The sequence below is a fragment of the Sinohyriopsis cumingii genome, chromosome 2, assembly GCF_028554795.1.
Source record: "Sinohyriopsis cumingii isolate HCF-2022 chromosome 2, ASM2855479v2, whole genome shotgun sequence".
Classification (NCBI taxonomy): domain Eukaryota; kingdom Metazoa; phylum Mollusca; class Bivalvia; order Unionida; family Unionidae; genus Sinohyriopsis; species Sinohyriopsis cumingii.
The window spans coordinates 116,225,704-116,297,792 of NC_142962.1; the positions used below are offsets into that span (position 1 = coordinate 116,225,704).

Below are 72,089 nucleotides of genomic sequence, written 5' to 3' on the forward strand. Positions count from 1 at the left end.
TATTGGGGGTGGGTACATTTTAAAAATAATAATGATTTACACATTCTATGAGTTTTAAATATAATAAGTTTTTAGTTCTTATGGCCTCAGGCCATATGCGAACATACCACGATCCTATGTCCGTGGTCCGTTGTGTGTACATCGACATTTGCTATTTTGCATTGTCTGCAGCATGTGATGGTGCAGTCAGGACTGATGTCTTGTGTTTTTTTTATATTCTTGTGTCCTTATGCATTGCAATTTGAAAAGGTTTAAAACTACATAAGGAAAGATCGAATTTGATAGGGAAGTAATAAACATGAAACAAAAACGTACAATCAAAAGTGCAAACTAGCGTGAAGCCAGTCCGAGAGTACAAAGTTATAAAAGAAAATCAGATATTTACATAGACGATACAATTAATAATAAATAAAATGAGCAAGGTTGAATGAGGCTGAACATGTCTAGTGTTTAAGATAAATCCTGGTACAGTGATCGTAAGATGAAAATGGCTTGGACAAAGGACGTTAATTTATTGTGATGCATGATTGATGTAATTCGGGTTATGGTGTATACAGTTTGATATTACTTGAGATGCACACCTGTCAACAAACTTCTAGATGCGCCATTTTCACTTCCAGGACTTCAAAGATAAATTGTACAAACTAGTTGACAAGTTTTCACATTTTCATATATTTTTTAATTCATTCATGGCAGATACGGATAGGCCCGGATTATCCATAGGGCAAAGCGGGCAAAGTGCCCAGGGCCCCTGAGGCTCAAGGGGCCCCTTATATTATTGTCTGATTTTACATGCAGTGTTGTTAATAGTACTGTAACCATATCTATGGACACGGCAGGTTAGCTATGGGTCACTATGCTGGCTGTGCCCAGGGCCCCCAAAGGCCTCAATCCGGCCTCGCATACGGAAGCTGGTATTGCATAGTCTGCAAAATGCGTTTTCCCCACTTTAACACCTGATAAAGTAAGTGTACTTTGGACTAGTACAGGTTATTTTTCCGAGGACAAGGTGAAAGAAATTTTTGGGTTTATTAGGTCTTTAAGTTTGTTCTTGCAGTCGAAATAAGTGATTTTTAAGAGCACTCTTGAATGGGTTCACTGTGTCTTTGTGTCTAAGTTCAGTGGACAATTCAATCCACGTTGCTGGGCCCTGGTATGCAAAAGAACGTTGTCCATATAACTTCGTTTTCATAGTGGGAATATAAGATTGTCAGAAGAGGAGCGTAAGTATCTTGCCGGTATATACACAAGGGTGAGGTCGGATAGGTATGTTTAACTGGAGTCCGTCAGTGAAATGTGGCACAGAGAACAAATTTTGTGTTTGATTCCGGATCGAATGGATAGTCAGTGTAGGGTACAGAACAGCGGGGAGGTATGCTCTGATCGTGGTACTGTATGATCCGATCAGCTGTGTTTTGAACTTTTTGAAGTTTCTGGAGTAGATATTGAGATGAACCAGACAGAACTGAGCTACAATAGTCCAGTCTTGAAAGTACTAATGAACACACAAGTGTTTTAGTGGCGTCATCTGACCTTTCCGTCGCATGCTGGCAAAGAATCTCAGATACGAATAAAGGCCATTTTAAACTGCTCTCAAACCGATTGTTCTCATTATGTCATACCAACGTCATTGATGTCACAGTGATTAAAAGGCATGCAACGTGAACAATCATTTCAAACTGAATTATCACTTAATTTGTTTTAGTTCAAAGTTGCAGGAATAAATTTAATTATTAGGAGCTAATGAACTTATTGTTGAAGAGTCGTAAAGTGTCATTTTCAACACCTACCATTTTATAACAATATGTTCCTTGCACACATAGACAGATATTTGTTTTTAACAAAAAATACCGATTTTGGAAAGTATCGCTACTATTCTATCCGAGTCTCTTTCAGAGACTTGGAGTTATTTGAGTCACATCGGAAAGAGACGAGAGTGTTCGAATGACTGGGTTTTGTGTAACTTCAACTACACCGAATAAGTGCTCGAGAACACCAAGTAAGTGCTGAATTTACTGGATTAATTTAAAACCATTTATTTAAACAGAAAGTCACGAGCTGGGTAGATAATACTAAATTTGGACAAATAGTGGTAAATTATTGCTATCTATTTAGGTTACATTAAAATAGTTTTTGATGATAGAAAAACAATTCAGAATTCAATAATATCGTTTTAGGAGAGTGTCCAATATTCGTTGGGGAAGGGGCGTTTATTTTATTCTTAGGGTTGCTGCGTTTACGGACTAAAATATAAAGAGAATATTACTTATGCAAAACTAAGTCTCTTGAAATGTTATAATAATCTTATAACTGCATTGGGGAAGGAGTATAATTTTAAAATAATATGATTTACAACAGTATAGCTCCGTGACTGTTCCCCAGCGAAAATCCCTATTCTGCGGGTGGGTGAGTTTGAAGTGTCATTTGATGTAAAAATTAAAATTTGTATATGCCATGTCAACTTACTGTACAAACTACATTTGATGGAAATCGGACACGAGGAATATTTATAAAAAGTCTATACCTGTAAACTAGTTTCGATACATTAGATGCTTGTATTGGTACTCATGCTTTAGTGGAGTTTCCAGCTTAACTATGCTCTAAAATTAGACCTTGTATTGTTCAATAGGTTTGTTGTCGGTGGGATTTTTTTATCATTTTATCTTGAACTTCGTCTAGGTAAGTCGCACAAACATTAATATAAACATGAAATTTCTTTCAAATTAACCACACATTTATATTTTAATGCTATATAAGAACTTCTGTTAAGTTGTTCGCATTTTCAATGACTGGCGGGGAAGGGGGTGGGGGGCGAATAATGTTGTATATTTTGATAGATATATAACCTGGAAGACATTGCTTGTTATTAAAGACTTTTCATGAATTTGTTACTTGCGGCCGTCATGGCGAACTTTTTTGGATGCTATAGGTTCTGATGTAACATGTTATTAAAGAGAGTACCCTTTACGCTTGCATTATTTAACATGTTTCAGTTAAACATAGGCGGCCAGTGGCACTAGCTCGTTCACTGAAATAGCAAACGGTACATTCACAGGCCATTTTAAAACTTTCATTGACGCATTGTACTAGCTGTATACGCTGTACCTCTGCATGAGGAAAAAAAGTAAGGCTATATTTACACACTTCAGCGCTGATAAAAGCCATTAATGTATTGAAAATCTGACCTCGTCGACAGTAAGCATAAAACGGAGTTAAAACAGATCAATAAATAACTTGCATGTCTTATAACAGCAATGTATTTCACCAGTATTGTAAAAAAAAAAAAAACTTTAAAAAAAAGTTTACATAAAGTGTTGGAATATGGTCTCTTAGTATATGCTTAATCTAAACAAAGCTAAATAACACTTCTAAAGCAATCCTCTTTGTAACAAAACCTTTGATTTTAATTCCCATTTTATAAAATAAATACTCATGTATCTTGAACATTTGGATCTCTGCTTTACTTGTGTTTGCTGAATCAAAGATATTTAGGTGCCGTGTGTGGAGTACCAAGAGTAGTGAATAGGGATACCCTACGGACAATGGGAATTAGCATTACAGAACCCCTTGGGACAATCTACGGACAATGGAAATTTAACATGGCGAAAAATCGTGGGACAATCTACGGACAAGGGGAATTTAACATGGGAATAAATCGTGGGACAATCTACGGACAAGGGGAATTTAACATGGGATTTTTTTTTTAAAAATTTTTAAAAAAAGGGGTAGGCAATTCAAAGACTATCTCTTTTCGAGAAATATGGCTGGCCCTGAAAAGGGCCTTTGGGTTTTCTTCTTCTAATTTCTTCTTTTTCTCCACCAAGTTCTTATTTTATCTCCTACACTCTTCTTCCCTTTCTTTTTTTCTTCTCCTCCTCTTCTTTCTTCCTCTTCTCATTTTCTTCTTCTTTTTCAATTTTTTCGTTCCATTTTGTGACGATCGTCGATAAATACCTATGTATCTATAATCAGCTGAAATTCCTATGAAATCCCACTATCTATTTATAGCTCCAACTTGTGGGTTTTTCCTTTGGAAAATCCCACTATCTTTTTATAGCCTCAGCTTGAGTGACGTTCCTGTTTATGAATTCTAGTATATATGTATAGCTACAAAATGTGGAAATCCCCAAGTCGATATTTATAGTCTCGAAATTTCCAGCGTCAGTGACGTCACTGTACTGAACACTAGGGATAAATATCAACAGTGTTGCAAGTGGCTGACCTGAATGCACGCTACTGCAGGTAGGTAGGTAGAGTGTATCTGATAGGGATAAAGTGAGTTTTATACGGACAAACAGAGACCAATACACACACCCACACAACGTACGCGCGCAGACACACACACACACACACACACAAACACACACACAAACACACACACACACACACACAACGTACGCGCGCCGACATACTCACACACACACATACTCTCTCACACACACACACACACACACAGAAACACACAACGTACGCGCGCAGACATACTCACACACACACATAAACACACACACTATAAAATAGATAAAATTAGTAACTACTTACAATATCAACTTCTGTGACGATCGTCGATAAATACCTATGTATCTATAATCAGCTGAAATTCCTATGAAATCCCACTATCTATTTATTGCTCCAACTTGTGGGTTTTTTCCTTTGGAAAATCCCACTATCTTTTTATAGCCTCAGCTTGAGTGACGTTCCTGTTTATGAATTCTAGTATATATGTATAGCTACAAAATGTGGAAATCCCCAAGTCGATATTTATAGTCTCGAAATTTCCAGCGTCAGTGACGTCACTGTACTGAACACTAGGGATAAAATATCAACAGTGTTGCAAGTGGCTGACCTGAATACGCGCTACTGTAGGTAAGTAGGTAGAGTGTATCTGATAGGGATAAAGTGAGTTTCATACGGACAAACAGAGACCAATAGACACACACAACGTACGCGCGCAGACACACACACACACACACACAAACACACACACAAACACACACACACACACACACAACGTACGCGCGCCGACATACTCACACACACACATACTCTCTCACACACACACACACACACACACACAGAAACACACAACGTACGCGCGCAGACATACTCACACACACACACACACAGAAACACACACACTATTAAATAGATAAAATTAGTAACTACTTACAATATCAACTTCTGTGACGATCGTCGATAAATACCTATGTATCTATAATCAGCTGAAATTCCTATGAAATCCCACTATCTATTTATAGCTCCAACTTGTGGGTTTTTCCTTTGGAAAATCCCACTATCTTTTTATAGCCTCAGCTTGAGTGACGTTCCTGTTTATGAATTCTAGTATATATGTATAGCTACAAAATGTGGAAATCCCCAAGTCGATATTTATAGTCTCGAAATTTCCAGCGTCAGTGACGTCACTGTACTGAACACTAGGGATAAAATATCAACAGTGTTGCAAGTGGCTGACCTGAATACGCGCTACTGCAGGTAGGTAGGTAGAGTATATCTGATAGGGATAAAGTGAGTTTTATACGGACAAACAGAGACCAATAGACACACACAACGTACACACACACACACACACACACAAACACACACACACACACAACGTACGCGCGCCGACATACTCACACACACACACATACTCTCACACACACACACACACAGAAACACACAACGTACGCGCGCAGACATACTCACACACACACATAAACACACACACTATAAAATAGATAAAATTAGTAACTACTTACAATATCAACTTCTGTGACGATCGTCGATAAATACCTATGTATCTATAATCAGCTGAAATTCCTATGAAATCCCACTATCTATTTATAGCTCCAACTTGTGGGTTTTTCCTTTGGAAAATCCCACTATCTTTTTATAGCCTCAGCTTGAGTGACGTTCCTGTTTATGAATTCTAGTATATATGTATAGCTACAAAATGTGGAAATCCCCAAGTCGATATTTATAGTCTCGAAATTTCCAGCGTCAGTGACGTCACTGTACTGAACACTAGGGATAAATATCAACAGTGTTGCAAGTGGCTGACCTGAATGCACGCTACTGCAGGTAGGTAGGTAGAGTGTATCTGATAGGGATAAAGTGAGTTTTATACGGACAAACAGAGACCAATACACACACCCACACAACGTACGCGCGCAGACACACACACACACACACACACAAACACACACACAAACACACACACACACACACACAACGTACGCGCGCCGACATACTCACACACACACATACTCTCTCACACACACACACACACACACACAGAAACACACAACGTACGCGCGCAGACATACTCACACACACACACACACAGAAACACACACACTATTAAATAGATAAAATTAGTAACTACTTACAATATCAACTTCTGTGACGATCGTCGATAAATACCTATGTATCTATAATCAGCTGAAATTCCTATGAAATCCCACTATCTATTTATAGCTCCAACTTGTGGGTTTTTCCTGTGGAAAATCCCACTATCTTTTTATAGCCTCAGCTTGAGTGACGTTCCTGTTTATGAATTCTAGTATATATGTATAGCTACAAAATGTGGAAATCCCCAAGTCGATATTTATAGTCTCGAAATTTCCAGCGTCAGTGACGTCACTGTACTGAACACTAGGGATAAAATATCAACAGTGTTGCAAGTGGCTGACCTGAATACGCGCTACTGCAGGTAGGTAGGTAGAGTATATCTGATAGGGATAAAGTGAGTTTTATACGGACAAACAGAGACCAATAGACACACACAACGTACACACACACACACACACACACACACACAAACACACACACACACACACACAACGTACGCGCGCCGACATACTCACACACACACACATACTCTCACACACACACACACACAGAAACACACAACGTACGCGCGCAGACATACTCACACACACACATAAACACACACACTATAAAATAGATAAAATTAGTAACTACTTACAATATCAACTTCTGTGACGATCGTCGATAAATACCTATGTATCTATAATCAGCTGAAATTCCTATGAAATCCCACTATCTATTTATTGCTCCAACTTGTGGGTTTTTTCCTTTGGAAAATCCCACTATCTTTTTATAGCCTCAGCTTGAGTGACGTTCCTGTTTATGAATTCTAGTATATATGTATAGCTACAAAATGTGGAAATCCCCAAGTCGATATTTATAGTCTCGAAATTTCCAGCGTCAGTGACGTCACTGTACTGAACACTAGGGATAAATATCAACAGTGTTGCAAGTGGCTGACCTGAATGCACGCTACTGCAGGTAGGTAGGTAGAGTGTATCTGATAGGGATAAAGTGAGTTTTATACGGACAAACAGAGACCAATACACACACCCACACAACGTACGCGCGCAGACACACACACACACGCACACACATACACACATACACACACATACAGAGGGAAGAGGAAAAAACAAACCCCAAATATACTATCAACACAGAAGGGAGATGATACAAACCCCAAATAAACTATCCACACAAACGTACGCGAACGCATACAAACCCCAAATATACTATCAACACAGAAGGGAGATGATACAAACCCCAAATAAACTATCCACACAAACGTACGCGAACGCATACAAACCCCAAATATACTATCAACACAGAAGGGAGATGATACAAACCCCAAATAAACTATCCACACAAACGTACGCGAACGCATACAAACCCCAAATATACTATCAACACAGAGTGAAGAAGTAAAAGTTTTTTGAAAGCACCTAAGCCCTCACCTGCAATGACCAACTCTGCCAAACACCTACACCCCACCCCACCCCACCCCCCACTCCCAACACTACAAAACCCATTTAACCCGTTATTTTATGGCATCAGTGTGTGATTTAGGAAACATCAAGACACAAAATAATGGAGGAATAGACTGACTATTGTTTACCGACTTGCATGCCTAAAGAGCGTGCGTGAAGGAAAACATCCTTCCATTTCAATTCTAACTAAAACATGATCCAGAGGGATAGAGATAGGTGAAAGGGCACAATTTCATAAAGTGTGAGTAGAAAACAAAACACGCCATCCTTATTATACAATGTCAAGACCAAGAGACACGTACGTGTTCTTTCTGGTCTATTCTCTTTTAGAAGGTAGTATGAAATTTCACATCAGGGCCAACGCATCGGCTCACATTGTCAATTTTTCCATTTCCATGTCTTTACTGGCACAAGTTCTTCATCATCTTCAATTTCTTCTTCTTCTGAATCCCTCTTCTCTGTTTCGTCTTGTTTTTGTTTCTTCTCTTTTCTCGTAGGGCACTCTGAATTCCAGTGTCCTTTCTCCTGACAACGATATTAGGTATCTTGACTTTTGTCTCTCTTTCTTAGACGAAGCAGGTATTCTGGAGACAAATACCCATTTACCTTTGCAGACATAGCAAACTTCATTAGCACTTACACACTTTCGTATGACTCTCATGAAATCAACGATCAAAAGAGTAAGTTTTGTTGCCACTTTCGCATGTGAATTATGCTTTCGTATGACTTTTAGCAAATATTTGACCAGCAGGTCGATCTGTGCTGACTCTTCCATCTTCTTGATCGTTTGAGAGCGGAATGAATACTCTGACGCTAAGACACTCTCCTTATATACAGGGACCTGCTGCGTATGAAACCTAGTCAAATGTAATTTTGCAATAAGATGAAACGATTTCATTGAGGAAGTAAAAAGCAATGATGTACCGTATCGCCTCACACAAAACCTAAAGTGTTAGTTCAAATCCGTGTCAGCGATTTCGAAGACGACATAACTGAGCTTTAATCAATGCTCTCCAATTATGCCACAAAACCACGAGTCCTGATTCACGCCAAAAGAAATTTCGTTCGGTCCATAAGAAATAGTATCATATCTGAGAAACGCAAAAAGGAACTTCCAGAAAACTGAGAAAGACGGCTTACACCTACAACGTAAATGTATGAGTTCAAGTAGTGCGTAAAACTTAGTCAAATTAAATTTTTATAGTCAAGACGAAACGATCTCTTTTCGAACAAGAAAGCAGACACCAAGCGACAATGGCAATCCGTGTCACACAACACTTTTCAAAATGTATATTATCAGAGGTTTGTTCTAGCGATCTGCACGGTTAAATTAAATGTTGATGTATTTTGCAATAAGACGGACACAATTTCCATGGGATCGCCCATGGTACGAATGTTCGTGCATTAGTTTAATTTTTAAAAATATTTTTTTTTATATAAATCGCCTATAGGATAGACCCAGTAAAGCATGGCCATTCTCGTCACTGTCTGAATAGCTACTCAAGTCAATTCGAAGCGAACGCGGTAAGAAAATAAGTATAGCCAATGAAATGGCTTACAACGGGTGATGCATTGTTTTGTTCTAGGACTGTGTGGCATAATAATCCCTATGTTCTTGCGTTGTTACCATTACAGTGCAGACAGACTGAAATGTGAACTTACAAGCCCTCTTTGTGTGTGTTGTACCATTTCCTCTTACCACATCAAAATACTGAGCGTCACAGTATTGGTTCGCGTTTTCAAACTGACCATTTTTTTTATATCTCACTTAAACATTTCGACATAAACACTCACACTCACATCGGTAGAGTCAGAACAGACGTGTTACAGTATTGAGGGGAATGTTATCTTTTCGTTTTCAAACTAATAAATTTGGGGCTTGTATGAAGTAAAGAACCGAAAGTACAGTGAAACTCAAGGATGATGACCCAATCTGTCTGTCTATTGATGCGTGTATTTACTTAAGAAGAAATATGACCTCTAAAACACAAAGAGATACGGCAAGCATGATTAGATCAAACACAACGATGTTTTCCTTCACGCCCGTGTAATTTAGAGTTTCAATCGTCTTTGAAGACAAACTTGGTCTCCTTTTGTAGGGCTTGAAATAATAAAAGAAACTGAAAAATCTTAAGCACTTTGCTATAGATAATTTCATCAACAGACTAAACAACATAAATACCGTTACAACAATAGAAAGCCTTAAATCTTCTATCAAAAAGAAATGCATGAAAAAAATTAAAGATTAACGATAACTAACCAATGAAACCGAATTTAACAAAGGCAATGACATGTGAAGAAATGCCTCTCACTTTGGAAAGGTAGGCGAATGTACTCTGTCATGCACCATCAACTTGAAAAAAATTATAAACAGAGAGAAACCTGAATTCAAAATTCAGTTGTTTCTTTTTCTTCAAAATTGTTTCGTTTCTTTTTTCTTTTTTTTGGAACAAATCTAAGCACTAATATAGAGTGGAAAAGGGAAAATGCACATACAAGCTTTGATATTTCTGAAAAAATGAGGGGATATTCCTAACGTTCATAACCACCTATATATGCTTGGACTTGTCTGTGACTTATCCACAAAACAAGATGTACATATTTCTGGTCAAGCTGCAAGTGTGTGCGTGCTTTTGAAAATGGTAAAAATGGGATATACAATTTTCTCGTGACACTTATAAAGTGAAGAGTCTGTGCAAGTGTCAAAAGCCAAAGTCATATAAGTTTTGTATTTTGTACGGCTTGTAAAGATTTCCACTTTAGAAAATGTGAAGTATCACAAGTTATTATCACAAACAGAAGTGGAACATAGGGGCTTGCAAGAAAGAAAATAACCCAGACAGTTGGTGTCATCAAGAGTGCTAGAGACGGTACCCGAACTTGCTTGCTTGCTTACTTGAATTAAAGTGATTTTCGCTCTAATGGAGCATGTATCACTGGTTTAATAACGCACCGCGTGATTTTTAATTACTCCTGGGGAAGGAAAGAGAGCCTCATCCCCCCAGGCTTTTATGTACTCACAGACTACTTTTAAATTTAGCCAATCAGGTGTAGGACTAACTAGTCCTTAACAACCTGACTGAAAGGCTTTAAACATGAGTGGGAATTGTCTCACCACACACTCATTTTTCTGTCCGAGCGTGGTAAAGGAGGAAAAAGGTGCTCAGCAAGACAGCCATGGATGTTAAGTACTCACCAAAACGCTAGCCCGTACTTATTTCAAATCAAGTCGTGTCACCAAAAAAGACGACGTGTACGACATCAAAGGCATTGTCAAACGCAGAATACCTCAGTGCTAACTGGCTAGGTCTGCATTTCTTGCTCCCGCTGCTGTTGCGTATATTTCTTCCCTCCACACCGAGTTCTGGGCCTAATTCTTTAAATTTCGTTGTACCCGAACTTACATTATCCATATTATCACCAACAAAAAAAAAACAAAAAAAAAAAAAACGCACAGACCTAAAAGAAACACTCACTCACTTTTTACAGAACATTACTATTTTTTTGGGGAACTTGAAGCGATCGCCATAGCCATAGCTTCAAGTTCCCCAAAAAATTTTTAGGGCTACCCCATACTCTCGAAAAGAAATAACATTCCATTGCCTATGATATGTTAGTCAGTTAGAAGAAAAAATACAGAAGTGAGTCTATCAGCACATGATTTCTTTATCTTGATTAGAAAGTGTGACTCTAAGTTGTTCGTTTCCGTCGCTTATCAAAATTTTAAAAATAGTAATGTTCTGTAAAAAGTGAGTGAGTGTTTCTTTTAGGTCTGTGCGTTTTTTTTTTTTTGTTTTTTTTTTGTTGGTGATAATATGGATAATGTAAGTTCGGGTACAACGAAATTTAAAGAATTAGGCCCAGAACTCGGTGTGGAGGGAAGAAATATACGCAACAGCAGCGGGAGCAAGAAATGCAGACCTAGCCAGTTAGCACTGAGGTATTCTGCGTTTGACAATGCCTTTGATGTCGTACACGTCGTCTTTTTTGGTGACACGACTTGATTTGAAATAAGTACGGGCTAGCGTTTTGGTGAGTACTTAACATCCATGGCTGTCTTGCTGAGCACCTTTTTCCTCCTTTACCACGCTCGGACAGAAAAATGAGTGTGTGGTGAGACAATTCCCACTCATGTTTAAAGCCTTTCAGTCAGGTTGTTAAGGACTAGTTAGTCCTACACCTGATTGGCTAAATTTAAAAGTAGTCTGTGAGTACATAAAAGCCTGGGGGGATGAGGCTCTCTTTCCTTCCCCAGGAGTAATTAAAAATCACGCGGTGCGTTATTAAACCAGTGATACATGCTCCATTAGAGCGAAAATCACTTTAATTCAAGTAAGCAAGCAAGCAAGTTCGGGTACCGTCTCTAGCACTCTTGATGACACCAACTGTCTGGGTTATTTTCTTTCTTGCAAGCCCCTATGTTCCACTTCTGTTTGTGATAATAACTTGTGATACTTCACATTTTCTAAAGTGGAAATCTTTACAAGCCGTACAAAATACAAAACTTATATGACTTTGGCTTTTGACACTTGCACAGACTCTTCACTTTATAAGTGTCACGAGAAAATTGTATATCCCATTTTTACCATTTTCAAAAGCACGCACACACTTGCAGCTTGACCAGAAATATGTACATCTTGTTTTGTGGATAAGTCACAGACAAGTCCAAGCATATATAGGTGGTTATGAACGTTAGGAATATCCCCTCATTTTTTCAGAAATATCAAAGCTTGTATGTGCATTTTCCCTTTTCCACTCTATATTAGTGCTTAGATTTGTTCCAAAAAAAAGAAAAAAGAAACGAAACAATTTTGAAGAAAAAGAAACAACTGAATTTTGAATTCAGGTTTCTCTCTGTTTATAATTTTTTTCAAGTTGATGGTGCATGACAGAGTACATTCGCCTACCTTTCCAAAGTGAGAGGCATTTCTTCACATGTCATTGCCTTTGTTAAATTCGGTTTCATTGGTTAGTTATCGTTAATCTTTAATTTTTTTCATGCATTTCTTTTTGATAGAAGATTTAAGGCTTTCTATTGTTGTAACGGTATTTATGTTGTTTAGTCTGTTGATGAAATTATCTATAGCAAAGTGCTTAAGATTTTTCAGTTTCTTTTATTATTTCAAGCCCTACAAAAGGAGACCAAGTTTGTCTTCAAAGACGATTGAAACTCTAAATTACACGGGCGTGAAGGAAAACATCGTTGTGTTTGATCTAATCATGCTTGCCGTATCTCTTTGTGTTTTAGAGGTCATATTTCTTCTTAAGTAAATACACGCATCAATAGACAGACAGATTGGGTCATCATCCTTGAGTTTCACTGTACTTTCGGTTCTTTACTTCATACAAGCCCCAAATTTATTAGTTTGAAAACGAAAAGATAACATTCCCCTCAATACTGTAACACGTCTGTTCTGACTCTACCGATGTGAGTGTGAGTGTTTATGTCGAAATGTTTAAGTGAGATATAAAAAAAATGGTCAGTTTGAAAACGCGAACCAATACTGTGACGCTCAGTATTTTGATGTGGTAAGAGGAAATGGTACAACACACACAAAGAGGGCTTGTAAGTTCACATTTCAGTCTGTCTGCACTGTAATGGTAACAACGCAAGAACATAGGGATTATTATGCCACACAGTCCTAGAACAAAACAATGCATCACCCGTTGTAAGCCATTTCATTGGCTATACTTATTTTCTTACCGCGTTCGCTTCGAATTGACTTGAGTAGCTATTCAGACAGTGACGAGAATGGCCATGCTTTACTGGGTCTATCCTATAGGCGATTTATATAAAAAAAAATATTTTTAAAAATTAAACTAATGCACGAACATTCGTACCATGGGCGATCCCATGGAAATTGTGTCCGTCTTATTGCAAAATACATCAACATTTAATTTAACCGTGCAGATCGCTAGAACAAACCTCTGATAATATACATTTTGAAAAGTGTTGTGTGACACGGATTGCCATTGTCGCTTGGTGTCTGCTTTCTTGTTCGAAAAGAGATCGTTTCGTCTTGACTATAAAAATTTAATTTGACTAAGTTTTACGCACTACTTGAACTCATACATTTACGTTGTAGGTGTAAGCCGTCTTTCTCAGTTTTCTGGAAGTTCCTTTTTGCGTTTCTCAGATATGATACTATTTCTTATGGACCGAACGAAATTTCTTTTGGCGTGAATCAGGACTCGTGGTTTTGTGGCATAATTGGAGAGCATTGATTAAAGCTCAGTTATGTCGTCTTCGAAATCGCTGACACGGATTTGAACTAACACTTTAGGTTTTGTGTGAGGCGATACGGTACATCATTGCTTTTTACTTCCTCAATGAAATCGTTTCATCTTATTGCAAAATTACATTTGACTAGGTTTCATACGCAGCAGGTCCCTGTATATAAGGAGAGTGTCTTAGCGTCAGAGTATTCATTCCGCTCTCAAACGATCAAGAAGATGGAAGAGTCAGCACAGATCGACCTGCTGGTCAAATATTTGCTAAAAGTCATACGAAAGCATAATTCACATGCGAAAGTGGCAACAAAACTTACTCTTTTGATCGTTGATTTCATGAGAGTCATACGAAAGTGTGTAAGTGCTAATGAAGTTTGCTATGTCTGCAAAGGTAAATGGGTATTTGTCTCCAGAATACCTGCTTCGTCTAAGAAAGAGAGACAAAAGTCAAGATACCTAATATCGTTGTCAGGAGAAAGGACACTGGAATTCAGAGTGCCCTACGAGAAAAGAGAAGAAACAAAAACAAGACGAAACAGAGAAGAGGGATTCAGAAGAAGAAGAAATTGAAGATGATGAAGAACTTGTGCCAGTAAAGACATGGAAATGGAAAAATTGACAATGTGAGCCGATGCGTTGGCCCTGATGTGAAATTTCATACTACCTTCTAAAAGAGAATAGACCAGAAAGAACACGTACGTGTCTCTTGGTCTTGACATTGTATAATAAGGATGGCGTGTTTTGTTTTCTACTCACACTTTATGAAATTGTGCCCTTTCACCTATCTCTATCCCTCTGGATCATGTTTTAGTTAGAATTGAAATGGAAGGATGTTTTCCTTCACGCACGCTCTTTAGGCATGCAAGTCGGTAAACAATAGTCAGTCTATTCCTCCATTATTTTGTGTCTTGATGTTTCCTAAATCACACACTGATGCCATAAAATAACGGGTTAAATGGGTTTTGTAGTGTTGGGAGTGGGGGGTGGGGTGGGGTGGGGTGTAGGTGTTTGGCAGAGTTGGTCATTGCAGGTGAGGGCTTAGGTGCTTTCAAAAAACTTTTACTTCTTCACTCTGTGTTGATAGTATATTTGGGGTTTGTATGCGTTCGCGTACGTTTGTGTGGATAGTTTATTTGGGGTTTGTATCATCTCCCTTCTGTGTTGATAGTATATTTGGGGTTTGTATGCGTTCGCGTACGTTTGTGTGGATAGTTTATTTGGGGTTTGTATCATCTCCCTTCTGTGTTGATAGTATATTTGGGGTTTGTATGCGTTCGCGTACGTTTGTGTGGATAGTTTATTTGGGGTTTGTATCATCTCCCTTCTGTGTTGATAGTATATTTGGGGTTTGTTTTTTCCTCTTCCCTCTGTATGTGTGTGTATGTGTGTATGTGTGTGCGTGTGTGTGTGTGTCTGCGCGCGTACGTTGTGTGGGTGTGTGTATTGGTCTCTGTTTGTCCGTATAAAACTCACTTTATCCCTATCAGATACACTCTACCTACCTACCTGCAGTAGCGTGCATTCAGGTCAGCCACTTGCAACACTGTTGATATTTATCCCTAGTGTTCAGTACAGTGACGTCACTGACGCTGGAAATTTCGAGACTATAAATATCGACTTGGGGATTTCCACATTTTGTAGCTATACATATATACTAGAATTCATAAACAGGAACGTCACTCAAGCTGAGGCTATAAAAAGATAGTGGGATTTTCCAAAGGAAAAAACCCACAAGTTGGAGCAATAAATAGATAGTGGGATTTCATAGGAATTTCAGCTGATTATAGATACATAGGTATTTATCCACGATCGTCACAGAAGTTGATATTGTAAGTAGTTACTAATTTTATCTATTTTATAGTGTGTGTGTTTATGTGTGTGTGTGAGTATGTCTGCGCGCGTACGTTGTGTGTTTCTGTGTGTGTGTGTGTGAGAGAGTATGTGTGTGTGTGTGAGTATGTCGGCGCGCGTACGTTGTGTGTGTGTGTGTGTGTGTTTGTGTGTGTGTGTGTGTGTGTGTGTGTGTGTACGTTGTGTGTGTCTATTGGTCTCTGTTTGTCCGTATAAAACTCACTTTATCCCTATCAGATATACTCTACCTACCTACCTGCAGTAGCGCGTATTCAGGTCAGCCACTTGCAACACTGTTGATATTTTATCCCTAGTGTTCAGTACAGTGACGTCACTGACGCTGGAAATTTCGAGACTATAAATATCGACTTGGGGATTTCCACATTTTGTAGCTATACATATATACTAGAATTCATAAACAGGAACGTCACTCAAGCTGAGGCTATAAAAAGATAGTGGGATTTTCCACAGGAAAAACCCACAAGTTGGAGCTATAAATAGATAGTGGGATTTCATAGGAATTTCAGCTGATTATAGATACATAGGTATTTATCGACGATCGTCACAAAATGGAACGAAAAAATTGAAAAAGAAGAAGAAAATGAGAAGAGGAAGAAAGAAGAGGAGGAGAAGAAAAAAAGAAAGGGAAGAAGAGTGTAGGAGATAAAATAAGAACTTGGTGGAGAAAAAGAAGAAATTAGAAGAAGAAAACCCAAAGGCCCTTTTCAGGGCCAGCCATATTTCTCGAAAAGAGATAGTCTTTGAATTGCCTACCCCTTTTTTTAAAAATTTTTAAAAAAAAAATCCCATGTTAAATTCCCCTTGTCCGTAGATTGTCCCACGATTTATTCCCATGTTAAATTCCCCTTGTCCGTAGATTGTCCCACGATTTTTCGCCATGTTAAATTTCCATTGTCCGTAGATTGTCCCAAGGGGTTCTGTAATGCTAATTCCCATTGTCCGTAGGGTATCCCTATTCACTACTACCAAGACCAAACATTTTGATACTATGGGTGGTCTCGTATGACAGGTTTCATTTAAATTACTGCAAGAGGTTGTCTTTCTTGATAATTAAGGTTCCATGCAAATAAAATCAGGACATACATACGTGCGTGGGTGCGTGCGTGCCTGCGTGGGTGAGTGCATGGGTTAGTGCGTGGGTGTGTGCGTGCGTGGGTGGGTGCATGCATGCATACATGCATGCATACATACATACATACATACTGTTACGTCGCCCTCTTAATAGGAGGTATGGTTAATTGGATTTGGCTTTAGTTATCTGGGGGATGACCTCCCTCGATTTTATAGCCCGGTGGGAGTGGACAGATAGAATATCAACAGAGAACTCAGCACGACTATTGGGAAGAAATAATGCAATACGATCCCCCTTAAACAAGAAAGATAACAAACTTTAATCAATGACAGTTAATAGCCCCGACTCCAATTCACCCTAAGTTATGTCAACGTAATTTAATAGCAGTGTCTAATTTGTTTTTATTTCATCATAATACCGAGTGGTGAAAAGAGCACAGAGTCCACGACTGATTGCATCACCTTCCTTTCTTAGCATATCTTCATATTCCATCTAGTCTTTCTATTCTGAACGCTTCAACTCTTCTGGACTTCCTAGTCTTTTATTCTAAACACGTCATATCTTTCGGACTTGCGTCTTCGGACTGTCCCGTCTCCCCTAGAAAGATGTTTCCTTAATGATGTTCTCTTTCAGAAATTGTGCGGCCTAGGAATAAAACCCGTCTTTTATTACAAGACAGACAACTGGTCCCCTTTTTTTTGTTTAACGAGGAAAGCACTATTTGTGTTAGGCTTCCTCGAACCCAAACGTTTCCTCTTTCTCAGGAATTTTCGAACTATAAAATTTCGACCATGGTCGTCACTTTAAATGCACATTACTTCCAAAGTGTACGCCTTAATTTACTCTGAGCAATCGTAAGTAGCGGTTCCTACATTTTTCCCAAGAGAGTCATTTCTTTTGTCAGATTTTGGAGAGCCTAGAATCTCTGAACTACGTTGCATATCAACGTCCCTTTGAAAATGACTATTGGACATGGGTTACTATCAAGCGGTTATGGTTGGTAGCTCAAATGTTTACTTTATCAGGACAGCGTTGCGATGTTCCGGTCAAATCTCGATGAGTATTATATGCTGGCCTTTCAAGTTTAATGTGATGTGATGTGATTTTTATTTTTAACGTAGCTTTGACAATTTTTCAGTCATATCGCTACGATATCTGCATTGTGGCAGTTTATATTGATGTCTAGCACTGGGGTATCATGCCGCAGACATGTAGCATGATGTCCCACCCAGTCACATTATCCTGGTCTCAAGTTTAATACTGGCATGTGTGTGGGGGGTGGGGGTTGAAGAAGAAAGGTCCAAGTGACCCTTTAGAAAGACTTTTCTGGCTTAAATATAATGAAATTTTAATGTTCAATTCATTCAGTTTTAAGGTTCAATACGAATCGAAATTCGACACTTTCCACATACATAGCTACATACATACACGCGCGCACAAACTCACATACATACATACATACATACATACATACATTGTTGTTGTTGTTGTTGTAGGGTTTAACGCCATTTTTCAGCACACGATATGCTATACATAGCGGCCAGTATTGATGGTGGAGGAAGAAACTGGAAACCCCCGGAAAGAACCACCGACCCTCGAGAAGCAACTGGCAAGCTTTCTCACATACCCACATTAGCCGAATCCGAGACTCGAACCCACGCAGACAGAGGTGAGATGGCAGTGATCCGTAACGGTAAGCACTTTAGACCACTCGGCCACTCGGGGCCCCCATACATACATACATACATACATAATAGTGTATTCAACAGCAGCAGGAAGAAAATGTCATTAATTGCGTAGATTTGTGTAGTTCTAGGCTGATTATGAGTCTATGGGTCATAATGAGGAAAACCAAGTATCCTTTTACTGTACACGTTTTTCATCTTGTCATTGACAAACTAATATTCGTCTATTTACATCATGTGTTACTAATGACCAAATCTAACCGTGTGGAGGTAACCTGTAAATGTGCATTTTCATTTTCGTTTCTATCCTTCAAGTGCAGTCTTATTGATCACTTGTGGCATAGTTCATAATGACTGTGCTGTTCTGCAGTGTGATAACGCCCCTTTCGTCTGTCAGCGCCTGCTTGCAAGTTAAAAAAATGCAAAGATATATTTTACACAAACTCGAGCGATTCCTTCAATATTTATGTGAGGTACAGAGGATCTAGTGTACAAATAGTTAATCCAAAACGATTAGAAATACGGAGAATCTCGCATGGAACAATTCCTCCAACACTGTTAGAGATACGGAGAATCTCGCATGGAAACGTATGGAACAATACCTCCAACACTGTTACAGATACGGAGAATCTCGTATGGAACAGTTTCTCCAATATCATTATTGATACAGAGGATTTCGTATGGAAGCTCGCTTTAAATGACATGAATATAGCTAATTCAGTTGTTATACCTTTTCGAATCCTTTTTCGAACAAATAAATAATATGATTCAGCTTGATTCACAATCTGTTTATTATACGAACAAGAGTAACAATTTTAGAAACGACAAAATCGTGTAGTGATCTGGCTTTGCAGTACATTCGGACCCATTTGATTTTATATATTTGTATCTGACTTTGTAGATACCAGGTCTAAATCGGCCAATATGACTCATTAGTCAGGGAAGATGTTTAAGAACGTATTAATTCCAGTTATTAGGGGGAAATTTTCTTTGCCATGTAATTGTCTATAGGCGGTCACTTCATACTGATCTGAATTTGCTTGCACCTCAGTCGATTCTGGGTCCTACTTTCAGTTCCAAATCGATTTCTTGTTCTTTTGTGTCGAGCTTTGCATTAGGAACATCCTTACAACACCACTAATACAACACCACACACGCGCATTGTGACTTCCAACTAAATAAGACAACGGCAGAAAAACAGGTACCGCTGTTGCCGAGCAAAGTATAAGACAGGCTTCAATACTAAAAAAGTGAATATCTAAATGAACAAAATGCAGTGTGAATGACAATCATACATGTTATGCAATGCAATTATGGGCTCAGACATGGGTCATTAAATAAGTACATATTCTCTTTGACACATATTCAATATGTGAGCTATATTATCAAATGATAATCATTACAAAGCGATGTCAATAAATATTTTTAGAAAGAAACATAATCCTGGATTTTCTATTGATCAAATCATCCAAAAAAGACAAATGAGTGTTTGTAGACAAGAGAAAGAAAATCAAGCAAATTATGTTTCTAAGAAATAATTACCTCATCACACTAAAGTTAATGCTACATTTCAAATCAAGCACTATTAAAAAGACATAAAATTAGTCTTTTTCTTTTCATATAGACAACGGGCAATAAACGTAGCTCATTACCTATCCATGCCTACTCCAGCTGTGACTACATTTTAAGCAATATACCAAAGAAGAAACTGCCATGGTGGGGTGTTCGTAGTGATCAGGTAAGTACTGTTGAAGAAGCATAATTTACTTAAAATTTACTCTCTCATAGTAAGAAGATTATTATGGACACTCTTCTGACCGTCAAAATGCTCTGGCGAATACAGCAAAGCAAGAGGCTGTATCGGTTCAATTGGGCCTGGTACTCGCTTGGGTAGCACAAAACGGGACCCACTAGATTCAGGTTTTGTATCTGCGAATCTAAATCTCTGCGAGGAAAATGTTCGAGAAGACTGACTGTGCATGCAGGCGAACAGCTTATAACGCGAGTTTCACATAGATGTGTGTGTGATTTAGTTCACATAGATGTGTGTGTGATTTAGATTTTTAACGTATCTTTAGCAATTTGTCAGTCACATCGCTACGATGTCTGCAGTGTGGCAGTTTATAGTGATGTCTAGCACTGGGTCATCATGCCGCTGACATGTAGCACGATGTCCCGCCCAGTCACATTATCCTGACATCAGGCCGACCAGTCCTAACACTAACCACCTAATGCTGAGCGCCAAGCGAGGCAGCTGTTAGTACCATTTTGGTAAGTCTATGGCAGGACTCGGACGGGGATCGAACCCACGACCTCCCGCATCTGAGGCGGACGTTCTAACCACTAGGCTACCGGAGCGTTGCTGGTTCACATAGATCGCTCTAATATCATGCTGTCCTATCCTCAGGATACGACTTTGCTCGTATGACACGTCAGAGAACCCGGGCATATAACAAACTTCAGCCAACGAAGACAGGGCTTGGAGGTGATATCCTGCTTTTTGTTTGGCCTTCAAGGGAAGAAAGAATAATTATAGCGGTTGCCACAACTCGTCTCCGTGCGCTTCAAGTAGTGCTTAAGGGATGTTGCATGTACTCTGCTCTCGACTTGTATATAGACGTGAGGGAGCGTATGACGACTCTCTGACTGTTCACTGATGGTGAGTTGTTCTTGGCATGTAAATAGTTCACTCTGCATGCCTAAGCTAAAGCTAGTGGAAAACAGGTTTCTATGATACCAGCTTCAGCGAGACTTGACTAATGGCTCGAAATTATTTGAATTGAGCCATTTTAAAATCCGGGACAGATTTCAGTTTAAAAATAGTGCGAGGGATTTTGGTATATTCAAATGAAAATTGGCTAGTAGGTCTGATGGGTCGTTTTCATGACCGATATCTCTTCTGCCACGATGCTAAAATGTGTTGGACATCATGGAGCGGTAGCCTTTGATGGCCCTCTTTTTCTCACTGTAGAGCGTGGAATAGAATGTCGGCTAGTTGAGTGATCGATGCACTCCAAGGGACAATGCTATTTACTCGACACTAGTCCCTGAAATTACCCTCCATTTTCCCTTATAAGCCTTAAGAATGGGGACGCATTCTTTGTCTCAGGATTCTCTCCGCAATCGAATGCATAAATTCATCTCTTGTGAAGCTATCCTCTTGTTTCTTACCTCTCCTGCACGGGTGCCACCTAGGGTGGTTCGGTTTTCGTCTGGTGGCACAAAGTTGAGATCTGAACTGCACATTGGAAGTACAAGATCCCTTTTCTTGACAAGCCTATTGTCTCTCCGTTGATGTGGGTGGGGTGGGGTGGGGCTGGTTTCTAAACGAGGATACAGGTTGAGTGGCAAGTTGGAGGGTTATGCGTGATGTGGCAGTGGGGTGACAAATGTACATAGAGGAGACGAATATCATCGATGAAATATAATTTATTCCATTATTTTGTTAACCACACAATTTGCAAAATGAAGATGGTTTCAATAGAAACTTTTTGATACAATACTTTCTTCAAACAATTACATAACAAAAACTGGAATTACAAATGATTGCACATTGTGCTGGAATCAAACAGGAATGCTGACTCGACCAGTGGAAATGACAACCAGAAAGTCGGTAATTACCCTGAAATATAACGTCTGTAAACACAGGGGAAGTGGTGGGGGGACGGCTGGTGGATCTCATACACATAGTGATATCCATTGATCTACAACACTGGCTTGACTGAAGACGGATGTCGATGATATTAAATATCGACAACTGTCTGTCTTAGTAATTGCTTTGGAGATCCAATATGCTTTTGTAGTTTGATAATAATGTGTACTAATGGTTTTAACTGAATATTTCTTTTGCCTCCATGCAGTAGGACATTATTAGTATTATTTTCATGTTTTTACTCTGCTGAAAATAATTTTGATAGGATAACTTTTATACTGTTTTGTATTATGATCCAATTACTGATGTGCAATACAAATCCTCTATTACGATACTGTTGAGCAAGGACAGTTTCTACGTAGGATACCAAGTCAAACGTTGATTTCCATTTTTAAAAGTTTATTCTACATGGACATGATGATATTTTTTGCTAGATTATTTTTTTAACAGTTTTAACATCATTAGAAACAAATTATATCAGCGTTATTTCAGCCCTGAACTTTGCGTTATCGATTAATGATTCGACTGGATTACCATGCGTACTTTGGAGTAACCTGATCGTGATCGGGACAGGTCTTAAGTTTTTCACATAAATACCACACGGGAACATCATTGCTTGTTGTTAAATGAATAATCAAAATACAGAACAGGTAGTTAGTTGCATCCATTCCCATCATAACGAAGAACTGGCCAAAATGAAAGAAAAAAAATATTGTGATCATGTCAACTTCCCGACAATATTTGAAACTTTTCATTCCTTTCAAAAATAAAAAATCTTTGATTTTGGTTGTATTGTATATCATACGTTTATGTTGTAAATCAATGGGGATAATAATAAGAACATATGTGCTGTTGTTTTGCATGTGTTTGAATACATGCTGTATGTTTGTTTTAATGTTCTCCTGTTTATTTAATGCATTAATTTAGCCATATGAATTTCTTTCTGTTTTGAGGTTTCATCTTTGTTATTTGTCGAGCAATACTATGAGTGGTTGTTAAATATTCTGTAAAATATCGTATGATGATTAAATGCTGAAGAAGTGTAATTTTGTGTGTTTCTGTAGAACGTTGTCATATATTATTTTAGCCGACTTAAAATAGAATTTACTTTACTTGACGTTAAAATATGAACTTACTTGATTAATTTGCAATACTCCACACATCCTAATTGCAGCTAACCATACAGTCAGTTCATCTAAAATTCTGATCAACGTCAGCTTTTGCACACCCGATTTTCCTTATATCTATTCGTATATGTTGTATCCTCATCTGTTTTTCAAAATTATCAAATATGGCTATGTTTTGCGTTTTGTCAAAATTACATTCAGACATGAAAAATGCATTGGATTGGGATGCATAAATTCCTTTTTCTATGAGCTTTCTTTGCCATTGTCAGGGCAACTGAATGATATTCGTACGTTTTGATTTATTATAGCAATCCAAAAATCGGAACCGTTTCCACTTCACTGGTATATTCTATTTATTTTTTTAATGTGATTTTTTATATTTAGCGGCAGGATAATTCAACACCAGATTTGTGCATACAAAGTATCCCTTGTACCCAATGGTTCCAAAAAGTAACAACCGATGAATGTGACTCGCTTCTCATGTGCCATTCTTAAAATTGGTTAGCCAGTACGGAAGGCCTATAACTAGTAAATATGTGTCTTCCGTTTAGCTGGACGCGTACCAGAATGCATGACAGGGATTATACGAAACACGGAGCCAGACTAATGGTCGCGACGCATCATGAGGAAAAAGTACAGAGATTATCGCTTTCATTGAGATGCCGGACGCTTAGTTCTCTACGGCCTCAGCTACCGCATTACCGTATGTCTCGTACAGAAACTATTATATGTGACAGCCCGAAATAGTATCTAACAGAAGGATACTTTGGATGTCGGATGAGTGCGATCATAAGTCGGAGAGAGACGATTGAGCTACAATAGACCTCTACCGATAGCCCAAGTGCATCCCTATACTAGGTATTTGGGTGTAATGCACACTTTGAGCTCGTCATTCATTAAATTATCTGGCTGAAAAAATGTCAAAAGTAGAAGACTTGTAGGACAATGTAAATTGATCTCGAGTCAAATACAGTTCAACATTGAATTGGATAGAGTCGTACGTATCGATTTTGAGTAACCAATACTAAGAAAACGTAACTCTTTCACATAAGTAAACACACTTTTCAGATCACATGTTAAAGTCGTAAAGTGTATTATACATTAAACACACTAGAGTACTCTTAATGAGTGTTATTTACTTTCGAACGTTATAGAAATGCAATCCATTGACTTAGTCTCGAGTGACACAGTTTATTATTCAACGAATTTCATTCTTATATCCACCAGTTTCATAATTTGCTTATGACATAATTGCTAGATGTGCGTGTTGCTGGGACCTTGTTGGTGTTGTTGCTAAGTGTTGTGTCCCAGAGAAAGATACGATTCATTTAACTTGACATTATTATGCAAAAGGATGTGAATGCATAGATATGTTTGATTTAAACGAATAAATAGCAGATATGTTTCATCAATTGGGTGAAAATACTTGAGGACATTTTATTTTTATATATTGGCTAGCAGTATGTACATCAGCTATGTAGTTGACTTCTTACTGGATCAAGCATCAAGCTGTTACCTTTTACCGTTTATGCTATAATGTGCTTGATTCCAGCAGAAAATATTAGTTGTAAGATAATTCTCCTTTTTAATTCAGGGTAAAAATATCACATAAAAATGACAACAAAAACAATAATGCATACACATTTAAGGATTTTAACTTGATTCGTCTGCATAAAAATCTGCTATACTTACCACTAGACTGTGCGGGCAAATAAAATAGTATCAAATTTCTTGGTCATAATGTTATAAATGTCTATTTACGGGCAGTGGAAAAATACGTATCGTAATTCACGGCCTGGCATAAAAATAAATTAGATTACCGTACAAAATAATATTGATAGGAAAACGCCACGTGTATGAAATCTATTTTAAAATGACCTACCACTGGAGTAGTTTCATTTTAGCATATTCTTGTATTGGTATTGACGGTATATTAAAACTTACCGATGCACTAAAAATAAACTTACATATTGATCATCATATGACACAAACTTTCATTTGATCAGGGACTTGACGCAGGTAAGTATGAGATATAATGGTAGATGAATGTATTGTTATAATGGTACAAGAAATGTCTTGTTTGTCGTAATTAATCACATGCGCTAATTCATTAGTGTTTGTAAGTTTATTTTAAATTTAAAAAAATATATAATGATTTACACATTATATGCATTTTAAATACAGCAAGTTTTGTTGAGCTCGCCTGGGATTGGGCCATATGAGAATATGCTACGATCCTCCATCCGTCGTCCGTTGTGTGTCCATCACTTTAAGCCATTTTGGACTTCTGAAACAACATTATCGTATCGCCTTCTTGTGGACTCTATGTATAATAGGGCGATGCGCCTTACTGCATGCCGTAAGAAGGTACAAATGGAGGTTGGATCGGCGGTGGCTCATTTGTTAGCGTGCTCTTCTCGCGGGTTCGAATACTACAGTTTGATATGACTGTATTAGCTTTCATGGGCAAGGCACTTTACTCCACTTGTCTTGCAACTAAACTTCCTAATTGTCTTGACGTACCAAAAAACGCCAGATCAAACCTTCTATCAATGCCTTTCAGTTGTGTACAAATGATGCCAGCCTGCAATTAAATATGGCTTCCATTATTGAAAATACATTAACCTTTAAGATGAAGTTCAGTGTATTTACCATCTATATGATTGTGAACTCCTTGGACAGTAAATATTTTACTTTTTCATGAAAACGTTTTGATCGAATTATAGAGTATATAGAATTTATTTTTGTTGCATAGACCTGTTGTTGCTATAACAAATGTCAACATGGCCCAGTGTGTTAATAACAAGTAAGAGACTGGTACGAAGATGTACTAAGTTGACGACAAAAGGATATGTTTAATCTGCAACTTTCTAATCAAAATGATAATTGAAACATAACCTAGCATGATGTGTATTCAGGTCATTAGGTCGCTGTAACTTGTAAAATTTTTGTACAAATGAACTCGGCAGGTTGGATTATGTTTCAGCTGAAATACCTTAAACTATCAACTAAATAGTTTACCACAAATGTAAATTACTTACTTGCAGAAGAAGGGAAACGGTGCGAATAGAACCTAGTATCAGGTGAATTTAGGTCATTTGGTCGCTGTAACTTATCTAAGTTCTGTACAGTTGAACTGGACTGTTTTGATTATGGTCAGCTGAAATATCTTGAACTGTCAACTAAATACTTTACCAAAACTGTATACCACTTTCTTAATAATTAATAAAAAATGAATATTAACTTTGCCAAAAGTCAATCACCTTGCATTGTTAAATATAAAAGGTAAATATACTAAATGATGCTTAAAATATTTTATCAAGAAATTGAATTAATCTATCTATTAAATTCCAAGTATTCTCTTCTAGATCAAGTCATCGTCAACTGAATATTCCTCCTTAAACGATTTGTGTGGTCCTCTCAGCCTTTCAGAATAAAGTATACCCTATTAGGCAGCTATACAGAGTGCAGCAATGCCTCGGAATTTGCTAAAAATACTTTTAAATGTTTTTGTCATACAATTTCAACATTCATACTGAAACATACAGGTGCCGTTTTTTTACGATATATGTATGTGAGAGAAGGTACTTGACGTAAATGAACGTATTCAAGTAACACCTTGCATTGCATTCAAATTCGTGAATTTTTTGTTGTAATTGTTCATCCATTAATGTCTTTTGTCGATTAGTGTTATGATATTGAAATAAAAAACAAAACAAAAACTAAAATAAAACAAAACATAACAAAGGTTATCTCTGATTTCGTGAACCATATGAAGAAATTTACATTACCTTTAGAGGTCCCGAGTGGCCGAGTGGTTTAAAGGGCTCACCGTTACGGATCATTGCCATCTCACCTCTGTCTGCGTGAGTTCGAGTCTCAGGTGTGGGTATGTGAGAAATCTTGCCAGTAGCTTCTCATGGGTCGGTGGTTCTTTCCGGGGTTTTCAACAACACCAATACCTTTACCACTGATATTCTTCTCATATAAGATGTTTAACTATTCCTGGGTCATAACTTTAGCCTTCTGGAGCTTGTTCCCTTTCCCCATTGCTTTAATGGGTGTCCTGTTTTGCCTCTCACACCCTTCGTGAATGGCTGAGTATAGAATCTTACTGTGCTTTAATTTCATATTCTTAATGTGTCTGTCAGAGCTCGACATATGTCATTTTAACAGGTTCATACTCTAAACCATCCCATTGCCGCATCTAAGCAAAATGATTATAGTAAAAGGTTCTGGAATGTTAACTTAAAATTGCAACGATGTACATGCATTCTCAAACATTAATGCGCTTGTGAATTATGATAAAAATATCAAATTTAGATAAATCTTGATTAAAAATAATCCAACATGCATTATCAGATATGTCTCCCTTTCAGAGAGCTGAATCGAACTGTTTCACCTGTAGAAGTTTGTCATTTTTACTGATATTATTGTATTTTAAAAGCGGAGATTTATACAGATGTTATTTAATTTTATAAATTTGGGAGTGGTTGAATTAATTTTTTTTCTTCTTTACTTAGAAGTTTCTTGGTGAATGTATGTATCGATGTACGCTTATTTTCACGCAGTATCATAAACTCAGTTCTCGAGATAACGTGGTATAACGTGGTTTTCATTGACGTCACAAAGATAATATTTGTTTAAACTGATCAACATCGAGTCACGCAGACTGAAACAATCTTTTAATAACCCTATTATTATCATTTGTAAAAATAAACAAAGACACATGCCATTAAATAAATTGCATTTCACTAATTCTTTTTTTCCCCCAATTAGTAAGTCCACATAAAAATCCGTATCAGCTATTCTGACGGTGCAAATCATCTTCCCGCCACAATATGGATCCAGTCTGCTACTTAACATGTGTTAACCACGTTTCATGCGGGTGATAACCGCATGAATAACACTGTTTAGAAATGTGTACTTATGATATGATATTTTATATGGATCTGTCATAAGTAATATTCTGAGGCACGTGTTTTGTTATTATAATTTGTGGAAATTTACATGAAACATAATTTTTTGATATATTTCATAACTAAATCAGCATCCTGTATATTATTTCCTGTTTATAAAAAAATTGAAGCAGGACTGTTTTATCTAATAAATTAGAAATTTTTACTTGAATAGTAAATTTTTAATCAGCCTTTTATAGAATCTCGAGATTTAACTTATTTTAATCAATTCATTATTTATAAATTGGTTTAATAGAGGTAAAAATTACACTAAATGAAAATAAAACCATCTCTTATAACATTATACCTTCTATCTCTGATTATTTTAACTTTAAGAGACATACGTTTTGAAGGATGCACACCCGTTTTGAAGTTTTAAAAATACAAAAAAAACAGTACATTTACAGACTGAGGTTTTGTACATTAACATTGCCAATTAAGTACTGGAAAACAACCATACACTAAATTTCATTTTCTTTAAATCATAACTAAACATTATTATCATAATACAAACATGATTTTCACAAGTCAGATATGCCGCCCCCCCCCCCCACCTCCGTTTTCGTACTTATGGACGATATATGGATATGATGTCATCTGTTTATTAAAATGTGCAACTCTGCTGCATGCAGATCTTTCCGAAACACATCTCAGTACAGTTTAAACAATCAACGGTGTTTGATAACAGACATATTTAGCGCGAAATTCAAAATAGCCACATGACAGAGGGTTGTATTATTCCACGTGGATTTGCAAGTCGCCAAACCATAGATTTGATCCGGAAATAGTATGTACATAAAACCAATATAACCCTTCAGCTGGCGGTAACTCAACAGACGTGAGAAATGTCAGTAAGTGTATAAAATTTTCACCGATGTGTGCAGACAAAAGTGGCAAAGATTTTTGCGGGTTTTCATCAATAGGCGATATCAGGCCCAAAACCGCCAATTAATATTAATATAGGTGTGGGGCTGATTTATCTGCCTAGAATTTTCCAATTTAATAATTTTAGTTTATTTAACAAAAGTCTGTTCCAAAATGAAGATTATGATAAATATAAGAAAACCGTTAGCAAGGCTAAATTATTTTAGATGTAATTTTTCATAATAAATTTCGTGTTTTATGTTGAAGCAGCTTTGCAATGTATTTATTTAATACATTATAAGCAGAAGACCTCTTTTGTCGGAAAGTTTGTGTATTACGTAATGCATTTTGACGCACGTCTCAGCAGTATAGCAGTATATATTACTTACTCCTGTGCCACCATCTTACATACGCTCCGGTAATATATATATATATATATATATATATATATATATATATATATATATATATATATATATATATATATGTAAGTTTAAGTAACTAGACCCGGTAGTAAGCAGCTATCATATTGCTAATTCCAACTATTCTGTAGATAATAGGCTCTGGGCCTATAACATAACATTAATGTCAGAATATGGGGCAAGAAGGATCAGAAGATATTCGGACTAACAAACAGAGTTGGCTCACAGTTATGTGGAAAGTAAAATATTGAAGAAAATTGAATCTTATAGTCACTTTCAGGGCGCCAACTATATCTTCATTTAACATAACTGATTATACTCATTGGAAATACAATTTGTTCGTATACACGGGGTGCGCTGGTATTGAATACTGAGGAATACTAGGGATAACTTAGAAAAGTAAGGGAATGATGCAGCTTTAGTGTATGCTTCAAGTCATTGTTGTGTCATAGAAGTTTTAATCTTCACTAATATATTTCTTTCAGCCAAATACGTGCAGAACGAGCTCAACATTTTAAAAATCAGCCAGGTGGTGGTTTGAAAACGTTTGTGACTGTAAAGGATACTCCTTCACCATCTTGAAAAGTCTGATCTCCCTCCCACTCAGTGATGTATCAGAATAGAGGTACAGGCGGGAGAGGTATGCATACTCTATATAATGTCTCATTTTATGCATCATCAGATGGTATAACACGTGTATCTTTTCCGGCGATTACTATAGCAGAAAAATTGTTGTTGTCATAGATGTTAAAAATTTATATTGATGTTGTCTGAAAGTTATGTTCAGTAAATTACCATATAGTTTGCATGTCAGACATTTTGTTTTTCAAAACCCAAGTTCTTTTTTTTTTTAGAGAGAGAGAGAGAGAGAGAGAGAGAGTTATTAACAGGCTAAAGGACGAGAAAAATAAATAAATAAAAGAAATTAGCGATAGTCCACAAGACCGAGTCTAGTAGATTTCCTGACGGACTAGTAACTTTCATAATGTTAATAGTCCAATGGGCTAGTAAGTTTCGGTTATCAATAGTCGGCGTTTGTTTACGCAATTCCCTAATAAAGACTTGACTTAGTAGATTATCTGTAGAATCAAAGCAGTGGCCGTTGTAAACACAGTCATAAAATATTAACATGAGAAGATGAAGTCAAATTCTGCCTCGGAATGGGTGTGTTTCTATAACAAAAAGCCATCTGATTTTGTGCATTTTGCTTAACAACTCCAATTATGGTCCCGTTATTAACAACGGAAGTTTGGTAATTGATCCTAATTAAACTGATAACGAATTAAATGAAAAAATGAAATAAATGAAAAAATGAATTAAATGAAAAAGATGACGCGGTATCACACTTTATTCACTCGACCATAGTAACAAACTAGAAAAGATGACGCGGTATCACACTTTTTTCACTCGACCACAGTAACAAACTAGAAAGATGTATACCACACAAAAGAACACGGCAAAACCTATTCAAAGAAATAGGTTTTGCATGTTTGTTTGTTTAATGTTTTTTCTTTTCTCTTCGCTGGCCAAACGCTCCAACAGTCACAAACGAGAAACTGCATATTTTACATTTGTATCGAAATAATTATAAGAATTAGATCAATTTATTATGATTACGTTATTGACACATCCTTTCCATACAGCTACTTTTTCCATGATGATATGAATAGTTTTAATATTGTTTCCTTTACAAGAATGAACAAATAATTAGCAGCAGAGAGGGTGAACAGACCACTTGCTTAAAGGTCCATGTATGAAAAATAAAACTTCATTTCGAAAAAATGTAAAAATATAAACGTAATAACACAAAACCGAAGCCTCTTACCCAAACCGAGAGTTTCTCTAATTGGATTATTTATTTTTTTTTGTTACTTCATTTTCGTCGTTCGTGTTTTTCTAAATTTTAATACGTGTTTTTCTTTAGCCGTAGGACACTCATTTGTGGTCGTACCCTTTCTGCTGCTGAGTGGGTGTGTGAGTAATTAAATCATTTTTATATCAATAATGGAATATCGCACGCCTAGATTAGCTCGAGAGAGATTAGAGGCAATTAATAAATATATTTCAGTCCGTGAATCTGTCAAACAAAATTTACAAGCGCGTCAGGTGTCTCAGGTGGAATTCGCAGAAGGTGCATAACAATTATTTAAGCCGGTTACGAAGGCTACCGAAGGAGGTACAGAGGCTACCCAAAGGTCTTCTTCCCACGTTAGAGCAAACCACTGAAGCAACTGTACAAATAGTGGAAAGAACTAAAACAGCAAAAAAGATTCTACGAGAACTTCCAGGTGAAATAGCTGTTTTTCAACCACAGTTACAAGAAGAAATACAACAAGTAATTGAGAACATTGACAAAGTCCATGAGGGGGGTCGGTGATGTAAAGGATCTTGTTACGCCAAAACCAAAACCGAACCCAGGACCAAAACCACCAACCCGATTTACCGAAGGTCTTAGAAAACTTCGTGAAGACGCTATAAATGTTTCTGCAAACAAATATCCAAATCGTGATAAATTATTAGATCAAAATACCGCCAGTGTTTCAGAAAACAAATTGGATTTCTGTTGTTTTTCGAAAGTCCCGTGATATATCCAAAATCAGTATAAAAAATATAAATATGATTTTGTAGAATTTGAAAAACAAGTCGAAGAGGTTAAAAGAAAGTCCTTACTCAGATTTTTGCCCTTTAGCCTACCTCGTATTGAGGAAGAAGAAGCATATGGAAGTGGTATTGGTTTAGGTACCGGGGGAGTGGCCTTATTACTCCATGTCCTAGCAACGTTCTTGCCGACGATGAAAGACCTGAAATTCTGATTGGAGGAAAACGAGCCACTAATAATTTCCCAGAAATCATTAATGAAGCAGCTGATATTTGTCAACGATTATTTACAGGCGGTATTATGGACAATAATGTTTATCGGTCTCTTATTGATGAAATCGTTGATGATTACCACAGTGATTGATGGTTTACAATTTGATCAATGACAAGAAAATAAGATGATTATACATAATTCTCAACTTAAACCTGTAATGGTCAGGGTGATATATTCGCGATTATAGTATTCGAAGCATTTTACGGTGATGGACTCGGTGACGTTGTTCAGGGTTTACTTATAAGGATCGCCCCAAAAGCAATACCAATTGCAAAACAATTTTCAATGAAAGCTATTGACGTTGTTCGTGATAAAGGTATTGGTGATGATGCTAGTAAAGCATTCTCCGCAATCAAGATTAGACTAGCACGATTAATACGACGAAAATTGCAGCCAGTAAAATTACACAGTACCGAAGTTTTGCCAGTAAATGTCAGTAAAATAATGAATCAAGCTGCGAATCAAAAGCTAGCAGAGTTGGCTCCTGTACTCATATCAGAAAAAGAAAAAAATATAACCGCAAGTTTAATAGCATGAAGAGGTCTTCGTGTTAGACGATAGTAATTATAATAAAATTTTCAAACGTGATCCCGTATTCGACGTGGATGCGCCAGTTTTCAAAGATGAAATTCTGAAGACAGATAATACCGAATAAGTAAGTAATACTGACCAAACTTTCATTGTGAATACCATCAGTCACTGAAGAACAACGGTTGCTCTCCTTTATGGACACAGGTGGTAAATCAACATTATCATGGTTGACGGTGACAACAGATAGTGTTCAAAATAACACTAATGGTTTATTCACATGGCAGGTAGCATCACAGCAAGGTATTTCTGCACCGCGACATATATTTGATACTTTCCAAGATGCTGCAAGAGTAAACTCACCGACACACAGTATAATAATATTTGACAAACTTGGTATTACTGACGTTTCAGTGAGAATAAATGGACATCAAGAACCATCAGAATATATATTATTGAATTTTGATCAAAATCATGTAGCACGTGCATATCATCGTTTGATTACATTCATGGGACGTGATAAAAATACTGATTCCAGTCTACAAATAGCTCAACTAGATTTTACAACGTTGTATCCGATTTATTACTTTTTGCTGGAACATCTGGATTTATTTAGACAAGCTGTCGTTGATATACACGTTCGAGCTCGTGTGACAAGAGATACTATAGCTAATTACAGAGCAGTTGCTGTTATACTCTCAGACAAAACAATGCTACTTGAAGGTGTTGGTGGACGAATGAAAGTCGTTGATGCCCCAGTAGAAAACATGTAATTAAATCGCTCATGATATTTATAATGTCATATCATCATGTTAGTGTCAGTCTGACTCATCGTTAGATTAAAAAGCTTCAATCAAAATCAGCAAAGAACCGTGGAATAAACATATAAAGAAAGATCAGTTCACAGGTGGTCAAAATAAGCTATCATTGTCAGAACGTTTAAAACAAGCAATCTTTCGTTGATAGATACTATCGTTAGAATTAACGGAGTAACTAAAAATAGCATAGCTGTGTTTGATAGCAATGAAAAAAAATTAAGCCTGGTGTTATTATGTCAACGATATCAGATAATATTTGTGGTCGAGTACATAAATCTGGTGATACAATGATTGGTTCTCTCAATATGTCTAATAATAAAATTGCTGATCTTGGAGCACCAGAATCAGACAATGACGCTGTAACGAAGAAATTCATCCTCCCAATGATGGACTCGTAAGTTTAAGTTAATAATGAAATGACCTCATTTAGAACTGATTATTCTAATCATGTACAATTGTTTATGAATTTTCGTAGAAAGATAAATATAAACATTAATGAATTTTTTTGAAGTCCACCAACCATCGATATTAAACTCTCCGACACAAAAGATTTACCGACAGTAGAGTATATACAGTAGCATCTGGACAAGCATTATGGTCACCACTCAATAAATCAATTAATCATCGCGCTGAGATTACCGGCATATACAGGCTCTCAGTACTTGGCGTTACAATTGTTACGTATATTTGATTTAATGTATATTTGAATTTTTGTGTTTGATTTGATTTGACTGTTTGTGGGTTTTGGAGTCTTTTTATTTTTCTAGCATGTCAATGTAATGTAATTTTGTTTACTACGATTTTGATATTTTCCACAAAATTCAGTTTGACATGAATCTTTCCATAAATACCTAGTAATAGAAACACTTGGTTCTAGTTTTGACTTAGTTCCTGGCTTTGATTGAGGGTCAAGTAAACAATTTTTTCTCGTAGTAAAATTATTGGTTCTTGTCAAGGATATACAGGGGCTACGTGATTTTATTTTATATGTAAACATGATCACGTGATCCTCTATTTCGCAATTAGGCATTTCAGAAATTGCGAAATACTTAGTATTAATAGCGATCTTTAGAAAGAGAGATCCCAGAGTCTGTGCTTTTATACACACTTGATGTTAAGTTGTTTTCTTCTGTTGTGACCAGTAATGAAGTTTTGAGTTTTTGAGTTATATGTTAAATTTTCTTCAGATTATTAGGACTCTAGAAGATTAATTAATTTCTCTGGCAATACTGTATTCATACATAATTCTTGAACAAGGACATTTCTTGAAAATTTTATTTGGATTTCCATGAATCGATGGTTAATTATTGTGCTTCTATAAGGAACTGTAGACTTAAACACAGTACAGGCTACATCATACGTCATCGCCTTCCATTTTGGATTTTTTTGTCGGGACTCGAACTTGGAATAATTAGAACATTTCAATATTAGGATTTCAAAAATTTTATTCGTGGATTATTCTTGGATTATTTTTGGATTTGATTCTGGAAATTTAATAGGTAAGAACTAAAAAAAATTATCAATGAAAACTTTCCAAAAATTGTTGAGTCATATAGAAAATTAGCGCCACCAGCAATAATTCTCAAACATAACAATGATCCGTACGGTGGAGGTCGTCAAATTTCACCAGGAATTTTTAATTTAATATCAACAAAGATTATCGAACAATTTCATCCAATTGATGGGGTACATAATACTCAAAATAATAGAAATCTCATTAAAAACAGAAACAATAAAAAAAATCATATAGTGATAATAATAATAATGAGGATTTTGTATAGCGCCTAATCTTTAGAAGCGCTAAGCGCTTTACAACATTAGACAACACCTATAAGATAAAAAACATATAATAATATTATTACAAAAACAAACACCACGAAATTAGGAAAACATAATTTAAAAAAAACATGCTGAGAATATTTCAGGTAGGAACATTATTAGGTCTTTAAGTTTGTTCTTGCAGTCGAAATAAGTGAGTTCTGAGAGCCCTCTTGAATGTGATCGCTGTGTCTTTGTGTCTAAGTTCAGTGGGCAATTCATTCCACGTTGCTGGGCCCTGGTATGCAAAAGAACGCTGTCCATATGACTTTGTTTTCATAGTGGGAATAATGAGTAAACGATTGTCAGAAGAGGAGCGTAAGTATCTTGCTGGTGTATACACATAGGTGAGATCGGAGAGGTATGTTGGACTAGAGTCCGACAGTGAAATGTAGCACAGAGAACAAATTTTGTGTTTGATTCTGGATCGAATGGATAGCCAGTGTAGGGTACTGAGCAGCGGGGAGGTGTGCTCTGATCGTGGTCTCTAAGTATGATCCGAGCAGCTGTGTTTTGAACTTTTTTGAAGTTTCTGAAGTAGATATTGAGATGAACCAGACAGAATTGAGTTACAATAGTCCAGTCTTGAAAGTACTAATGAACACACAAGTGTTTTAGTGTCATCAACTGAAAGATATTTGCGAATTGAGCTGATGCGTCTCAGCTCAAGATATGCAGCCTTGCACATGTTCATGACATGTTGGTGCAATATGAGAGTACTGTCCAGAGTAACACCTAGGTTTCGTACTGATTGTGTGAATTTAATGTTGGCGTTGCTGATATTTATTGTTTTAGGTAAAGGATGTAAATGAGAAAGTCTTTGTGTTGTGATCAGAATGGCCTCAGTTTTATCATAATTCATCTGCAGCTTGGTACATGTCATCTATGATTTCACATCAGAAATGCACCTCTCTACACCTTGGATGGTAGCATCAACTTCAGCTGGGTGGCTAGATTTGTATATTTGGGTGTCGTCTGCGTACAATTGGTGAGACACTGGATGATCTAAGACAGTAGTGAATGGGGACACTATAGGGTCTATGGGACTTACCATTAAAACACCCCTGGGACACTATCGGGTCTATGTAAATTTAACATGGACAAAACCTCTGGGACACTATAGGGTCTATGGGAATTAACATGGACAAAAACCCCTGGGACTTTATAGGGTCTACGTAAATTTAACATGGACAAAAACCCCTGAGCCTGTATACCGTCTATGTAAATTTAACATGGAGAAAAATTGTGGGACTGTATAGGGACAATGGGGTCGGGACCCTATTTTAATAGGGTCCCGACCTGATGGGTCTATGGAAAGGGAACAGGCAACAAATTGAAACAGGGAGGAAGTCTCTATTTTTTTTTAAATTAAAAAAAATATTAAAAAACGGGGTAGGCAATTGAAAGTCTATCTCTTTTCGAGAAATGTGGGTGGCCCTGAAAAGGGCCTTTGGTTCATCATCATCTTCTTCTTTCATTTCCTCCACTGCTTCCACCAAGTTCTCACTTTTACCAGTATTCCTTTCTTCTTCTCCTTCTCTGGCATCCAGTCTGGATGACCTATTGCTCGGAATTTCTCCTGTATTATGATCCAATTGTTGTTGAGTTTGTCAAAGGCCTCTTTTTTCTTTAAGTTTTCCTTATCCTTTCGTTCTTTATTCCACTTGTTTTTGATCTTTTTTACTTCTTCCTCCATTACTTTTCTCATAAGTTCTTCCGATTTCTTAAGCTGGTCTAGGCCTTTTTTGACAAAGGACCACTCTGTCCATTCCATTACGTCTTCCAAAAAGCACCTTACTTCTATCACATTATCCATGGCTTCCTTTAAGTGACCAATCTTTACATACTCTGGATCTATAAAGCCTCTTAGTCTTTTTACTTCTTCTTCTATCATCTCTTTCACCAGATCCATAGCTAATTTCAGGTTGGTCACTTGCCTTCTGACAAAATCCACACACGCAAAGCATTAAAATTAAACCCAAATCTACTATTCACAGAAACGTACGTGAGCGCTTACAAACACAAACACAAACACTATAAAAAAAAGAGTGAGTGTTTATATTCACACTACTCTACATACACACATTGGCAAATAGATTACTATATCTTTTCTAGAGATTGGGGTAGCCCTGAAAAGGGCTGTTTGTTTTTTTGAACTCCATGACACCTGGTTAATGATGGCACCTTCCAGGCCTGGCACCACACACACGTCTTCTTCCCCAGTCTCCTTTCACTCTTTTTGGGGAGAGAGCAGAGGAGGGATAAGTGGCTTCAGAACCCCAATCTTCTGTCTCTGGGATTCTGAAATTTCCTCTCTCCTCTTCTTTGTTTCTTCTCTCCTCCTCTTCTTTGTTTCTTCTCTCCTCCTCTTCTTTGTTTCTTCTCTCCGCCTCTTTCATCCTTTCCTCTTCTACGATGGCCTCTGCAGCCAGCTCATTCACTACACGCCTGGCATATTCCAGGTGTACATGAAGTTCAAGCAGTTTAGCTAGACTGGTGTTCATTCTGGTGGTGTTGATCAATCAACAAGGGTAGCTAGACTGCCGAACGATTTTTAATTTATACTGAAAGCGCGGACGTGATGGAAAACATCCCCTAAAACAAAATTGATCTTACCTAGATCATGACCAAACAACGTGCGGACCTAAAAGAAACACTCACTCACTTTTTATACTACCCATCACTATTCTAAAAAATTTTATTAAACAAATAATATACTATCCACATACGCAAAGCAATCCAATCAAACCCCAAATCTACTCTCCCCACACGTCAAACAGCAAAAACAAACAAACAAACAAAAAAAAGACATGATCATAATCTACTATCCACAGAAACGTACGTGAGTGCTTACAAACACACAATCATATACACAAACACATACACTCACACCACAAAAGAGTCAGTGTTTATATTCACACTACTTTACATACACACATTGGCAAATGGATTACTATTTCTTTTCTAGAGTATTGGGTAGCCCTGAAAAGGGCTGGTTTTTTTTGTTGCTATAGCAATCATTTAGTTTCTAAGAATGCGATGTCCTCTGACGATAGACTTTCTGGCGATAAGTCTGCTTCTTCGGAAAGAGAAGAAGAATTCTTTGGTGTCGATATGACAATCGACAAAGCCTCTGTCAGGTTCAGGCTGCTGCTGCTGCTGCTGTTGCTGCTCTCTCTGCTGTTTCTGAAGTCTGTACTTCTCTGTCCATTCTTCTTTCTCCCTGTTCACTTCTTCTCTGAAGAGCTCTTCTATCAGGTCTTCAGTGACTTTTAACATTCTCACATTCTCTATTTCTTCTGGCTTCGGTATCAGACTGTGTCTGACCCTGTGCAAATTCACGTAGGCTTCGTTTAGCTTAGCTAGTTTGGAGCACATCTTCGTAGGAGGATGAGTCGGCAATGGATGGTTAGACTGGAAATTACCCCAGTTTTTAAAGTGAAAGCGCGGACGTGAAGGAAAACATCCCTTCACGGTTTTCGAGCCGGAAGGTTCAATGAGTGCCATGAGAGGGATAGTAAGAAGTCAAAGAGCATGAATCAAAATTCTTATAGCCAAACAAAAGACAAAGGCATTTTTTTCAAAACACAACATTTTTTATTCAAAATCACTTAACACTAACAAACAACTATAACATTTGTAACAATAATCCAACAATATAACATCAAACATTTTGTTTCAAATGACAAACATTTTTTTCCAACTCACACATTAATTTGGACAAGGCTGACAACGTTGTGAATGAAATTGTGATTTCCACTGTTTGTAACACCACACGATGCGCTGAGGTGGACGATCGATCAAATGATGTTTATGTTCGATCAAGCGTTTGACGAATTCGGTTTTGCCTGAACCTGTAGGTCTAGCAATGAGCATGTTAAAGGGATGGCGAAGATGCAAAGCCTCCCAACTGGCACGATCTAAGTGTTCGTCGATGACTTTGACAGTGGAGGAAGAGGGAGCAGAGACAGCAGAGGTAGCCATAGTGTGAGGAATGTCACTTGTGACACGAAAACAAACAAGACGAGAGTTTATATACTTTTTTCAGGACACGTTTATTGAATGTTTTAAACATGAATACGAAAGACAAAAATACATATAAGCCAAAGGCTTAAGTACAACGATAAAAGGCACATGATAACCATCAACGTGGAATAAAAACAAGTGTCTGTACATCATGTTTTGGGTAATGTTCTGACCAGTTCTATAAGGGGTAAGGTCACACAAGTGTCCTCCCGATAGGGTCTTTCAGGGATGTCCACGACAGTCTTGTCCTGGGTGACGGGTTCTTCTGGTACTGTCACTAACACAGGTTGAAAAGTCACAAGGCTCACAATCGCATTCCACTTCAGAAGCCCCACACTTGAACTGTGCCTTTCTAAACTTGTTTTGTGTTTCTCTGAAAGTATTCATCTTGTTCACTTGCTCTTGGTAGTCACAATGAACTATCGATCTTGCCTAGGGTTCCTTTTTATATACAGACCAATACCGACGTGTCCATACGGTAAAGTGAAATGATTGGGAAGTCGCACTCGCTTCTGGTACACGATTTGATAGACTTTTTCCAAGGATCGACTGACGATGTGGTGAGTGGGTAAACGTACAATCTTGTTGGGTTGATAGGTGGTCACCTTAAAGTGTTCATCTTCTCCAGATTGCAAGGCTTCTTTCAATACCCCAAAGTTGACCACACGACTGGTACGATAATTCAGAGTCAATCCTTTCACTTTACACTTAGTGTGCACTTCTCCTTGTGGGTCCCGGTATTGGTAGCCGTAATTTTTTGGACCGCCACTGACGAAACTTAGAATCTTGACGTCGGGATGCTCTTCTGTCCAGGCTCCTAAACGGTCTCCTTCGATGTCAGGGTGCTGTTGACTCGGGTGATGGATGTAAATGCAACTGTCCGTGTCAAAGTACAGGACGCGTTCCCCTAACAGTTCTAAAGCTTCGTACAATTTTAAGCGAGCATGAGCTGCCACGTAAGCCGCAATGATGACATTTCCAAAAGGGTCGTCTTGTACAAAGTCCAGATCTTCTTTGTAATTGACCAAGATCAAATCCTCGCGAACGACGTCCACGTGTTTCATGAATTTGGTTTTGTCGTGAATCATCTGAAAGTAGCGGGAAGGTTCTGTCAAATACTCCGTCTTGGGTAAACACGGACGTTGTGCCATTTTACCCCACAAGCAATTTAACATCACTTTGGCAAACGATCGCCTGCCTTCGTTTTTCTCGATGTGATCTAAAGTAATGCCTTCTTGCGCCCAGTATTTCTCTTTCAATGTCTTTTGGTCTTCGGGAGTGTGACACCAGGAAGGATAGCCACTGGCTTCTTGTTTCAGTTTCAAAAAGGCATCCACGTAGTCTGCGAAAATCCCTTTCTGCGTGGGGTCACCTTTGTGGTATTGTTGTGTCTTGGGAAAGTGACAAATTTCGTACACTTCTAACAGTTGATATCCCATGTCCAGAGCTTTGAACAATTCTACGCTGACCCACGTCCCCGTCAAGGCGCGTTCTTCCTGGGTGTGCTGGCAAGGTTGATCTTGGTTGCACGTTTCGGCACAAGTACGGCACAAAGGAAACATCAGTTTGCCTTGACAATGGTGAGGTAACACGGGATGGTACAAGTCCGTGGGAGGCAAAACTTTGCGCTTGATCAAGCCTTCGTATTGTCGAATGTTTTTCAGGTCGATGTGTTCCGTGAACAATTGTGGGTGCCCTGCAGGAAAGTGACAATATTTGCACACGTAAGGATACAGCGAACACACGTCCAAGTATTTGATTTCTTCTCCTTTCTCTTCGTCGGCTTGGTACAGCAAACAGGTGGCATTGGTCCTTCCTCCGTACAAACTATCCCTCGGGTTCAGCGGGTCCATGAACTGGTAACTTTCCACGAGGCGTTTAAATTCGGGATCGGTTTTCAAACGGTGATCGTACTCGTGTTCCCACATTTCCACCACTTGGTATCTTTCCTGTTCTAACTTGATGGGGTATATGTTACTTAAAATAACGAAAATCCTTCAGATTTTAAAATTTGATGAGATATATGTTACTTAAAGTAACGAAAATCGTTCAGATTTTATAATTTGATGGGGTATATGTTACTTAAAGTAACGAAAATCGTTCAGAGTGTATAATTTGATGGGGTATATGTTACTTAAAGTAACGAAAATCGTTCAGATTTTATAATTTGATGGGGTATATGTTACTTAGTAACGAAAAATCAGTCAGATTTTATAATTTGATGGGGTATATATTACTTAAAATAACGAAAATCCTACTAACAAAACAGAAAATACATAATAAATATTATCACAATAAATATGATTATTAAAATAATATGATTCTATTATTCACTGATTCTCAAATTGTATGGGGTATATGGTACTAAAATTTGGTACTTAAAATAATAATTATATGAATGATTTTATAATTTGATGGGGTAAATGATACTAAAAATTGTTAAAATCAGCCAGATTTTATAATTTGATTGGTATATGGTACTTAAAATGATAAAAATCTCATCAAAAACAGAAAACTTCATAAAAAATATTATGATCAGAATAAATATTATTATCAGAATAAATATTATAATCCTATTCTTCAATGATTCTCAAATTTGATAGGGTGAATGAAACTTAATATCATGAAAATCAGTCAGATTTTATAATTCGATTGGGTGAATGGTACTTATAATTGTAAATATCCTAATAAAAACAGAAAATTACACAACAAATATTATTATCGAAATAATAATAATAATAATAAGAATAATAATAATAATAATGATAATAATAATAATGATAATAATAATTTAATGGATTGGCAAAGATAATAATAATAATAATAATAATAATAATAATAATAATATTATTAGTATTATTATTATTATTATTATTATTATTATTATTATTATTATCTTTGCCAATCCGTTAAATTACTGATTTTCGAAGGGTCAAACCTCCTGCGTTTTCTAATTGATTTTGATTATTTTTTGATAAAATCTCATAAAATAGTCTAAAGTAATGTTTTTAATTATCTGATTCTGATTAAGTTTCTACTACAAATGTACAAAGTTAACAAAATTATCAATAAATCCTACAATCTCTTAGAGAACTGCATGGGGTTTGATCTTCGAAAATCAGTAATTTAACGGATTTTCTGCTAACAAATCGACTAAAATCAATGAATAAAAAGAGAAATATTGACTAAATTTCATCAGAATATCAGTTTTTTTAAACGAGAGTCAGCATTATTAATAGATATTATTATCAGAATTAAACAAATATCATTTTCAGAATCCGAATAAATATTGTAATCAGAATAAATATTATTATCAGAATCAGAATAAATGCTATTTTAAGAATCAGAATGAATATTATTATCAGAAAAACTATTATAATCCGAATAAAAATAAAAATCTTATTCTTCACTGATTATCGAATTTTTTGGGTTATATGGTACTTAAAGTAACAATTATAGGATCGATTTTATAACTTGGTGGGGTAATATGATACTTAAAATCGTCGAGCAGGGTAGAGCGAAGTCTAATTGTATTTTGCTCTTTTTCTTTATACACGTTCTGCATAGTCCTCTTTGAGGAAATGCACTAGTGGCTAAATTATGTAAAATAAACACGCTCTTTCTGATTTGTGAATGAAAATCATCATAAAGCACTAACCTGCGTTTAGAATAGAAATTTAAAATCCTAATTGTGCGCATTCTGTGCAATTGTCACGTGACAACTATACCTGACAGTTACTGAAATTTCACGGAACCAATAGAAGTTTGGACATAAAGCCTACATATGGCAGATGCCTTTTGGCAATTAAGGGGAATACTCATATTTATTTTGATTTGAGGTGGAAGTGGGGAGTACGTCTATTAAAATGATTATTGAATGTGGTGCAAGATTCAATGCGACTGACTGGGTATTATAAAATATTTAAAGGACCAGTGGGTGAAATATACTTTGAGGAAGACTGATAAATGGGAGCAGGAGACTTTTATATTTGTTAGGGACATTTCATTAAGACATTTATAATGGACGCCATGGAAAACATAATCTTAAATTTTTATAATCAGTGGTAAGGGTAAACCTTTGCTAGGTTTGGAAATACTGCTCATCTACTGGAGTTCTCAAGTTGTGGCCGGAGATTATTGCAATAAGTAATACAACATATGACTAGAACAAGAAGTTTGATTATTCCAAGAGTGTGTACAAGTTAAAAGATATTTCGTTATGATGAGATTATTCCCTTAAGTTGTCATATTTCCAATGAGTGATTTTCTAGAGATACTAATAAAATATATTCAATAAAATGTATAGATCGAAAAAGTGGCAAATATGGAGCACATAATAGAAAAAGACTGGTAAAAGTGCACGTGTTTCGATATGACTATTATTATTATTATTATTATTATTATTACCTTATCATGCGACCAAGCCTTGGAGAGATATTGATTGGTCTGAAGAGGTAAGAACCGTCATTTGTTTGCATAAAACACAATCTGTCAGACTTCAGTTAGTTCCAAATAATATTTGTCTGTGTTTTGCCAATTATGACAGACATTCCTCAGAGCTTTATCATTAAAACTAGAGGCGCAAACATTAAATTTATTTTTTCATAGAATTTAATATAAATACATCCATGTTTTTCATTATCTCAACATTTTTGTATTAATGTTGCTTCTTAAAGCTCACAACTCTTTGGAATACCATTTATGCAATAGAGAAAGGCTTTGAAATTGTGATCATAATAAGCGTAGTATTAATCATTAGAACCTCTTTTTCTATTACCAGCTAACCTTAATTGATCATCTCTATAACATTACAATATATCTAATTTTCAAGATATTTGGGAAAAAAGCCCACATATACTGAGACCACAAGAAATAGAAATGTCAACGAATATTATGCAGACGTATTATATATCTACAGATTTGCTTGATGTTTGTTCATTATGACAGTGCAAAACAAAGTTTTCCCTACTAAACCCCTCTGTTTCAGAACAGTACCTTTCAGGGTCTTTTTCTTTTTGCCACTTTCAGTAGGCCATAGAATAAAACACTATTCAACAAATATTACATACATTTTAATGTATCGAGTGATAATGACAGTAACGAATATCCTTTATTGTCTAGTCTTCGAAGAATATGCTCTTAAAGTAAGTAATAGCAAAGAGCAAAAGACAACAAGCTTTGCCAAATTTAACAAATATATTTATTTCCCAAGAATACAAAGTGAAAATGAGAAAAAAAGATCTTACGGTATTGCGAATTAAATTCCAAAATAATCGAATAATTACAGACACATGTCCTAGTAATTTAAAGTCCTGAATAAAACTTAGTACAACTCCCGAAGAAATCCAAAAGCTAAAGGCGATGACGTGTCTGTGGTAGCTATCAAAGTGTTGATGTGTTAACAGTCTTTCGTAGAAACACAGAAATATAGTTCCGGATTTGAATTCAGTATAAATTCCAGTAAATGTCTTTATCCAAGAATTTTATCAGAGCACTTTTGTATTACCAGACGACATAATCACTTAAATTCAATAATTTGAAGAAAAAAGGATTCCAGACAAAAACTACTAGTCACAGCATACAACTCGAAAGTGCTAGATGTTAAAGCACGAATGACAAAATCCTCACAATCACAAGATTATATAGTTCTCTACTTCACCTCAGATCACAATTATTGTTTTCTAAAAAGAAAACCCATTACCTAATGGAAAATAACATTCTAGAATGATCAAGATGTTTCAAAAATCACAACCATAACCTGTAAACTTCACTTAGGAAAGTCCAAAACCTTGACCCAAATAAATAAATATACTTCTCCTATTAATAAAATTCCGATATTAAGCCCTTAAACAAAGAGAAGTGTAACGTACATTTGATTTAATTTATATTTGATTTAATTCAATTCTTTGTAAGTTTTACAATCTTTTTTATTTTGAATTTCATAGTATATCAAAATAATGTAGGTTTGTTTACTAGGAACTCGATATTTTTTCAGAAAATAGTTTGACCTTGACTCTTCAGTTGTAAACAACTGAATTGACCTAGTTCCCGACCTTTATTTAAAAATCAGTGAGAATAGAAAACAACTTATTATTTTTTATCCTATTCTAGGAGTAAATGATTGGTTGTTTGTCAAGGTCACTCTCGGACTTCGTGCTTTTTACGTAAATACTTCTCGAAGATTCTGGAAAGTTGACCCTCGTCCGAGAATTTGTTTAGCGATTCGAGTTACTGAATAATCATTGTTCATAGAGATTTTTCTCAGTTAGGCTTCTAAACACATGGACGTAAAGGTGTTTCTTTTGTTGTGTCATTTTGGAGTTGTTTTTAATTTTTATTTAGATTATTTGGATTTCTAAAGGACAATTGTTTGTCCTGGAGAAATATGAGTGCTTATACAGAATTCTTGGACACATACATTTCTTTACATTTTATTCGAAATTCTAACACCGGATTATTGTTTGTGAATAACACAGAACTGTAGACCGTACAACACTTGAAAGGCTACAGAATCCGTCATCACCTTCCATCGTGGTTGTTTCGTAGGGACTCGAAGTTGAATTCATTAGAACATTTAATTATTAAGACTTCTAAAATTTAATTCGTGGATTATTCTTGGATTATTTTTGGATTAGATTCTTAAAACCGTAAGGTTTTATTCTTTTATTTTGACAGTATGTTTCCAGAAAATAAATTATATGTTAATTATTTTCAAAGTTTGTTGCTGTCACTCTTTATTTTGTTACTGTTTATTCGAGCCTAAACACGTAACTTAAAAGAATAATTTTGCTATGTATTAGTTGTTGACATAAAATAAACTTAAAAAGTTAAAAGAATCAATCAGGTGAAGTAGTAATATACTCAGTTTAGTACAAATAATAATAATAATAATAATAATAATCTTCTTCACACCGAGTTCTGATTTATTATAGTATATTATCCTGAAATTGAGAATTTGATCGAAACTTTTAGCTAAAAAATAGCTGCATTGAAATTCCAGATTTTGATACAACCCCGCAGAAACGAATAAAACAACAGCAACAACAACAAACAAATTTCAAGTGAAATTATTAGTCTCTGATTTAATACGTTTTTGGATTTAATAGCGCTGAATATAATGGTTAAATATTGGTTAAACTTATTTTAGTCTTTATTGTTTATTAGTGATGTTTCGATTCCATGGATTTTGTAGAACATTTTTTTAATGTCAATTTTACCATTTAGAAGTTTCAGAACCTAAAGAGAGACGTGGAAAACTTTGTTCCACTTCAACGGCAGAATAAACTCAAGCGGATGAACATCCTTCTTCTGGGTCAAGTATCGGCTGGGAAATCCAGCATCGTCAATACTATCTCCTCCATTTTTGGAGAGCACGCCTCTCACATTGCGGAGAGCGCGAACAGCGAAAAAAGTGTCACAAAATATGTAAGAATACATACGTGAATGAATACATGCATACTTATATAGATAGATATGTGAATAACAAAAATTGCGTAATCGAGTTTTAAAGGCACGTCAACACATGAAAGGTTACATTGTACCTAAGTAATTGGAATAAAGTGCCTTGATCATTAATACTCCACGGCGGCTGAACCGGTCTGGCCTGAAGTGGACCAGATTTGAACTTGCACTCTTCTAGTCGCCGCTCTCTGTCTGTCTGTCTGTCTGTCTGTCTCTCTCTTTCTCACACACACACACACACACACACACACACACCTATATACCTATCTACCTACTACCTACATATAATAATGCTGTTCGAAAAGAAAAAAGACTACCTCTGCAAAATTAAAATGAAAGAGAAACAAAGATAAGACAAATTTGAATGAAGAAAATTTTGAAATTTTAACCGTCCGAAATGTGTATAATTTATTACATTCAATATAACGGTATCCCCCATGGATTGATATTTTTCCTTAATTTATTGATGTTTTGATTAAGTAATACATTGAATATATTACGCATCTTCCTTCTTAGTATCATCAATACCAGATACGGTCGAGTACAGGAGATGAGCTTGCTTTTCGACTGTGCGATACTAAAGGAATAGAGGATAAGGAGACTATCAGGACTGAGGATATTCAGCGAATTATCAATGGCGAAAAACTGGACATGGAGTCCGTAAGCTTTACTAATGGATTAGATTTGTTGTATAATACCTTTATTCTTCAGTGTGTATACACTCAGTTCTCTCTCAAGACAAAATCACCAGAGAATATAAAATCATGCCAGCTCCAGTTTAATAACATCAATGAAAATTAATCGTAAAGCATGAACAAGTTATAGTTATTAAAGACGGCGCAATTACATAAGTTGCTTCGATTGATTTTTAGTTGGAAAACCTTATCCAATTTTCCATCTTTTCCATCAGACTACATGTCACAAAACTGTTTGAACACGATAACTGATTTTTTAAGACTCCAAAATCGTATCCATTTTGAAAGATTTTTGATCTTGATGAAAATTTGCAAATATGTAAAACCAGGACCTAATCCTAAAATTCTGATTTGTTTGTATTTCAACTCAGAAAATGTTTGACTTTTGTATGTGTTTTCTAATATTTTGTTCTCAAGTCGTTTTGTAATTACTCAGCCAGGGGTATTTTCAAAAACGTTTTATTATTTTTTTTAATAAAAAAAAAACAGACAAATGATCGGACCAGGCGAATTTGGTTAAGTTCTAATTTTAAATTTCTTGCACGATATACCTAATCTCAACGAGCTAAATTGTACTGAATTCCACACTATTGAGAGGTGACTGCGATATTTTATCATGAGAGCATATAATGTTGGTATAAAGAGATAACGTGTACAATTTTGGATAGGATAAACGTGCGGTTTTATCACGAAGTGTTAAAAGATACAAAAGAATAAGCATGATCTTTCTTTATAAACATTTCAAACATGGAAACAAATGTACTATAATGCTTGATGAAATACTCTGCTTTATAATTTTAATGATGATAACAGCGAGATAAAAATCTTAACTCCTAATAACATGACTTAAATAGTAACTGGCGGGAACATTACATTACGCGTATTTGATAGAAGTAATTACATAAAATTATTCTGCTAAATTCAAAGTACAAGTCTTAAGTTTTCCACGATTAACATGCAAGGATTCAGCAAAACATGTATTGGATTTAGGTAAAACAACAAATTTTAACTCAATAAAAGAAGTAGCCGTTTCTGAATCGACGGTAAGAATGGGAAAACAGTGAAGCATTCTTTAGCTGTCCTGTATAAGGTGGCTGACAAGGAACAGTGAATAAAGTATCTTTACTTTATTCCTGATATCTGTTTACGTACACAACTATCGGGCAATTAAAGGAAGAAGACAACTTAAAGATGGAAAGGAAATGCTCCGAATTGAAAGAATGGTTTGACCAAACAATACAGTTGGATATTACACAAGCAAGCGAGTGATGTTAGTAATGTAGATGACTAGTGACAAGCTATGTAATCATATGAACATTAAGTAGCAATGTATACAACTAAGATCGATCTACTTGAGAATGCACTTCTGCATAGAAAGTGAAAACAAAGAGAGACATATCTAAAGACAAAACCTGAAAAGATTCAGTTCGATTAATATAAAGTAAATACAAATTTTGTTTGGGAACAAATGCTACTCTCTATCTCTACAGAGGAAACGTTTTAAAGCAGGCAAGTAAGATTCAAGAGATCAGTATTTTACATATTGGAAAACCTGATGCTATAGGATATATAGGGCATGGTTGACGAGCAAGATGTATCTTTGTACCAAAACAAGATAATATGTAAAAGGTTGAAAATATTTTGAACACCAAAATGAAGAAAGATCTAAAGTATGTATTCATAAAAAAGAATGTTTATAATGAATCTATAAACAGTGGGGAACATCATGAAAATTGAATACATGTTGGCGGTTAGACGATACATAGATGGACAATGAAACAACAAAATAAGTTTGAGATTTTAACATGTAAAGAGTTTCGGAAGATCTAAAAAGAGATTAGATTTTTTTGAAAGATTACGTTGATACAACTACATCATAACAGAGCTGAAACGCAAATACAATGTTGACGACTATATACAGGATATTTTCTTTTCCTACGTTAACACCGACTATATTTCATCGTGTTGTACTAAAAACATGTTATTTTATAGTATTTGGTACCACAAGATGAAATATATCAAATATTAACGTCGGTAAAGAAAATATTCTTGTTGTTATATTCCAAACTTACTCCAGAATCGAAGTTTATAGTGTGAAGAAGTTTATAAAATATTAGATCAAGTAGGATTGTGACAGCTCTAGGTCAATAACCCTTTGTCAGTCGTGCACATACCAGATTTAATATTTGATGATGTGTACTGTAGTAATGATATATATTTTAAAAAGTTATTGTATCTCTTGAAAGCAATCACAAATATAGTATCTTCATTGCTATTGATATTCATTCAGTTCATATGTTGATAGGAAACGATCTGGTTCAGAAGTACAGACAATTCAGTTTCACTGAATAATTAAATGAAATGCCAAATTATACAAAGTACACCTCGTTACGGTTGAGCTTAGTTCTTAAGTAACCATAACCTACTAATCCACATATTTCTTTTAATTAAATCAGTCATAACTATTAAACTAAATAAGATCGGCAGCTACGTTATACATCTTCAGAAGAATAACATGTGAAATAAATTATCAACTATCCTTACATAGAAGAAAACCAAACAGGAGAATTCGCCAATTTGCTAATCACCATGAGCTTCATTATAAAATATGTTTGAACTGATTATTAACGTCACACAAAACATATGTAATCAGGATCGTTATTCACGTCTTAAAAATTTGCTACGTTTTAAATGATCGTCATCCGTGCAAACATTTCCTTTAGCGATGATAAATACATTTGAATGAATCAGTTATATATCCGTTGTGCCAAAGTCAAAGGGTGTCCATTTAATAATTTCATTAATATATATGGATTTAGATCATAAAAGAATAGGAAGACTCATTTGAACTCCATCCGTCCCTGACATCTTGTTATAAAAACTCAAAACAGTTGGCATAAACAGTAAAACTACACAGGGAAGGGGCGACATACCGGTATATTAACATTTTTGTTTCACGTTGATGAAGTTCGTCTTTTTTTTTCAAAGAGTGAACTATCATATGACGGATCTCATAGAGCGAAATTTCAATACTTCAAAGACAAACTGTTTGGTTTCGTTCGATGGATGACAGGATGGATTTTGACAGCTAAGATCCCTGACTACAACAATAGAGCTTACTGCGTGATGTACGTTATCGACGGTACCAATTTACAGATTCTTCCTGACACTGTTGCAGACTACTTGAAAGAATGCCGAAAGCTTATGAAGCAGAATGGAGGTATTTATTAAAGGACATCGTTCTGTGCTTATTTTCCTACCTTCAGCCAAATGATTTATTTATGAGAAGGGTTTAATAAGAGTCTTCTAGTACAGAGCAATCACGAAGTAAAGCAGCAGACGCCTGGTGTCCAACACTGACCAAAACTGACAAAATGTCAGGTGATGTAGTGACTTTCTTAGCAAACTGTTGGCATGCTATACTAGATAAAGGTGTTTGTCTTGATAAGAGCTCTTAAACCAGGTTGTTGCATTAGATTTTGGATTAAAATTTAAGATAATAAAAGAGGTTGATAGTGTTATCCGCGAAGAAAATCGACATGCATCCTTAATTAACTTAACATATAATCGTTAATTTTTACCTTTACAAAAGAGGTAAACATAGTGATTAATATTTGGTCAATTAGGGCAGCGTGTTGCCATTATTATATTATTTTATTTATTTTAGGTATTCCTGAGATTGTTCTACTGACAAAGGCAGATGACTGCAGTGAAGAGGTAAAAAGGGATTTGAAGGCTATATACCACAACCCGGATGTTAAGAAGGCAGTGCAGAAGGTGATGGATAAATTTGGTTTCCAAGAGAATCAGATCTACCCTGTGGTAAATATGCTAAAAGATGTGGAGGTCAGAAGAGAGACGTCTATCCTCTTCCTGACAGCCTTGAGGCAGATATTGCTTGAGGGTAGGGGTTATATAAAGGACATGGTTGACAAGAAGAAGATGCGTATTGATTTATCCGGTGATTCCATAGTTTAAATTAATTCATTTTGTTTCAACATAATTGTCACTATCAACCCACCCACCACAAGGAAATAAAAAGAAATAATGTGAAGTGCATTATGGTGGGTAAATAAAGTCGCTCGCCATTATACAGTCTTAAATATTAGAAAGTGCCATATACCAAGTAGACTATTTGTTATTGGGACATTTGATGGTTCTCATTAATAATTTTGGCCAATAAGGATATATTAAGAAAACCTAAAAAGCGTTAAACGTGAGGGATTTTGTAAAGACTGTGATTTCGACTCGGTATAAGACTTACTGTGAAGTGTACTTGACAATAACAAAGAGAATGTCGTCTTGTTATTAGTTACATTTAAAGTCAGTGGCTACACGTTTCGATGTCGGAATGTATATAAATATTGTATCAACATCTGATTTTAAAATGACCTGGTGATGAAACGAATTTGCTTGAATTATATTTTGCGTTAGAGGTACAGAACCAGTGGTTAACTTCTACCATGGATCTTCAAAGCAAATATAGAAAAAGGGCAGCTTCCTTATTTATCACTAGCGAAGCAGTATGTGACAGCCTCACACCACAGCAAACTGATGAATGAGAATTTGACATGTCAAAGTCATTAAGAATTTAAAGAGGAAATGTGCTCATTGGAATGAAAACAGAGCAAAGGCTCTATATTAATTGAAGGAAAGGGTTCAGATAACATTGTTTGTCTGCTCAGCTGAAGCTTTTACTCGATGTGCATATACTCACACGGTAGATACGGTAAAACTTGCAAAAAAATGACAATCAAAACTGAATTTCAGTATCGTTAAAAGTTTAGAAAATACCATTAGACTTCTAGATTCGGATGGGTCATTGTCCTTTGCATATTTGCACTCTTCCTCGGGCTGAAAGATTCAACATATCAATTGCAAAAGTTTTATACGTGATAGAAGTAAGCAGCCACAATTATGAACAAAATATATTTGTCTCCGGTTACTTCCAAATCAAAAGCACAATAGGTAAATGACGAATACAGTAACGGAATTGCTTTCTTCTACGACTACATTACGAGAGAGAGAGAGAGAGAGAGAGAGAGAGAGATTTCGGTGCTTTGGTACTGTACACTAAAGTGGAGAGAGGAATTCAGAAAAGTTACTCAGCTCAGCAATGAAAACAAAACTTTCAGTAAATACATGTTCAATAAGGTTTTGGAAAGATGCACGTGAGTTTCAATGCATGGATGTTAAAAAAGATGTGTGTATATCATTTAGAGGGGTTGTCTATGATATACTTTCTAAAAGTATTTTTCAAACTTTTTGAAGATTTTAAAAGTGCCAGTTTTAATTTTAACAAACTGCATGGGTGATCGTGCAAAGGTACTTACATATCCATAGGGTAATGGTTGTTTGTTGGAACTATAACATGCTTGTTGATATGCATAAACAATAATGCTTTGTTAATTCTAATGCTTTAGATGTCATGATTATACCAACGTTTTAACTTCACTTCCTGGTAATTTTCAGTTTGTCTATACATGTAAACAGTTTTTGTACATTGGTAATTGTAAATGGGTTTTAATCACTCATTTGCTTATGCCACAGCAGTCATTAATTTAATCTTTGTCAATTTTAACAAATTAGAACATTTTTCGAAGATCATAGAACACTTTAAGGAACAACTGTCCATCTTATTCACGTATGGGATGTCAATTATGTTTTATTTTTTAATAGTCACTAGTGTCATACATATTGATGTTATCCTTTTGGATAGTCACTAGTGTCATACATCTTGATGTTATCCTTTGGGTTTTCACTAGTGTCATACATCTTGATGTCATACTTTGGATAGTCACTAGTGTCATACATCTTGATGTTGTCCTTTGGATAGTCACTAGTGTCATACATCTTGATGTTATCCTTTAGATAGTCACTAATATAATAAATATTGATGTTATCCATTTGGATAGTCACTTGTATCATATATATTGATGTTATCCTTTGGATAGTCATTAGTATCATAAATCTTAATGTCATCCTTTAGATAGTCACTAGTATAATAAATCTTGATGTTATCCTTTAGATAGTCACTAGTATAATAAATCTTCATGTTATCCTTTCGATAGTCGTTATAAACATGGATGCCATTTTGCCTTTTAAGTCCTCTGTTTTACTATGAACACAGAGACAATCTGTATCAGGCATAGTCTAATTATTTCACCATATTTGTTTTTCGAGATTTTGTAATCATCATTATCATAAAACTTTGTTTTAATGCAATTATTGTTTTTTGTATATGATAAACACATCATCAGTACATTCACTGAAGGATGTTGTGTGATCTGCTGTCCTTCCGCTATCAAACGAGATGCAGCACTAAAACCCATTATCTAATTACTGTACAGATAACCAAACTGTGTATTTATTACATACACATATAATTTTACATGACTAATCTGGAATTCGATGCAGATGTTTAGCCTGTCTTTCCGAATCGCATATCTAAAATTTCTGTATCGCATCCATCAAGTCTGGAATTACTTTTACCCTTATTAATATTCAGTATTACACCATATTACTATACATATTAAAGTATTACATGTAGTCTTCCATATTGCTATAATATTAAACTGTTCTGTGTCATTTAAATAATGTTTACACATTTTTATAAGTTTAACATATGGTATTTGGGATGGAGATGGGGTAGGATTGTACAATGGATCTGGTGAAAATGGCTGGGTTCGCCTCTGGAGCTTTACGGGGGACAAGGAGGTTATCAGCATTTCGGATTACCTACTGCCGAGTAATTAGAAAGAGTTGAGGTTGACAACAATATTTTGGACATAATGTTCCATGGTGATTTCTCAGATGAAACTGGTCTGCAAAGTGATGCATATAGGACAGAGAGGAAGAGACCTTATAATCAGGTGATCACTATATTACTAGTTATAAGACCTTATAGCACGTGATTATAAGAAAATAGAAAGTATCAACATTACCTCACTGTTATATATCGCTTTCTACCTGGTCACGTTCATGTAACCGGACGGTTAGTATTATGAACCAGATACTCTTACTAGATACCACAGAGCTATTGTCAGATGCTTAAAAGACGATAACTATTTTCAACCGGGTTTGTTAACTCCTACAATATCTTAAGAGTTATATCCCCTGTGTTCCAAAAGTGACAGTCATGATGCATTTGAGATACAGTCAGTTAGGTATGTAAACATTTACGAATGCTGTATGTTGGTTCCATCATCAAAGCTTCAAACGGATAATAAGGAAGCTACAAAATGACAACTCTTTCATGTTAGCAGTTATAATGGTCATAATGAAGCTTACCCTCTATTTCAAATAAACGAGTTGCACAGAGAAACAATGCAAAATAAAAGCAACCTGTTTAACATTAAATCAGATAAGTTAATACATAATGCCTTCACGTGATTAGTATTAAACTGGGGCTGGTGATAGGTGATATATTTTTGGGGATTTGTCTAAGTATGCTACGAATTTAATTATTTTTTGTGAATATCCATTTTAGTGATTTTGCACAAACTAAGGAAATGCAACCCCCCCCACAAAAATCACTCAAAACAATAAAATCAATAGAACAAAGACAACAATTAAAAAAGGATTCATGATCTATTCAGTACTTATGACAGTGAATTTGGAATCCCATCATATGCCTATATGAAGATCGTTGTTTTTCCTATCTTTAAATTCTTCTTTTGCAACAACCATAACATCCACAAAAAATAAAATACTCATGAAAAAAAATTCTTAGTGAATTTATTAACTTATCCCCGTCAATTTTAAAGTAGATCCGTTCTAATGCAGTTCGAATAGCTGCAATTATATATTTATTGTTCGAATTTTTGGTATATTGGTGACTTCAAACGTCCCCTGTAAGTGATGCTGGATGTGCAAAAAATTGATATTAGAGATAACAGTGTTTTAATGGTTTTGGCATCATTAAATAGTGGTCAGTATTAGACTAACATTTACATTAGTTCACATCACTCATCTATTATTTTTTCTTCTATGGCACTTAAAATTATATGGAATACACTCATTTTATTGACTTATCGATTAATAAATTGTGTATGTATCACAGTACAGTACATTATGTACGGCACAGTATATAACAGTACAGTATGTGCTTCCATTTACAAACTGTATATTGTTAAAGTAGTATTTATTTTTCAATTACATATATCTAAAATGAATACACACATGCACATAATGGGCATCTTCCGTTTCAGGAAAACAAAACATATATACGTTTGAAAAGATAATTTAGACAAAGCTTCACTGGTGACAAGCCCATGCTTGATAACAGAACCATCTCCCACACTTGGGCTCATCGCCTGATATTTTCAGCCATGTTTCTGTCAAGAACAATATGTCAACATTATCGTCGTTGATAAAATTAACTATTTCTGTGCGCTTTTCTGGTGGTCCTACTGAATGGGCATTGAATAATGCAATGCACAGATGTATTTCTTGGACAGCTGACATAAAGGTTGACGAATTAATTGGGATTTGAATTAGGTTATCTAAATTAACGGTCGAATTTTTCTTAATGGTTGTGCCAAAATATGGGAGATAACTGGAATTCTTCTTCCTGTTCTACGCCGGCCAGCTTTGAAACAACGCTTCTTTTTTCGCTTCTGTTTACATTTAGGTAATGATGAATTTAGTCCAAATTCGTTTAGTCTAGTGTACAATGTAGTGTGGAGAGCCAAGGAGTGAACATTTAAAGCAATTAATGAGGGTCCATCGTAGCATAAACGGGTTGACATGCGAGTATCACGTGATGGTGGTTTGTTCAAAAACAGTGGAGCAAGACAGCTGAGAAAAAGTATAATTATTCTCGTTTCCAAAGCAAGCAGATGAAGAAACACATACGAATTTAACAGCCAATATAATGAACATAATAACGAAGATGAAAACAGGCAACAAGCACAAATATCGTGAAAACGGCACTAAAAAAAACCGAATAGTAAGTTTTCCTATCTTCATAGACTTTGTCGCCTTGTACATCGGGGCCTGATCGTCTTGGGCTTTTTAGACTACCTTATATATTTTAGTTTTCGGGTCTTATTTTAGTGTTTTAATTGTTTTTAGTGCCTCGAGGAGAGGCTGTGCCTTAGTGCAGTTGCGTTTGTCGTACTACAGATAATCTGCGGTCACCTTGCGGTAAGAAAGATGTTAGTGTCCTTAAGTTCATGTTGTAGGATTGTTGTGCCCTAGAAAAATAATGTTTAAAAAAAAAGACAAAAACTAAAGGAAATTTTTGTTTTATAAAAATTTTAATTAAGGATTAGTGCAGTTTATTTGTTTCTATATGTGTGGGTTTAGGATTGGGCTAAATACTTGCTAATCCATGTTTATGTTTGATTTATTTTCCTAGTATTTTGGATGAAGCTATTAGTATGTTGTTATTTTATTTTCAGGCTAAGTCCATTTTGATTAAGACTGATATATTTGCCGAATACTCGTGTCGCTAAAGCATGTCAAAGACATCTGATGTTATTTATTCCCTAATTTTAAGTTTATTAGCCTGTCTATTAGTTATGATAATTGCTCCTATATTGTTTTATTTGTGATGTTATTTTATTTTCAGGCTAAATCTATTTTGATAAGACATATACCTTTGCCGAATACTCGGGTCGCTAAGACTTGTCAAAGATATATGTTCTTATTTATTCCCTAATTTTATGGTTGTTAGCCTGTCTAATAGTTTTGGTGGGTTTGTACCTTTTTTGTTTTGATTATTATCCTAGCTTATGGATAGATATGTTTATGTGATGCTATTTTCAGGCTAAATCTATTCTGATAAGACATATATCTTTGCCGAATACTCGGGTAGCTAAGACATGTCAAAGACATCTGGTCTTGTTGTTCCTTACATTTAGTTTGTTAGCCTGTCCCATAGTTGTAATTAATTGAACGATATTTAATTATTGTTTAGCGGGTCATACACTTTTGTTTAAATCCCCCCTTTTTTCACAATGTCGGTGAGGAAGTTTATAATATTTTTGTAAGTAATGCCCTTATTTAAGTTTTATTCTTTGAGGAAGTCTGAATAGGTCGACGGGAGCCCTTTTTTATGTTGTTTAGTCCTAAACCTAGTTCTTTGGCTTCCATACTTATGGCAGGTGTTAAAAAACATGTTCTAAATCTTCTTGGAGTGGACAGTGTGGGCATTTGCCATTTGAGTATATGTTGATTGTCAAATATTTCCCAAAGCCGCTGGCTAATTCAGATTTGCCTATTAGTATCCTATTGATAAGTTTTTGATCCTGACTTCTAACCAGTTGTGGTGTGTTGGTATGTCTTGCGACCTGATTTAGTATGGTGTATAGTTTGCGTCCCTTTTTTTGCTGCTATCTCATTGTTGCTGCCACGTATTGTCAATGTTAATTCTGATGATGCTATACAATTCTTGGACGCTGTAGTATAATGCTATGGAGTCAGGTTCATAAAGATATTGCTTAGCTGCTTGGTCTGCTTTATCGTTACCTGCTAGTCAGATATGCGAGGGGACCCACATCAACTCTATAATATCTTTGTTATTTAGCAGTTGTTTAATTAAGTGGTTGGTTTCCTTCAAGAAGTTGCTTCTTGTGAAAGAGTGGTTTGATTTAGTCGAGTTGATGACGCTAAAGGAGTCGCTAAAGTTAACTGATTGTCTAGTGTTTGTTAGTTGTATCCATTTTAGAGCTTCAATAATGGCCCAGAAATCGGCTGTGTAAATGGAGCAGGTGTCGGGTAATCTAGCTGCGAATTCTGTGTTGGTTTCAGGGATTACTATTGCCACATCAGTGTTGTACGGATTTGTAATTTTTAGCCATCGGTCTATATCTTGGTGTACTTTTCTTCTAGCTCGGCTAGAGTTGTGGTCCTTATATCATGTACCTGATCTTGTTTGTTGCCATAAGTAAGGGTTATTGTGTTACAATTAGAGTTACCTCCCGTCTAAGGTGTTGGGTCGGGTAACTGCACGGTTCAGTTTGTAGTGTGGGTAGGACAAGATGTTTAGTTAGTTCATGAATTTCTTTTGCACCGGGTGGTTGTGGTTTCGGGTTTACTTTGTTGGATAATTTTCCTGGTGGGGTGGCTTGTTTTGTGGACCGAAACTCTTGCGGCATATCTTAATGTACTTTCGTTTCTTCTTAGTTGCAGTGGTAGTTCTCCTGTCAGTATTTGGAGCTCTTCTAGGGAGGTTGAGTTTATTGCTCCAGTGCAAAAGATTAGTGCCTTATGTTGTATGGTATCTAGTTTATTAAGTTATGTTTGGTTAGCTGTTGCATCGAGTTGGCATCCAAATTGCCTTACGTAGTGTTAACAGAGTTTCTTGGCTGGCCCCCATGTAGTTCACTTAAGGTTTCTTCAGCTTTACATTTTTGGGTGAGCTCTTTGATGTGATGTTCCCGTGCTGTGTTTTCGTCAAGGATCATTCCTAGGAATTTGGCTATTTTGACAAATTTTATTATTTTCCCTCGTATGTGCAGTTTTGGGTATTCTATGGTATTTCTATTATGTGTCGAGAACATAATGGTCTCTGTTTTAGCGTTGGATATTTTAAATCACCATTTATTTACCCACCGACCTATTTGGTTAAGGCTATCTTGTATATACCCTATGACTGTTTTGCTGTTTGGATTGCCTGCTTTCCAAATCCCACTATCGTAAGCAAACTGGGATAGATCTACTTTATTTTTGTTAAATATAGTGTCAAGGTCGTTTACCATGATGTTGAATAAAGTGGGGCACGCTAACTTGTGGCGCACCGTTTTCTAGGTTATATATATCTGAATATTGATCCCCTACTTTTATTAGTATCTTCCTATCTTTTAGGAAGTCTGCTATCCAATTATGTATGCGGCCAGTTATTTCGTATAGATTAAGTTTTGCAATAAGACCTTTTGTCCAGACCAAATAGAATGCTTTTCTAGATCGAGAAATACTGCGACATGATGTCGATTGCATTTGCGTTTTGCATTAATGTTAGCTTGTTGATTGCTTCGAGTCTGAACAATTGGTTCAGGGTGGATCTTTTGTTGCGAAAGCCGCTTTGTCTTTCTGCAATGTAGTTGTTGCTTTCTAGATGGTATTTTAGTCTGTCATTAGTCACTGTTTCCATTATTTTGCGTATGGTATCAGTTAGAGATATGGGTCTATATGCATTGATGGCATTTTGGTTTTTGCCAGGTTTGGGTATTGGAATGACGCTAGCTTTTCTCCAACTTTTGTGTTGTTGTTTCTTCCGCAAGCTATTATTAAGTAGATCTAGTATGATTTCGGTTATGTTTTCCGGGATGTGTTTTTATATTTTTTAGACAAGTTGGTCTTCTCCGGGTGAGGTTGCCTTGTTCTTAGCAAGTGCAGCTATCCATTCTGTTATTGAGAAGTCCTCATTTAATTTAGGTTGTTTGGATCCTAGGTTGGACAAGAGGTTCTACATTTTGGCGGTGCTCTTGAAATTTTCGGGCATGGTTGGAGTTGCTGCTCATGGTTGCAAAGAGTGATGCCAAGCTGTTTGCCTTTTCTTTGTTGGTTAGATTGCCAGTCAGTTTGGGAGTTGGTTGCTTGCTTTTCCCCTTTATTGCTTTTATCTTGTCCCATGCCTGTTTTGCGTTGGTTTTGAAGTTTATGTTAGAGCAGAAAGCTTGCCAGGATTTTTCTTTTGCATTTTGGATTATTGTTTTCCTTTCTTTTTCCCTATTTTTGTAAATCCTAAAGTCATTGGAGTTCCCTGTGTGTTTAAATCGAGTAAGGGTCTTTTCTTAGTTTTTTATAGCTACTTTACATTCTTCGTTCCACCATGGGACAGTGGGTTTAAGTTGTTGTCCTCCTCTTCTGGGTATACTTATTTTAGCTGAATGAGTTCTGTTGTGGAGGACCCAGTGGTATAGGGTTTCACGGTTGCAACGGAGTTACTGATCGTAGCGCTTAAAATTATCTCCTGTAGCTCCAATGCGCATGCCCACAACAAAATTTCCAGTTCCGGATACTTTAGTTAACACAACATAAAATCAACAAAGGAAGGAATCTTAACTGTACGTACAGATCATTATGATTAAACTAATGCATAAGTTATATATGTCTAACATCTTTTGTTCATACTAGGAGAATAATTATAGACATTCCATCAGATAATTAGATTCAGTGTCCGTACTTGCATTATATCGGATAATTAAATAATGTATACTGTCCATACTTAAATGATATCATATAATGAAATTAAATACACTGATATCATATAATGAAATTAAATACACTGTCCATATGTATATTATGCCAGATAATATATATTTATTTTCCATAATTTCAGATACATTTGTATGAACATTTCACTTTGCTCTCCGACTTTAAACATTTATTGCACATTGTTGGCTGCATAACTTGAACGAAATCCATCTCAACAATATGCATGTTTCATACGTTGATATATCCTTCTTTTTTCTCTCGTTGTCGTTCAACCTCCAGTAACTACAATGATTAAAGTTGTAAAATAAATATACACATTTTCATTATTATTCAAGCGAGATAAATTGCAATATCAATCTTTTTATTCAGCGATACACTTTCGCACACTCCAGTAATACAAACTAGAGCATCAGGTAGTAATGGAAAGATAATGAAATGTTGATATAGACAGAGAACATTTACTTGAAAGATGGGAAGAGTGCAAATTAGTGAAAAAATAAAAGATGTGAAAATAATTGATTGATTGTTGTTGTTGTAAGGTTTAACGCCATTTTTCAGCATACGATAGGCTATTCATGGAGGCCAGTATTAATGGTGGAGGAAGAACCCGGGATATCGCCAGAAAGAACCACCAACCATCGAGAAGCTACTGGCAAGCTTTCTCACATACCATATTGGCCAATTCCGAGACTCGAACCCACGCAGACAGAGGTGAGATGGCAGTGATCAGTAACGGATAGCGCTTTAGACCGCTCGGCCACTTGGTTATCTACATACTGTTTGTCTTGGTCGGACAGGTCGATATCGTAGAGTCTGGCCAGAATCTTCAGAATGTTGTGGAAAAACGTAAGAAACATAAAGGTGGTCACAACCTTGCAAACAAAGTTAATGCCCTGCCGTTGAGCATACTCGAGAGTAGTAACTTGCCTGAGGATGAGGCGACTTTGGGGGAGAGAATGGGGTCTGTAGTCTCAACCTGAACTGGGAAGCCACCGGGCCGTATTGAACCCCAGAGGGCTAGTAAAAGCGAGGAATTAAAGCGGATTTTATAGGATGTGGTTATAGGTCCAGTCACATCGACAAAAATAATCTTTACTCCCTCCAGATTTAGTGGAGTAAGCCACATCGATAGTGGTATTGAAGTGCAAGACAAATCCCTATCACGACAAAGCCCGAAAAAGGAAACTTAAGACTGACTCGACTGGATTCCAATGCAGACTTTCTGGTAACATGATTGTGAGCAGGGATGTCTTAGCTTTTCATATAAACAATACATAGTATATCATCGCACGTCACTAAGTGAAAAATCAAATTAAATACACAGGTGAAAATATTACAATAGTTCTGGCGTTAGTTGTCTCCCTTTCTTGGCATCTTACCACGTTAGGTAAAGATGTTGTAGCACCATCAACTTTCACCTCAACTATCTGCGAAATTTATCATTTCTTTTAAAAATGGAAGTTTCCTTTCGTTTGGTTGAACTATATTTCACAGGTTTATATAATAAATAGAAGGAGATAGCATTAACATTCATATTGTTACCATTTCCCCTTTTATATATGCGGCATCTTACGAGTTGAACATTTAAATTTTAAAATTTATAGCTTTAACACCATTTCTATTGGTGACTTATCAAGGACTATATTTTCAGAAAATATTAGGTTTTCTATCACGTTATCATATTGTCTGCAACTATGGATCAAATGTACGTGGTTATTAATTGTATTTTTATTTTATAAACGTAAATTACTATCCATTCATGTCTGTTTTCTTTCGATACTATGTAATCCTTATTTGTTTATATTTGTATCCCCAAGACATTATTACAACCAGACTGGAATATGTCTGATATGTTAATCACTGCCATTGTTTGCATCTTCGTCTGTGTAACATTTTATTTAATGATTTATTGCAGTTTTAAAGTCTATCGCATAAAAATGGCATAGTTTGAATAGTTGTATTTACATCCTTCAGGATCATGGTCAGTCATTGCATCTACTGTAGCAAGATCGACCTTTTGTACCTCTGGCAAAGACCAGGATGTTAACAAGTTAAACACGAAAAACTTAGAGAAAGAGACAAACAACAAATTGATTGAAATTAGGCTGGAATGATGTTTAACAGAAAGCACATTTCATACTGACTAGAAAACACATGCTCACAATGACAAGATAAATGACTGTAGATGATTCGAACATAATGAATTTCACGAACAATATGTTACTATAAATTACTATAAAAATAAATTCACACTAACCAGTCATGAGGTGAAATAAAAACATCTTACAGTAAGATAAATGATGAATAAGAAAATCTCATAAATAAGAATACATGTTGACTATTGGTCACTATTGGTATAGCATCTTATATATAAACAAACACATTTGTCTTTCTTTCTGTGTGACCAGCTTGCCAAACAAGTGGTTTCGAGTTCGAAACTCGTGGTGGCATCCCAATTTTCATTTTACGTTTATATTTTTCAATCTTTCTGTTTAAATTTTTAAATTCCCGTCCGAAGACAGGCCAATAACCGAGTTTAGTATTAAAAAGAATGGCTTTTACGGGTGATATACTCACTAAATCACTCACCCTAAGTTCTTATTTGATTGGATTATATCTTCGTTAGCCAAGGTTCTGATATGTTAACCCTATCAACGCTTGGCGGAGGGATCAGATATTTCAGTGCTTCTGTTCTGTGGATTTCGTTGGATGCAGCTGCAAGCCAAAGCATTCAATCAAAATCAGTTTGTTCAAATCTGAATAATGTTCCTACATATTCGGGACAAGGGCGGGGAGGGGGGCGGGGGCACAACTGGAATGAACTCATAAATAAGTAATTTTTCACTGCCGCTATGTATTTGTACAAATGCATCCTTTCCCTCAAATAAACCCGTAATCGCTTCTTTCTGGTATGTAGTCATACTTGCGATGTTAAACTTACCAAGTAGCCTTTTTCAAGTCAATTGCCTCCACAATTTTTGACTGATTTACAATGCACCACTGTTACATGCTATTGGTTAGAACGGATTACATTAAAAGGGAGGCAACTAATGAAATCCAATAGATGTCGCCTGGACAAAGCACTGATATATCTGATCGATCAGCCAATGTGTAGATAGGGTTACTATATCGGAGCCTTGGCTAGAGAAGATAATCGGATCTTCGCTTGGCGATTTCTGTCAAATCAGCATGACGAAAATTGCAGACTATTTTCCGAATAACGCCGAGTTTGCATAGGTAGCAATGGATCATTTCGTGACTGTTGCAGCTATTATTGTTTAACTATTAAAGATATCGATATATCTGCTAATTATGTGTTTCGGGCTTGGGTTGTTCTTGAAACTGATCTGATACATGGCTCTTCTCGTAGTTACTGCACATAATATAGAAGGTAAAATACCAATAGTTCTGCTTTCCATCTATAGCATTTTGGATACATTAGCTTTAAGGAATGTATGATATCTTATATACTGCCTGGTTGGCAACTATTTTGAACTGAATCAAACTGTTTAGTACACAATTGTTAATTTCTTTTTATCAAACATGGAAAAGGGTTGCATTTGCATTGTATCACGGTGTGTCAAAAATGACATTCGGACATGAAAAATGCATGTGTCAATTTGGGGTTAGGATATACAAACCTGCTATAACTTCTCGGAGCAAATGAATTATATTCTTAAATTTTTATTTATTATAGCTTTCCAAGTATATTGTCCACTTCTACTTGACTGGTATGCTGTATGGGGGATGCTTTTGTTTTCTTAATGAACTTTTCTATCTGGAGGCAGGTTGATGCATCATCGAATATGTCCATAGAAACTATCCCTTGTACCCATGGGTGCAAAAAATGAGCACCGATGAATGCGACTCATTTATTTAGTGCCCGGCCTGAAATTGGCAAGCCAATAAACTAGTAAATCTGTGTCTCGCAATTAGACGTGTAGCGGACATCATAACAGCGAGCATACGAAGCATGGAACAAGACTTATTGTCGCGGCGCATCAATGGAAACAAAGCCAGAGATTATTCCTTTTTTGAGACGCAGTCCGTGTAGTTGTCTGCGGTCTCAGCTATCGAATTTCTGTGTGTCTCGTACAGGAGTTATATCGTAGATATATGGAATGTATTTTTACTTATAAATTGATTTAAAATGAGGTAGCAGTGGACAGTTTCCCAAACTGGTAACTTTCAAATTTCATTGAGGCACGTAAACCTCACATGGTCACTACACAGTATGTAGCAAGTGAAATACCAATAGTCGGCTAGGTAGCATTGCTTGCCACCCATATTACTAGACATATGGGTTCAAGGAACGTTGAATATCTCAAAAATTGCGGGATGACAATTATTTTGAATTGCGTCAAGTGTTTCAAAATTATCACCCTGGGAAAGGGCCGTGAGCATCACATTCTTTCCAAATAGCCTTCGAACATGAACAATGCATACATGAATTTGGGGATGGGATGTATACAAATTTTATTCTGTGTATTTCCACAGACTTGTCAGTTCACTTGAATGACATTATTATGCTTTGCTTTATTATACCTATCCAAAATATGGACTTTTATATTTTATGAATTTTTATATTAGGTAGGTATATGCAACATAAATTTGTCCCTTGCACCATGATAATTTTACTTTTGAACTATTAATGTGTGTGGCTAGTATCTAGCAGAAAGAAAATTTGTAGTCTGGCAAACACAATAAATCGAAAAAAGAAATTTGAACTGTATCAAAATTACCGTCTCCTTCCTCCTTCTTAACGGCCACGTGTTACTTGTTTAGGCTCGAATAAACAGTAACACAAGAAAGTGTGAAAACAACAAGCTTTGAAAAATACAATAATTTATTTCTGTGCAAAACAACTTCTGTAAAAATGAAAAAATGTAAACTTACGATTTTAAAGAATCGAATCCAAAAATAATCCAATAATAATCCAAAAATAAAATGTTAGTAGTCCTAATAACAAAATGTTCTACTGATTTCTAGTTCGAATCCCAAAGAAGAATCCAAGATGGAAGATGATGACGTATGATGAAGCATGTAGTGTTGAATTATACAGTTCCTTGTAGAAACAAAAATTATCACTCCGGTTTCTGATAGCTGTATAATTTTCTTATAAGAACTGTCTTTGATTTAGAATCTCACATGAGCACATGTATAATCCAGAAAAATAAGTAATTTGATATGACTCCAAACAGCACAACAAACAACTTCTAGTGTAAGAAAAAGCCCAGGTGCAACTCAGATTAATTGTCCAAATTAGAGGTTATATGATCTTCAAAAACATAAACAAGGGGTCACGTGATCATCTTCTCGAAGGTATTAGAAAATAAGTACTTGTTAAAAAGATCATGTCTACCTAGTGTGACATTGACGAAAACCACTCATTTTACTGTAAGAAATAAAAAATAAAAATTGTTTACATGTTAAAGACGAAGTCCCAGCATGACCTCGACAACAAACAATCATTTTAAAATAAAATAGAACTTGTTTACGTGGATGCTACGAATTTTGAAACATAGTCAGGATTTAGATGAATGCCTGGTGTTTATAAACGAACAGTCAAGGTCAAACTATTTTCTGAAAAAGGTATCATCTCTTGTGAATAAATTTACATTACAATATCATGTAATAAAAAATAAAAAAATTAAACGGACAAAAATTAAATTGAAATTAATATATATTAAATCAGATATAATTAAATCAAATATACATAACACATGCTCCAACATATGTCAACAGTTATACGTATTCAGGTCATATTCTAAAATCCAATTGGTCAGATGACGAAGATATGATGAGACATTACCTACTTTTGTGTGTTCGACCGAACATGCTTCTACCAAAATGTATATACTGTTCTTTGAATAACAAAATGTGATTATTCAGATTTTATGGCTGCACAACATATTAGGAACGTCTGTGGACATACTATAGTGTGTATGTATGATGAGAAAACTAGATATTTGTGATAATAATAGTCTTCGTTTTCCATGTAGCCTTACAAGATGGAACAGTGCCTCTGCCATTTTTCTAACTTCAACGTATTTAGTTTTGAAGATTTAATGAGAAAGTTTAGTTTTCAATGATGACGCGAATATCTATAAGTAAGAATTGTACCTAGAAATATCTGTGTAATTATGATAGTTAAATTCTGAGTTTATAGAAAGATGAACAAATTAATTATTAAATGTCTTACATAATTTCATTCTTAACAATGGCGGACACATTCTGTAGGTATAGATGTGTCTGTAAAATGTCGAAAACAGAAGGTAAGTTGATCTTGAGTCAGATAGAATACCACGCTGAACTTGATATTAGAGTCGGGTGTATCGATTTTGCGTAGTCCATACTGAAAATAGGTAATTGTTTCACATAGGTAAGCAAACGTTTAATCTTGAATTCGTGAAGTGTACGATACATTAAACTCACCATAGTACCCTGAATGAATACTTTGAAGTAATCCACCAACTTCGTCACGATTGGCATAGTCTATTGTTTAGTGAATTGCGTTCTGATATCCAACAGTTTCGTACTTTGTTTATCACATACTTGGCAGATATGCGTGTTGCAATAAGTTTGCTTTGTGTTGTTTCTCAGTGTTGTCACGGCACAATATAGGATTCTTATGAATTGACTATATTATGCTACATAATATGAATGTATACAGCGAAATTCGCTTGAAACGAGCGAAGACGGACATGTTTCATCGATTGGGATAACCTTTTCCACCCAAAAGATGAAATATATTCGCTACTCACTCTGACTAGGCCGATTTATATATATTATTGTATGCTCAAACATATTGCCTATCAATACGTATAACACATTATAGTAGCATATTTATTAAGGTATCACGCGCGATAATATCAATGGTATACCGTTTATGTTCTTCTGTGTTTCGTGTGTATTCGCACAGAAAATATTAATATTAACACAATTTTCCTTCCAAATTAAAGGGAGAAAAGCACAAAAACATAAAGAGAAAAGTACATATACACCGTAGAATTTGGAGTTGGTTCGTCTCCATGCGTGGCGGCCATACTTACAACAAGATTAGGCGTGCGTATAAAAATTGACCCAGATTTCTTTGCCATAATGTTAAGAATGTCTATTAAAGGGGCAGTGAACAAAAGTATTTTAGGTATTCCACTACAATAAATTATTGAAATTATTTATCATGGTAAATGTAGTATTCAGGGCGCAACATAACATAAAATGAAATACTGACATCGTTACTACTCTAGGACAGAAGATTGGCATGGATCCCAAAACGATTATAATAATCTTGTGTACAGAAATGTGGATAATCTTAGACCTTTTCAGGGTTTATTATAATAGGATCAAATTAAAAAATGAAGCAAACATTAAAAATAATACAGTAACAAGCAAAATGATTTGTGGGACTGAAAATATCGTATGACTGTAAAAATGCTGACGTCCAGTGGCGTCAATAGCGGGGTGCGGAGGGTGCGGACCGTACCGGGTGACACCATCAGAGGGGGTGACACCAAAATGACTCTCTACAAAATTTTTGAATTTTTGTGCAGGAAGGAGGCTATGGGGGGGGGGGGGTGACACCATGAGTTACCGCACTGGGTGACACCAACCCTAGTGACGCTAGTGCTGACGTCAGACATATTAGCTTACCGTACAAATTATTACTGATATGAAAACGATACGTGTACGCCACCTATTTTAAACTGACATACCACTGGAGTAGTTTCGTTTTCTTATACCCTTGGATTGGTATTCACGTCTTAGTGGAATTTTAAAAATTAGTTATGCTCTAAAAATACCATTCTGTATGTATTAATCATTATATTACTCACACTTTCATTGGACCAGGACCTTCAGGCTGGCAAGTATCACATTTAATTGTAGCAGAATGCGTTGTATTTATAATAAACAGCACGAGTAAAGTCATTATTGAGGGTTGGTACATTTTTTAAAATAATACTGATTTACACATTATATGCGTTTTAAATGTAATACAGTTTTTTTTTTAGTTCTCATGGTCTAAGGCCATATGTGAATATGCCAGGTTCCTATGTCCGTTGTGTGTACATGGACATTTGCTATTTTGCATTGTCTGCAGTATGCGGTGGTTCAATAAGGACTGATGTCTTGTGTTTTTTTTTATTGTTTTGTCCTTATGCACTGAAATTTAAAAAGGTTTATACATATATATATATATATATATATATATATATATATATATATATATATATATATATATAACACTGTTTCCAAATAAACTACATAAGGGAAGATAAAATTTGTTAGGGAAATAATAAACATAAAACAAAAACGTACAATCAAAAGTGCAAACTGGCGTGAAGCCAGCCCGAGAGTGCAAAGTTATAAAAGATCGAATATTTACATAGACGATACAATTAAATAATAAATAAAATGAGCAAGGTTAACTGCTGTTGAACATTTTCACTGTTTAAGAGACATCCTGGTACAGTAATCGTAGGATGTGTGTGTGTGTGTGTGTGTGATTTAGATTTTTAACGTAGCTTTAACAATTTTTTAGTCATATCGCTACGATGTCTACAGTGTGAAAGTTTATAGTGATGTCTAGCACTGGGGCATCATGCCGCATACATGTAGCATGATGTCCCACCAAGTCACATTATCCTGACAGCAGGCCGACCAATCCTAACACTGACCTCTTAATGCTGAGCGCCAAGCGAAGTAGCTGTTATTACCATTTTTGTAAGTCTTTGATATGACTCGGCCGGGGTTTGAATCCGCAACCTCCCGCATCTGAGGCGGACGCTCTAACCGATCGTAAGATGTAAATGGCTTGGACAAAGGACGGTTAATTTAATTTTTTTGGTGCATGATTGATGGGTGTAATTCGGGTTATGGAGTATGCAGCTTGACATTACTTAAAATGCACACCTGTCAAAAAACTGCTAGATCCGCCATTTTCACTTCCAGGACTTCAAAGATAAATTGTACAACCTAGTTGATAAGTTTCCACATTTTCATATATTTTGTAATTCATTCATGGCAGATACGGATAGGGCCGGATTATCCATAGGGCAAAGCGGGCAACGTGCCCAGGGCCCCCGAGGCTCAAGGGGCCCCTTATATTGTCGTCTAATTTCACAGGCAGCGTTGTTAATAGTTATTGTTGTAGGGTTTAACACCATTTTTCAGCACACGATAGTGTTGTTAATAGTACTGCAACCATATCTATGGACAAGGCAGGATAGCTATGGGTCCCTATGTTAGCTATGACCATGGCCCCCAAAGGCCCAATCCGGTCCTGCATACGAAAGCTGGTATTGCCTAGTCTGCAAAATGCGTTTTCCCCACCTTAATACCTGATAAAGTTAGTGTGGACTAGTACAGGCTAATTTTCCGAGGATACGGTGGAAGCCATTTTTGTCATGCACGATTTCCACTACTAGACAACATGTAAAGAAATATCAGACACAGAACAAAACAGTAGTACAGAGGTAAGCCAACATTCTGTCCATTGTGTATGGTGCAATGCAAACAATTTATCTTACATCTGTCTATTTGTCAGAATTACCTCATATTTTCATCCCCCACCTTAATTATTTCCAATAAGTGTTTGACAACTCCAATCAGTGGATCATCCCACACAATGCATTCGCATAGGAAGTCACTACCTATATATATATATATATATATATATATATATATATATATATATATATATATATATATATATATATATATATATATATATATATATCATATTATTTCTACATTTAGGTATTTTGGGTGTGACCAACGTACGGGGCGAGCTTGCGAGCCTAATGTACTTAGGCGAGTCCTCAATATCAAACACTATAATAATAATAATAATAATAATAATAATAATAATAATGTGGACCTAGACTAGCACCCAATCCTTAGAAACATATACACTGCTGTCGGGCATTTCTGCACACTTGAGGTTTCCGTCACCAGTGCTGAGGCGAAATGCATACAGAATTCGACGGATTGACGAAAATAAAATACTGCAATGCTCACCATTTGAAAAGAGGCAATTGTCACCAGAATATTCTGTTCAAAATAATATTAATTTTGGACATATGGGATACCACCCGTGTTTTCATAACTCGCGATATGTCGTCCTATTCCGTGTATAGCTTTGAAAAGATGTAATGTTTATCCATCCTGCTATGGAAATAAATACATTATTTTGGACTGTTTCTTTCAACATTTCAGTCGAGTAATTTGGTGAGGTTTATAACTGGTTTTGCAAAATTTAACGTAACAATGTCAACAAATGGCAATAGATATTAAGCAAACTAAACCGATCTTGTAAAGAAACATTAGTAAAAATCAACATTTATTAAAATAAATAAGCTACTATGTTGAAGAGAAACAACAACGAATAGGATTTCGTTTATCTGGGGAGAATTACTTAAGAAGTTAGAAACAGACCGGGGAATTTCTTCATAATCCCGTTCTAGCGACAAGTTGACATTTTGGATAGCAGACGATTTTGTACGTGTGGGAAAACTTCTTGCAAAATTGGAAACTTGAATTAAAATGCAGTATTGTTTTAAAGTATAAATTTCCATCTTTTATATAATGTACTTATTTGTATGATTCTAAAAGATACATAGTAATTAGGATTTTCTGGGTTGCAAGTTCAAGAAGGACATAGAGTGGGTCTTCATGTTGACATTTAGAAATCACATTTTCATGAGCTTTTAGGGTAGAAATGTGGGATGTGTTTATACACTTTATCAATATAACTTCCTTAATTAAAGGACGATCGTTCTTTCTTGATGCAAAATGGATATGCGATCAAAACAACATGTGATCCAATGTTTACACGAATGTCGTATTGTTGTGTAGAATTACCCGACGAACAGAATTGGCTGACATGGTGGTACAACAACAAGATTAGACAGACAAACACCATGAAATTACACCAAACAAACTTGCTTACAATAACTAAGGAAGTCAACAGTATTAATTCTTTCACATTTCTTGTAGTCCAAA

At 36.0% G+C, this 72,089-nt stretch overlaps 1 protein-coding gene across 3 annotated transcripts; it reads left to right on the forward strand.

Moving 5' to 3' along the window:
* Positions 1-1,895: 1,895 nt before the first annotated feature.
* On the forward strand, positions 1,896-54,146 carry LOC149805668 (interferon-induced protein 44-like). Of its 3 annotated transcripts, none has more exons than XM_089950320.1 (6): positions 1,896-1,999; positions 30,189-30,343; positions 46,990-47,190; positions 47,743-47,886; positions 50,910-51,141; positions 51,589-54,146. In XM_089950320.1, exons 3-6 carry the CDS (start codon positions 47,059-47,061, stop codon positions 51,897-51,899), a joined length of 819 nt encoding a protein of 272 aa, XP_089806446.1. In that variant the 5' UTR covers positions 1,896-1,999; positions 30,189-30,343; positions 46,990-47,058; the 3' UTR covers positions 51,900-54,146. The 3 variants fall into 3 exon arrangements, with proteins under 3 accessions (XP_089806446.1, XP_089806447.1, XP_089806444.1); XM_089950321.1 differs by lacking the exon at positions 1,896-1,999 and adding an exon at positions 20,245-20,418; XM_089950318.1 differs by lacking the exons at positions 1,896-1,999; positions 30,189-30,343 and adding an exon at positions 43,680-44,219.
* The last annotated feature ends 17,943 nt before the right edge of the window (positions 54,147-72,089 follow it).

Bases quoted from the DNA above. Each gene is read 5' to 3' on its own strand.
- LOC149805668 (XM_089950320.1), top strand. From the start codon at position 47,059: ATGAACATCCTTCTTCTGGGTCAAGTATCGGCTGGGAAATCCAGCATC. The intron at 47,191-47,742 runs GTAAGAATACAT...CTTCCTTCTTAG, and splicing joins AAAAAAGTGTCACAAAATAT to TATCATCAATACCAGATACG. The intron at 47,887-50,909 runs GTAAGCTTTACT...TTTTTTTCAAAG, and splicing joins AAAAACTGGACATGGAGTCC to AGTGAACTATCATATGACGG.